Source organism: Tachyglossus aculeatus, unplaced genomic scaffold (genome assembly GCF_015852505.1).
Source record: "Tachyglossus aculeatus isolate mTacAcu1 unplaced genomic scaffold, mTacAcu1.pri scaffold_88_arrow_ctg1, whole genome shotgun sequence".
NCBI lineage: Eukaryota > Metazoa > Chordata > Mammalia > Monotremata > Tachyglossidae > Tachyglossus > Tachyglossus aculeatus.
This window is the reverse complement of record NW_024045096.1, coordinates 447,848-518,703: the sequence shown is the minus strand read 5'-3', so window position 1 is coordinate 518,703 and position 70,856 is coordinate 447,848. Positions and strand designations below refer to the sequence as shown.

The following is a 70,856-nucleotide window of genomic DNA, read 5'->3' as shown; positions in this document are numbered from 1 at the left end:
GCCTCCCGGCTCTGTTCTCCTTCTAGCCCCAGGTTCTTGGGTCTCTCTCCGTCCCAGCCCTGCGTCCCCTGTACATTCCAGCCCTGGATCCCCTGTCTCCCGGCCCAGGAACCCCTTTGCCTCCCCACCTTGGTCTCCCTCTGCCGCCCAGCCCTGGTCCTCCTATGTCTCCCTGCCGCGGTCCCCACTGCGTCTCGGTCCTGATCCCCTTCTGCCTCCCAGCCCTGGTCCTCCTATGCCTCCCTGCTTCTGTCCCCCCGGCATCTCGGCCCTGGTCCCCCTCTGTCTCCCGGCCCAAGTACCCCTATTCCTCCTAGCACTGGTCCCCCTATGCCTCCCGGCCCTGGTCCCCCATCTCCTGGCCCAGGTACTCCTCTGCTTCCCTGCCCTGGTCACCCTGTCTCCCGGCCCAGATAACCCCTCTGCCTCCTGGCCCTGGTCCCCCTCTGCCATCCGGCCCTGGGGCCCCTCTGCTTCCTTGCCCTGGTCCCCCTGTATCCCGGCCCAGGTACCCCTCTGTCTCTTGGCCCTAGTCCCCCTCTGCTTCCCTGACCTGGCCCCTCCTCTGCCTCCAGGCCCTGGTCTCCCCTGCCTCCCTGCCCTGATTTCCCACCACCTCTCGGCCTTGGTCCCCCTCTGCCTCCCGGCCCAGGTAACCCTCTGCCTCCCGGCCCTGGTCCCCCCTCCCCCGGCCCAGGTACCCCTCTTCTTCCCTGCCCTGGTCCACCTGTCTCCCGGCCCAGATAACCCTCTGCCTCCGTCCCTGGTCTCTCTCTGCCTCTCGCCCTTGTCCCCCTCTCCCTCCTGCCCCTGGTCCCCCCTCCCCGACTTCTGGCCATGGTCCCCCCTGCCCCCTAGCCCTGGTCCCCCCGTGAATCTCCGCACTGGTCCTCCTCTATCTCTCGGCCCTGGTCCCCCTGTCTCCCGACCCAGTAGCCCCTCTGCCTCCCAGCTCTGGTCACATGTGCCTCCCTGCCCTGGTCTCCCCCTCTTCTGGGCCCTTGTCATTCATTCATTCATTCAATCGTATTTATTGAACGCTTACTGTGCGGAGAGCACTGTACTAAGCGCTTGGGAGGTACAAGTCGGCAACATATAGCGCTCAGTACAGTGCTCTGCACACAGTGAGCACTCTATAAATATGACTGAATGAATGATATTGTTAATTAAATCTGTAATCGCATTTTTCAAATTGATACCTGTTTACTTGTATTGATGTCCTGATGTCTTTTTACTTGTATTAGTACCTGTCTCCTCCTCTAGACTGGAAGATAGTTTTGGGCAGGCATCTTCTCTCTTTTTTGCTGTACAGTACTTTGCCAAGCTCTTAGTACAGTGCTCTGATCACAGTAAGCACTCTATGGCTTAGTGTAAAGAGCACAGGCTTGGATGTCAGAGGACTTGGGTTCTAAGACTGGCTCCGCCACTTATAAGCTGTGTGACCTTAACTTAAGTCAAGTCACTTAACTTCTCTGTGCCTCGGTTACCTCATCTGCTAAATGGGGACTGAGACTGTGAGCCTCTGGTGGGACAATCTGATGACTATTTATTTTCCCTTTGCTCAGAACAGTGCTTGGCACGGAGTAAGCACTTAACAAATAACATTATTATTACTATTATTATAAGTACGATTGAATGGATAAATGAAGTGTGGGTTGAACCAAAAATTTCCTAGCCTCTCATACACACGCCCATAAATACACATAAACACACACACACAAACAACACCCTCTTTTGGAGGACTGTGCCACCCAAGACTCCATCTGAACAGCGGGGCATGTCTGGGCATTGACCTCTGTCCACATTAGAAAGATGCACCTCAAGGCTGGAGAGATGAATTGAGCAGTTTTTTTTTTTTTTTTTAAATGAGTAGTAACTAGATTCTCTCCTCGGCCATCCTGCCCTGAGCTGTGTGCTGCCAGGGGATTTTGGCTGGAGGGTTTTGAGCAGCCTGGACATGCTATTGAGGGAAGGGGGACCTCGGGACTCACTCTGGCCTCCTCTGGGGATGGGCAGAAGAACCTCGGTCTCATCGGAGTGAAGTGGCACTGGAGCTTCTCCTCTGGTCTCTGCCCGTGGACATGTCGAGTTCTGAACCTTGGTCTTGAGACACCTGAACCGGTGATCCTAAGCGTCTGATCGGGACCACATATGTTGAAAGGAAAACCAGTGCTCAAAGTTGGGTGTGGAAAGGGGAAGCGGGGAGGCAGGAAAAGGAGGCGGAGGTAAGCACAGACAACCTAGTTTTGCCAACACTTTTGACCACTCTCCGTGCCCCCTCTCGGCCCAACATGGTTAAGTGGATCTTCAGCTACGCTGACTGCCACGCTCTGCCATACAAACACTTACCCATCCCTTCCTCACATCCCTAGAAGGGGCTTGTTCTCCACACACTGGAGGGACAGAACTACACACTGTATAGAATTCCATTTTTAGAAAAGGAAACATGCTTTGTCCTCCCACCTGCAACCCCAGTTCCGTTACTCCAGGAACTCTAGTCCCCCCGATACGGTAAGCACTTAGAACAGTGCCAGTGCCTAGAACAGTGCTTGGCACATAATAATAAGCACTTAACAAATACCAACATTATCGTTAATATTAATCTTATTGTGGGGAGGGAATGTGTCTGTCATACTGTACTCTCCCAAGGGCTTAGTGCAGTTCTCTGCACACAGCAAGAGCTCCATCAAACCAACTGATCGATTGAAGGTGCAGAACCGCACAGTAGATGAGTGCAATTTCTAGTACAATACCAGCGTTTTGTCCTCCACGCCCACACCCCTGCTTCCTTGACCTCAGGTAGGAGTCTGCACACTCTGCTTCTCAGGGAAAATTAAGATAGAAACCCTGATAGACACTCTGTCCTCCTCCTGACACTGGATTCCTCAAGCTTCTGTGTTATGCCCAGAAATGTCCTCTCTCTGGGGACTGATACTTTGCAGTGACCCTGAAGAGGGACTAGAGACACAGCAAAGCTTGCCCTGTCTATAGAATTAAGGGCCCTGGCTCTTCTCGGTCCCAATCGAGTCAGACAGAACTAGCTTCCTGCACAGAGCCCCAGAACCTGTGCTCCCACGAGTGGCAGCTGCTTCATTACTCATCTTCCCCCAGATTATTCACACACACACAGACATACACACACACAGACACACAGACACAGACACACACACACACACACAAACACACACACACACACACACTCACACACAGATTCCCTGTGGGGTAACAGTACAGGTCACTTAGTAATGGGGTAAATCTGGGGGTGGAATGTCTCCACGGTGTAAGAGGCAGAGGAGAAGCACTGAGCAGCTGCTCTGGAGAGATGTTCCTGGCAGACGCCTGCCCCCTGGTGACACCAATCGTTATTCTGGAAGGCTGCACCTCTCTATCATCCCCTGGTGGCAGCAGCGGGCTTATTCAGGGAGGCTGTGCTTGGTGGCAGTACAGTACACTATAATGATTATAATAATAATTGTACTTAATAATAATAATAATGATGGCATTTGTTAAGCACTTACTATGTGCTAAGCACTGGGGTATGCAAGGTGATCAGGTTATTCCACGTGGGGTTCACAGTCTTAATCCCCATTTTACAGAAGAGGTAACTAAGGCACAGAGAAGTTAAGTGACTTGCCCAAAGTCACGCACCTGACAATTGGCAGAGCCGGGATTTGAACCCGTTACTTCTGACTCCAAAGCCCGGGCTCTTTCCACTGAGACACGCTGCTTCTCTATTTTTAAGCAGTTACTATGTGCCAAGCACTGTTTTTATGGCATTTATTAAGCACTTACTATATACAAAGCACTGCTCTAAGCGCTAGGGAGGTTACAAGGTGATCAGGTTGTCCCAAGGGGGGCTCACAGTCTTAATCCCCATTTTACAAATGAAATAACTGAGGCACAGAGAAGTTAAGTGACTTGCCCAAAGTCACACAACTGACAATTGGCAGAGCCAGGATTTGAACCCATGACCTCTGACTCCAAAGTCTGTGCTTTTTCCACTGAGCCACGCTGCTTCTCTGTACTAAGCACACTGCACTGTTCTAAGCACTGGGGTAGATACAAGGGAATTGGGTTGCCCCACATGGGGCTCACAGTCTTAATCCCCATTTTACATTCATTCATTTATTCAGTCAATCGTATTTATTGAGCGCTTACTGTGTGCAGAGCACTGTACTAAGCACTTGGGAAGAACAAGTTGAAAACATATAGAGACGGTCCCTACCCAACAACGGGCTCACAGTCTAGGTAACTGAGGCACAGAATAGTTAAGTGACTTGCCCAAGGTCACACAGCAGACAAGTGGCAGAGCTGGAATTAGAACTCATGACCTCTGACTCCCAAGCCCGTGCTCTTTCCACTAAGCCATCGTGGCTTCGTGGCTTAGTGGATAGGCCGGCCCGGGGGTTAGAAGTTCCTGTGTACTAATCCCGGTTCTGCCACATGCTTGCTGTGTGACCTTGGGCAGTTACCTCACCTGTAAAATGGGGATTAAGACTAATATGGGCCTCATAGGCCCATATGAGACAGGGACTGTGTCCAACCAGATTAACGTGGATCTACCGTAGCTCTTTCAACAGTGCTTGGCACAAAGTAAGCACATAAAATGTACTATTATTATTATTATTATTATACTACAGTAAGCTTGTTCTGGGGTGTTGCTCCTCTCTACCGCCCCATAGTGCTACTAGGCAGTATTCTGTGAAGCTGCACCTCTCAATCACCCCCTCACAGCATCAGGTGTCGTTCTTGGAGGCATGGGCCTGGAAATCCGAGGACGTGGGTTCCAATTCCGGCTCCACCACATGTCTCCTCTGTGACCTTGGGCATGTCACTTAACGTCTCTGAGGCCCAGTTACCTCATCCATAAAATGGGGATCAAGACTGTGAGTCCCATGTGGGACATGGACTGTGTCCGATCTGATTACCCTGTATCTACCCCAAGACTTAGAACAGTGCAAGGCACACAGTAAATGCTTAACAAATACCACCATAATAATTATTATGATGATTATTATGATTTTATTATTATTATTATTATTATTTTAGAGACAAGATAACTGAGGCATAGAAGAGTGAAATGACTTGCCCAAGGTCACTCAGCAGACACATAGCAGGGCCTGGATTAGAAGTCAGGTCTGAACCCCCCAGGCTCTATCCACTACGCGGCGATGCTTCTCTCCCACACGGCGCCTCTCTATCGCCACCTGGTGGTACTTTGCTCTTCCAGGGCCGGCTTACCCCATGGACTTCCATCTCGTCTATCTGGCCCGCGGCCTCCTTTTCCAAGTCCCTCCTCTGGTCTGGAACTCCCTCTCCCTCCCTTCACATGTGCCAGACCGTCATTATCCCCCTCTCCAAAGCATTAAGGTCACAACTCCGCCAAGAGGCCTTCTCTGATTAAACCCTCGTTCTTCCGGCTGCTTCTCCCTTCTGTATTGTCTACACCCTGGGATTTGTGAAATTTGAACAATCGCTTTTGGCCCTGCATCATTTGTATGCATATCCGAGCAACCGAACAGAAAGAGCCGAGACCTAACAAACACTAAAATAATGACTGAAATTAAGAAATGAAAAAAAGTCAGGTGGCAACAGAAATGAGAAGAGCACCTACGCTGATCAATCCCCCAAAGACTGGCCAAATCCAACTTCCCAGATAATAATAATAACAACTGTGGTCTTTGTTAAGCACTTATTATCTGCCAGACACTGTACTAACCACTGGCTTATACACAAGATAATTGGGTTGTACACAGTCCCTGTCTCACACTGGGCTCACAGTCTTAATCCCTATTTTATACATGAGGAAACTGAAGCAGAGAGATTAATAGAGAAAGGAAGGTCAGCGGTTTTGAACGGTCCCTGCCGGATCACTTGGGGAGTGTCAAGGATGGGGAAGAGAGAGGCAGGGGTGCTGGATGGTCCATGCTGGGTCACTGATGGAGAGTCAGGAATGAGGAGGGCAAAGACATGGGGGTTGGAAGGTCACACTGCCAAGCAAGTGGTAGTGTGACCATTAGGTTTGGGGGTACTGTTCAAGTTTTCGCGGGGACAAAGGACCAGCTACCAGTGGCCTGAAAGGGTTTCTGCCCTCACCCCACCAACAGGGCCAAGCCCCTGGCTGAGGAGAATTCACCAATCAACCAGTCAATTCGATTTACTGGGCAATTAGTGTGTTCAGAGCACAAAATGAAGCAGTTGTTGAAGTACAATATAATAATATTCTTTCATTCATTAATTCAATCGCATTGATTGAGCGCTTACTGTGTGCACAGCACTGTACTATGTGCTTGGAAAGTACAATTTGGCAACAGATAGAGACAGTCCCTACCCAACAACGGGCTCACAGTCTAGAGGGGGGAGACAGAAAACAAAACAAAACAAGTAGACAGGCATCAATGGCATCAAAACAGATAAATAAAATTATAGATATATACACATCATTAATAAAATAAATAGAATAAGAACTATGTACAAATATACACATGTGCTGTGGGAAGGAGAAAAGCGGAGGGAGGGAGTCGGAGAGATGGGGAGGGGAAGAGGAGCAGAGGATAAGGAGAGGGCTCAATCTGGGAAGGCCTCCTGGAGGAGGTGAGCTCTCAGGAGGGCTTTCAAGAGAGGAAGAGAGCTAATTTGGCGGACGTGTGGAGGGAGGGCATTCCAGGCCAGAGGTAGGACGTGGGTCGGGGGTCAATGGAGGGAGAGGTAAGAACGAGGCCCAGGGAGGGGGTGCTTCATGCGAAGGTTGATGGACAACCACTGAAGATTTTTGAGGAGGGAAGTGATATGCCCAGAGTGTTTCTGTAGAAAGGTGTCCCGAGGTGACCCTGGAGTACCGGCCATCTCAAGGTTCAAAGCTATCTCGTGCCCACCTGAGCCAGCAGGCGGAACTCGGAAGTGAGGGTGGGATACCGCCCCCACGACCAAATCTGCTAGATTGACAGCCCAAGCCGGGAATACAGAAGGTGTCCCTTGCCCCCGTGCCAATCAAATTAGGTATGGAGGAGGGGGGAAGGCAGAGATTGGATAGACTGAGGCCGGAAGCTGGAATGGCCCAGGAGCACAGGCAATAAATACCTGTCGCCTCTGACCTTCGGGGTCAGAACACCAGGACTCGCAGCAGCAGGAGCAGCCGCTGCAGCAGCAGCAGCAGCAGCACCCCACGTGTCTCTCTCTGCCCAGAAGGCCGGATGCCCGCTCTACAACCAGAACCAACACACTGAGGCAAGGGCCGCGGGACGGGTGAGTGTCTCGTGGGTGGGACCCAGGTACCCCGTGCTACCATAGTGGGAGAGCACATTGTGAGAGCTAGCCGCCCACCATGTGCTCGGGTAATGTAATGAATTCTTCCCATGTGGGAAAGTAAGTGGATTCTTCCCGAGTGGGAAGTGCACATGGGTGAGAGCTAGCCGCCTCACCCACGTGCGATTAACGTATGATTGTGTTCCTCCCGTGTAGGGAAGCTCTAATATTGCTAATTGATTATATTCCTCCCAAAGGGAATTTCAATCCATTGCGCCTAAACAATTACATAAATTCAATTCACCTCACGGAATAAATTTTATATAAAACTCAGGCTTTCCGTCCCTGGCCCCTCTCTCTCTCTCTCTCTCTCTCTCTCTCTCTCTCTCTCTCTCGCCTCGCCGATCACTGAACGAACCCTTCCCCTGACGATGGGTGACAAAAGGTAATCCGGGCAGCAGAGTGAAGTATAGACTGAAGCGGGGAAAGACAGGAGGATAGCAGATCAGAAAGGAGACTGATGCAGTCATCCAGTCGGGATAGGATTAGAGATTGAACCAAGAAGGTAGCGGTTTGGATGGAGAGGGAAGTACGGATCTTGGCCATGTTGTGAAGGTGAGACTGGTAGGTTTTGGTGATGGATTGGATGTGCGGGGTGAATGACAGAGCGGAATCAAGGATGACTTGACTGGACCCAATATAACAGAGGCATTCCTTAATTATTATTATTATTATTATTATTATTATTATTATTATTAATGTATTATTTATTTATTATTATTATGGTATTTGTTAAGCGCTTACCATATGCCAAACATTTACAAGCATTGGGATGGATACAAGATAATCAGGTTGTCCCACATGGGCTCACAGCTCACAGTCTTCATTCCTATTTTTAAAGGTGAGGTAACTGGGGTACAGAGAAGTGAAGTGACTTGTTCAAGGTCGCACAGCAGACAAATGGCGGAGCTGGGATTAGAACCCACATACTCTGAATCCCAAGCCCATGCTCTTGCCGCTATGCTACACTGCTTCACTGACCACAGTGAGCTTAGTCTAGAGGGGGAGACAGCACTCATATAAAGAAATACATTACACATATGGATGTAAGGGCTGAGGGGCTCGAAGGGAGGTGACGCATGAAGGGAGCAAGTCAGAGAAATGCAGAAGGGAGTGGGAGAAGAGGAAAGGAGGGCTTAGTCAGGGAAGGTCTCTTGGAGGAGATGGGCCTTCATTGAGGCTTTGAAGGTGGATAGAGTCATTGTCTGTCGGATATGAGGAGAGAGGCCGTTCCAGGCCAGAGGCAGGACATGGGCGGGAGGTCGGCGGTGAGACAGACTAGGTCGAGGTACAGTCATAAGGTTGGCATTAGAGAGGTGAAGGGTGTGGGTTGGGTTGTGATAGGAGACTAGAGAGGTGAGGTAGGATGGGGGGGCAAGGTGAGAGAGTGCTCTAATGCCCATAGTGAGGAGTTTCTGTTTGATGAGGAGGTGGATGGGCAACCACTGGAGTTTCTTGAGGAGAGGGGAAATGCATCCTGGATGTTTCTGTAGAAAAATGTTGGTAGCAGAGTGAAGTATGGACTAGACTGGGGGAGAGACAGAAGGGCTGAGGATGTGTAGACAGGGGCGTGGATGCAAGAAGGTTTGTTCCATCTGCCGGAGTTGGGGCCCCAGGGCTTCGAGAAGCAGTGTGGCTCAGTGGAAAGAGCACGACGGGCTTGGGAGTCAGAGGTCATGGGTTCTAATCCCGGCTCCAGCACTTGTCAGCTGTGTGACTTTGGGCAAGTCACTTCACTTCTCTGTGCCTCAGTTATCTCATCTGTAAAATGGAGATTAAATCTGTAAACCCGACGTGGGACAGCCTGATTACCTTGTATCCTTCCCAGCGCTTAGAACAGGGGTTTGCACATAGTAAGTGCTTAACAAATGCTATAATAATAATAATAATTATTATTATTATTATTCTCCATCCCAGTCAAGTCAGACTGAACCAGTTCCCCACACAGGGCCCCATCCCCGTTTTCGGTATCAGCCTCTGCTAGATATGACAGCCCGCTCCTCATTCTCTCCTCCAGAGATGAACTACTAAGTATGCAAATTCATAAACAAACATATTCACCAGCCATAAAACAACACCTTTCTTTAGAGGTGGCAGCCCAGCTCCTGGATCCATCTCTCCACGAGGACTAGGGTTGAAAAATCTGCTACTCTGTACGCAGGCTGTGGTCACGGTAAGGGTCCCCACTCCCTCAGGTGGCATGAGACATGAGAACAGGACATATGCTGATCAATCCCCCACAGAATGGCCAAATCCGCCTTGGCGATTAATCATAATTGTGGTAATTGTTTTGCGCATATCATGTGCCAGACGCTGTCCTAACCGCTGGGGTAGATACACGATAATTGGGTTGGACACATTACATGTCCCACACTGGGCTCACAGTCAATCTCCATTTTACATATGTGGAAACTGAGGCACAGAAATTAATGGAGAAGGGAAAGTCAGGGGTGTTAGACGGCCCCTGCTGGATCCCTGGGGGAGAGTCAGGGATGGGCAGGGGAGAGGCAGGGTGTTAGATCGTCCCTTCTAGGTCACTAGGGAAGAGTCTCCAATCTGGCTTCTGCCCCATTCACTCCACTGAAAACGCCCTCTCAAAGATCACCAATGACCTCCTTCTTGCCAAATCCAAAGGCTCCTACTCCATCCTAATCATCCTCGACCTTTCAGCTGCCTTTGACACTGTCGACCGTGCCCTTCTCCTTAACACGTTATCCAACCTTAATAATAATAAAAATGATGGTATTTGTTAAGCGCTTACTATGTGCGAAGCACTGTTCTAAATGCTGGGATTGACACAAGGTAATCAGGTGTCAGACATGGGGCTCACAATCTTAATCTCCATTTTACAGATGAGGCAACTGAGGCACAGAGAAGTGAAGTGACTTGCCCAAAGTCACACAGCAGACAAGTGGGAGAGTCGGAATTAGAGCCTACGACCTCTGACTCCCAAACCCGGGCTCTTTCCACTAAACCACGCTGCTTCTCTGACCTTGGTTTGTCTTCATTGACTCTATCTTCTCCGGTTCTCCTCTTGTTTCTCTGGCCCTTCAATTCTCCGTCTCCTTTGCGGGCTCCTCCTCCTCCTCCCAGCCCCTTACTGTAGGGGTCCCGTAAGGGTCAGTTCTTGGTCCCCTTCTATCCTCCACCTACACTCACTCCCTTGAAGAACTCATTCGCTCTCTCTGCTCCAGCTATCATCTCTCTGCGGATGATACCCAAATCTAGATCTCCTCCCTAGTTTTTTTTTCCTCTCTCTCTCTCCATCGCATCTCCTCCTGCCTTTGGGACATCTCCACCTGGATGTCCTCCTTCCACCTAAGACTCAACAGGTCCAAGACAGATCTCCATATTTTCCCTAGAGCCCGGGCTTGGGAATCAGAGGTCACGGGTTCTAATCCCAGCTGCCCCACTTATCAGCTCTGTGACTTTGGGCAAGTCACTTCACTTCTCTGCCTCAGTTACCTCATCTGGAAAGTGGGGATTAAGATTGTGAGCCCCACATGGGAAAGCCTAATTATCTTGTATCTACCCCAGTGCTTAGGACATTGCTTGGTACATAGTAAGCGCTTAACAAATACCATCATCATCATCATCATCGTCATCATCATCATTATTACTCCCTCCCAAATCCTGGTGTCTCCGGAACTTTCCCGTCACTGTAGACAGCATAACGATCCTTCCTGTCTCACAAGCCTGTAACCTTGGTGTCATCCTTGACTCTACTCTCTCATTTACCCCTCACAACCAATCCGTCACCAAATCCTGCCAGGCTCACCATAACACATCGCCAAGAGCCACCCTTTACTCTCCAAACCAAACCTCCACCACGTTAGTACAATCACTCATTCTACCCCCACTGGATTACTGATTCAGCATCCTTTCTGACCTCCCAACCTCCTGCCTCTCCCCACTTCCTTAATTCATTCATTCAATCGTATTTATTGAGTGCATACTGTGTGCTAAACACTGTACTAAGCGCTTGGAAAGTACAATTCGGTAACAGAGACAATCCCTACCCAACAATGGGCTCACAGTCTAGAAGAAGGGAGACAGACAACAAACCAAAACAAGCAGACAGGCATCAAAAGCATCAATATAAACAGAATTATAGATATATACACATCATTAATAAAACATAATTATAAATGTGTACATATATAAACAAGTGCTGTGTGGTGGGGAGAGGGGGACGAGCAGAGAGAGGGAGTCGGGGCGATGGGGAGCGGAGGAGGACTACAGGAAAACGGGGGCTCAATCTGAGAAGGCCTCCTGGAGGAGGTGAGCTCTCAGTAGGGCTTTGAAGGGAGGCAGTGTGCTTATCTGGCAGATGTGAGGAGGGAGGGCAGTCCATATTTCATTCTGCTTCCCCGATTATCTTTCTACAGAAAAGTTCAGGGCATGTCACCCCCCCTCCTCAAAAAATCTCCAGTGGTTGCCTATCAACCTCTTTATCAAGCAAAAACCCCTAACCATTGGCTTCAAACCTCTCCATCCTTTTGTCCCGTCCTACCTCACCTCTCTTCTCTCCTTCTCCAGCCCAGCACGCACCCTCCGCTCCTCTGCCGCTGCTAACCTCCTCACTGGGCCTCGTTTTCTCCTGTCCCACCGTCGACCCCCGGCGACCCTCGGCCCACGTCCTTCCCCTGGCCTGGAATGCCCTCCCTCCACACATTCGCCAAGCTAGCTCTCTTCCTCCCTTCAAAGCCCTACCGAGAGCTCATCTCCTCCAAGAAGCCTTCCCAGATTAAGCCTCCTTTACTTCAGCTCCCCCTCACCTCACCCCGACACGCTGCCTTTGATCTACCCCCTCTCACCACCAAACAGCACTTGTTTAAATATGTACATATTTATAATTCTACTTATTTATATTAGAGATGCGTTTATATCTATAATTCTATTTATTTATATTGATGTTATTGATGCCTGTTTACTTGTTTTTATGTTCCTCTCCCTGCTTTTAGACTGTGAGTCCGTTGTGGGCAGGCACTGTATCTTTTGCTGTATTGTACTTTCCAAGCGCTTAATACAGTATCCTGCACAGATTAAGCGCTAAATAGATTGAACGAATGAAGTGTAGCTTCCAGTACAATCCCTACTCCCTGCTCTCCCAGCCCACACCCCTGATGATTTGAGCTCAGCTAGGACCCCATACAACCCTGTCCGGAACCTCTGCCACTTGTCAGCTGTGTGACCTTGGGCAAGTCACTCCACTTCTCTGGGCCTCAGTTCCCTCATCTGTAAAATGGGGATTAAGACTGTAAGCCCCCTGTGGGGCAACCTTATCACCCTGTAACCTCCCCAGCGTTTAGAACAGGGCTTTGCACATAATAAGCACTCAATAAATGCCATTATTATCATTACCACTGTATACTGCGGGAACATTTTAGTCCACGCTTAGCCTAATTAAAAAGGGGATGGATCGCAACACACACTCACCAACACACACAATTATAACAAAAAACGTCAACCAATCCGACGGGATTCCCCACCTTTCATGAAGATAGTACCACATCAGAGAAGTTTGAAGGAGTCTTGCCCCCCGCAGCATGCCACCCTGGTTCCAGTCTTAGGTGCTTTGGTCTAGGCCCCAATACGGTGTCTCCGGTCTCTGTGCAGGTCTTGGATGGTTTTCTTTTCTTTGTTCCCCGGCCCCAGGGTAACAGTTCTTTCCCCCTTTTATCTGTTGTTGAAGAGGGGGGAAGGGGGAGGCAGCGGGTGTTCCCCATTGTTGCTCCGATTCCCCGGGGTCTGCAGCCCCGGCAGCTCATTACCAGGAGAAGCCAGGGAGGACCGCGAACAAGCCGGCCCCTAATCCCGTGCTGATTTACCCCTCGGGCTCTAACCGATCTGCCAGGCTTTGTCCCGCCCGAAAGAACAATTTACCTGCTCCTCAAACTCCTCTGCAAAACAATCCGTTTCTCCTAATCCACTCCAGTGCTCCTCAGACTTTTCCGCAAAATTACTCAGTTTCCCATCGGGAATTCAAGTTCTCCTCAGACTTCAAAGCAAGATAGTTAAGTTTCCCTTCCAATTCCAGTCTGCAAGATAATTGAGTTTCCCTTCTGTTGTCCACCAGGGGACTTGATGTGACTGACTGTATCTTGTGCATGCTGACAGTAATCCTCCATTTTGTGCAGACCGAAGGCAACTCCTTTTTTTTGTATTTTATGTAAGGCAAAACAACAGAATGTCCTCAAGTCCAATAAACAAGTAACACCTGTCTATGCAAGGTTGTCAGGCTGATAACAAGTAACTCAAGGCTGTGATAAGAGACCAATGAAAATTCACGACCATCCTGTCGGCCCTCATTGGTTCCCTTAAATTCCCATTGCTCGCTCCCGCGTTGCTGTAACTCAATAAAAGACACTGTGGGAATGGAACTCGGGGCTGCTTGTCATTCATTCATTTATTCATTCATCATTCATTTATTCATTCATCATTCATTCAATCGTATTTATTGAGCGCTTACTGTGTGAAGAGCACTGTACTAAGCGCTCGAGAAGTACAAGTCGGCAACATATAGGGACGGTCCCTACGCAATTGTCACTCATACCTCTCTCGGAAGGTGAACGGGCAGGTAGTCACCTTCCTCCTTTCCTGCTGTAAGTGAACTCATGTCTCCGAGTTATTTTTCCTATCACAACACTAATAATGATGATGGCACTTATGAAATGCTCACTATGTGCAAAGCACTGTTCTAAGCGCTAGGTAGATTACAAGGCAATCAGGTTGTCCCACGGGGGGCTCACAGTCTTCATCCCCATTTTACAGATGAGGTCACTGAGGCACAGGGAAGTGAAGTGACTTGCCCAAAGTCACACAGCTGACAATTGGCGGAGCCGGGATTTGAACCCCTGACCTCTGACTCCAAAGCCCGGGCTCTTTCCGCTGAGCCACGCTGCTTCCCTATCTGCATCCCCAACTTGGGTGCTCTTGGGTCCACTGTGAGCCCCACATGGGATGATGACCTGATGACTTTGTATGTACCCCAGAGCTTAGAACACTGTTTGGCATATGGTGAGCACTTAACAAATACCATCATTATTATCATTACTATTATTACTTCCACCGCATGTCTGCCGTGTGAGCTTAGGCAATTTACTTCACCTCTCTGAGTCTCAGTTACTTCATCTGTAAAATGGGGATTAAGAGTGTGAGCCTTATGTGGGACTGGGACTGTGTCCGATCTGTTATCTTGTAACTAACCTACCGTTTAGTACGGTGCTTGTGAGGCCGGCAACACAGGCGGGAACTGAGGGGAGGAAGTGAAACTGACAAGCACCCCTCCCCCCTCTACAATCTGCCCAGCAACGTGACGCTAGAAGGATAGAGCCAATCCGTCAACGCCACAATCTCGGATACAGCTTATAAGCAACTCCGGCTGAGTGCTCAGGGTTCTCGCCTCCCCTAAGGAGCGGAGCCCGCTGCGTGCGTTACACCCAAAAGACTTAAATTCATTCCGGGAGGGAAATTGGACGTGATAATAAAAGCTTGCTTGGGAAAACGATCCTCTGAGTAATTCTTTACTTCCCCACGCGACTCGGGTGTTTTTGGCCGACATCACTTGGCACACACTGGTCTGCTGTTACCTTGGGCAAGTCACTTCACTTTTCTGTGCCCCAGTCCCCTCGTCTGTAAAATGGGAATTAAGACTGTGAGCTCCATGTTGGTCAGAGATTGTGTCCAACCTGGTTACAGCACTTTGTACAGTGCCTTGCACACAGTAAGCATTAATGACATTAAAATGCCATTAAAAAATGCCAAATGCCATTAAAAAAACCCAACTACTGCTGCTGCTCCTCCTCCTAACACCCATTCCCAGTGCTCACGACTCAGCTGAGACAAGAGAAGCACAAATCCTGGTGAGCTGTTGATGTTTCAGACCCTGCCAGAGACTCTACTGGTGAGCCAGTCAGGATGGAAACCTTTAGTCAATAGGATCCTGCCACCAAGATCAATAATCTTGGACCCTCTGGTCAGAGTAATTAGTGCCCTTGCAGGCCAGCTGTTGTTTGAATGCCGACGCCTTGGCCTATCCTAAACATTTTCCTGTGTATGGCGTCTTTTGCCCAGGCCCTCCCCACACAGGCCATGTGAGTGGTATTTGTTAAAGCACTTACCATGTGCTTTGTGTACGTTGGACACAGTCTCTGTTTTTCATAGGGCTCACGGTTTGAGGGAGGTTTTCCCCATTTTACGGATGAGAAAACTGAGGTCCATCCAACTGACTTTCCCAAGGTCACAACAGTGGGCAAGGGTCAGAGTGGGATTAGAACCCAGGTCTCCTGACTGCCAGTGAGTGGACTTCTTTTTTAACTCTTTAGAGGAAGCAGCATGGCCTAAAGTATAGAGCAGACCTGGGAGTCAGAAGGGCCTGGGTTCTAATCCCAGCCCTGCCACTTGTCTGCTGTATGACCTTGGGCAAGCAACTTCACTTCTCTGGGCCTCAGTTACCTTATCTGTAAAATGTTTAATACAGTGGTACAGTGTCCTGCACACAGTAAGCGCTCAATAAATACGATTGATTGAATGAATGAATGAATGAGTGATATAAAGTAAGCACTTAATGTGGAAGAAAAACTTTACAGACTCTGCGTTGTGTTCAGAAAAAGGTATGCCACAGACAAATTTTATTACTATTAGTGCTTCATCCGGCACTAGTAGGGAGAGGAGTTGAGCAGCAGAGATTCCGCTGCTAGTCAAGGCCATCTCAAGTTCAAGCAATACAGAGCTTCTTCATATACCATAAGTACAGCATTGATAACGATCAGAACAATCCAGTAGAAGTACTTTAGGATAGAAAGCAGTAAGCTCCTGGGGAATTTCCTGTTTAGTCCTGGACCTCCACTGTTAAGGTGGTAAGTAGGGCCAGGGGCTTGATTGGTTTTGGGGCAACCCATCAGGCAAACCCAAAGTGGTCAAGCGGGCTTTAGGCAGGGGCGGGGGAGAAAGGTGGACAAAAGCAGGACCTTGACAATTGTGCTTCTATAACAAATATCACAATTATTATTATTAGATAGAGCATGAGCCTGGGAGTCAGAATGACCTGGGTTCTAATTCCAGCTCAAATACTTGCCTGCTGTGTGACTTAAGGCAAGTCACTTAGCTTCACTGTGCCAGTTACCTCTTGTAAAATTCATTCAAGACCATGAGCCTCGTGTGGGACAGAAACTGTGTCCAACCCAATTTGCTTGTATCTATCCGAGCGCTTAGTACAGTGCCTGGCAAATAGTAAGCTCTTAAAAAATGCCACTATTATTATTATTATTACCATTATTATTATTAATAACCATAATGCTTCCCACTCTGGTACCCCCAGGAGCTCTGTGCTTTCAAAACAGGTACGGTTGAATCCCAGTCCTTCCCGATCCCAATTTTGGTCTTGTCATGCTCGCCCAGTCACCCCGGTATTTCCCCAGAGTGTGGGTTCTGCTGCTTTCACGATACTCCAATAAGCATCTTGCCCCAGCTGACTGCCGTCCAGCACCTCTTTGGGATTTTGTCAGCAGTAGGGGAACCAACAAAATGTAAACGTAGATTCTTTCCTTCCAGAAAGACGGAATTCCTTCTGCCATCGGTTGCTCCCACACGTGCACAAACATGGAACCCAGTCTTATAAACGAGATGATGACTGGAATTTTAAGTGCTTACCTGTGGCAAGCACTGACCTAAGCACTGGGACCTAGACCTAGCTGAGCACCCGACTTGCAGCACAGCTGAGCTGGTTGAATCACTTTTATTTCCAGAATCGGAAACCTTCCGCCTGGAAGGGCGAAGGATGGTAAACATTCGGGGGAGCTTCTTGGGGTCATTTTCAAACCCTAATTTGGCAAGGCAAAGGGATTGCAAGCTTTGTAAGCTTGCAAGCTGGAAGCTGGATTGGAAGTTTAGGCCTTCCCAGATTGAGCCCCTTCCTTCCTCTCCCCCTCGTCCCCCTCTCCATCCCCCCATCTTACCTCCTTCCCTTCCCCACAGCACCTGTATATATGTATATATGTTTGTACATATTTATTACTCTATTTATTTATTCATTTATTTTACTTGTACATATCTATTCTATTTAATTTATTTTGTTAGTATGTTTGGTTTTGTTCTCTGTCTCCCCCTTTTAGACTGTGAGCCCACTGTTGGGTAGGGACTGTCTCTATATGTTGACAATTTGTACTTCCCAAGCGCTTAGTACAGTGCAGAGCATATAGTAAGCCCTCAATAAATACGATTGATGATGATGATGATGATAGCAAGCTTTGTGTTTCCTTATGCAAAAAGCAATTTGGCCTAGACTGTGAGCTCGCTGTGGGCAGGAATGTGTCTGTTTGTTGTTATACTGTACTCTCCCAAGAGCTTAGTACAGTGCTTTGCACACAGTGAGCACTCAAAAAATACGATGGAGTGAATTGAATGAATGGATGAATGAATGATGGAAATAAATCCATCGGTAACATTTGCCGACATATTACCTGTGGGTCACAATAGTGAGCACAGATGAGCTCCTGCCCTCGAGGAGTTTTTAATCTAGCAGCAGAAGCCAACCCTCAAGAAGCAGTGTGGCTAAGTGAAAAGAGCACGGGCTTGGGAGTCAGAGGTGGTGGGTTCAAATCCCGCCTCCGCCACTTCACTCATTCAATGGTATTTATTGAGCATTTACGGTGTGCAGAGCACTGTACTAAGCGCCACTTGCCAGCTGTGTGACTTTAGGCAAGTCACTTAACTTCTCTGGACCTCAATTACCTCATCTGTAAAATGGGGATTCAGACTGTGAGCCCCCTTTTGGGTCAGTGACTTTGTCCAACCTGATTTACGTGTATGTACCCCAGCATGTTGCCAATTTGAACTATATGTTGCCAACTTGTACTTCCCAAGCGCTTAGTACAGTGCTCTGCACACGGTAAGCGCTCAATAAATATGATTGAATGAATGAATGGATGAAGCCGGCCCCCCTATTTTTAACTCTTTCCCTGATACCTGAGCCATGAAGCCCCTAAAGCGAAAACCCAAATCTGCAGGTCATGGTATGAAGCTAGGCTCAGTTTGCTGGCACCCTTATTTTTTACCTTTCTCTCTACTACCTGAGTCATGAAGACCCCAAAGGGAGTCACATTTGAGGATCATGCCATGAAGCCAACCTCCCTTTTGCCAGCACCCACACTTTTATGGTTCTTCCCGGCACTTGAGCCAGGAAAACCCAAATGGGAAGACTCAAATCGAGGGTTCATGGCACGAAGCCAGACCCGCGATTCCCGACACCCATGTTTATCATTCTTCATCATGGTGCGTGAGCCGTGAAGACCCAAGTGGGACGACTCAGATCTGGGGTTCAGGATATGAAGCCAGCCCTCTTTTGCTAGTATTCATGTTACTCTTCTTCCCGGCACCTAAGCCATGAAGACCCGTTGCTCCCCGGGGTTTCGGGGGCAACTCTCGGGTTCTTACCCTCTCCGGGTCTTCGGACGTCTCCGGACGCAGGCCGCGCGTTCACACCAGGAAGAGTCAGCCAGAGGTCCAAAGCTTGGTTGCCGTTTATTTGCTATCAGCGATTACATAGTTAATAAAGAGAGAGAGAACGAGAGAGAGAGAGAGAGAGAGAGGGAGGGAGGGAGGGAGATAGAGCACCCGTGTATCCCCCCTTGTCTTGTTCGTCTCTTATACCCCCCGTTGCCCGGGGGCAGGGTTTTCTCAGGCCATGTAGCACACTCACTCGCCACCCTCCAGCCACTAGCCTAGCAACAGCTCTGTCCATCACGAAGTGTTTTCTCTGGCTCGCCCCCAGCCACCCGTTGCCAACCATCGCTGGCTGCGGATATGGCCTTGAGGTTGCCTCCGAGCCTTCCAAGTGCAAGCTTGTTTTTCTTGCCCTGGTCCCTTTATCTCCTGTTGTTGAGTCTGTTTGGCTTTGAGCCGTTGGGTACAGTTTGTGTGCACATACTCCCTGTCTCAGCGCTTTCCCACGCTCCCCACGTGTCCCCCTCCCGTTATGGCGGGGACCGCTAAGGGCGTCCGCGCAATGGGAGCATCTCGACCTTAAGCTCGCGGACCACCCGGGCAACAATGGAGCAAAAGAGACGAAGGAGGCACGGGAGGCACATGAGCAAAAGCAAAACCCCCCCAGTGGCGGCAAGGATCGAGACCAGCCAAGGGGCCAATCCCCCAGGCATCACGCGTTTGATCCAGTCCCAAAGTTCCTCCACCGCGTCCTCCCCGCGGCCTAGGTCGTCCCAAGCCTTGGGGAAGCGCAGCGACTGGGCGTTGAGCTCGTAGATAAGGCGGCACAGTTCCTGTAACTCGCCGGTCACGTTGGCGGCCAGGAAAAGTCCCTCCAGGTGTTTCTTTACTCCGTCCCAGGAGGCAGGGAACGAAGAGTTGGTGGTGTTGCAGCGGAGCGGAAGCACGCAGACATGCCGATATCGGTAGTCGCATTTCACCGCCTGCCGTAGGGACAGGAGGCGAACCTCGTCGCCGAGCGTCTCGATCACGTGCTCAAGGCCGATCAGCTCCTGCTGCAGGGAAGCGTCCAGGTGACGCTGAACCCCCCACGCCAGTTGGGTGGAGTGCATGAAGGCCGAGAGCTGAGACGCGAGGAAACCAGTCCGATCGTACAGATTCAGGATTTGCCATTCCTGGAAGGCGGAAAACGCGAGGTTCGCGATACCCAGCATGGCCTCAAATAATTCCCTGCGGGTGCGCAAGCGGGTCGCTACGGTGTGCCATCGATGGTCGGAGGCCTGGGAAAACCAAGGGTCAGCGGACTTAACAGGTATAAGGGTGTAGCGGGGCCGCCGGACCAGCCAAACGGCGTACTCAGCCGCACCCTCCGTGGTCATGGGTCGCGCCCGAGACATAAGGACGCATTGTGAGGATCCCGTGGTGGACAAGGAAAAGTCGCCATAAGCCGACCGGGTGGCAGTAAGGTTCCAGCTGGGGTCAGTACTTGGGCGGGCTATGAGCGCGTAAGGGGCAGGGATAAGGGCGTTCCCATGAAAGGCATAATCATGGTCGTCACAAGTGCCCTGCAAGTGCAGGGAAACGTTCAGACCCTCACGGAAAATAATACATACACCGAGAAAGGGTAATCCTGGCACGTCGCCCCGTCAGGGTAGGCGCACGAGCGGACCCTGACGGTCGCGGTGGGGGACCGCAGGGAAGTAAAGGCTTTCCAGAGACCGGGGTGGTGCGTCCCCCACGGTAGCGCATAAAGCCCTGGGGCGGCCGCCTCCATATATGTGTGGTCCCCAATGTGGTTATCCCAGGAGAGTAGGAGGGTACCGTTACCGTTATGGGGAATACAGCGGAACATGCCCGTGGAACTGTCAGTTAGAGGTATCCAAACCCCACCCCGACCCTCGGCGCACATTCTCCCAGGACCGGGGAGCGAGCTCGCATTTCGGATAGGGCCAAAGTACCCCCCGTATCCCTCGCTGGATTTTTTGCCGTTGGGGGTGCACTGAAGTGTGCCATGGATCCCCAGCAGGGTAAGGTTTCGGTGTGTGGGGTGCCCCTGACCTTGGGGTATATTGACTTCCAGCGTATAAGTGAAATTTAGCAACTGCAAGCAAGATCGGGCTACCTCGGGCTGGTCCGAGAAAGCCCCATTGCCGGTGTACCAGCATATGGGGGGACCAGTGCTGCGCAAGATAGCGCCCCGAATACGGATCTCACGCTGGTCTGTGTCTGGGGACCGACCCCGGTGCTGGCCCGTGAGCTTGGTCACGTTCCCTTGAAATGAGAGTTGGGGGGAGTCCTCCCTCCAGGAGACCATGCGTAACAAAGGCGCATTGGCGAGGAGGGCCCACCTCCAAACTCCGCTCTGCTCCTCAACATCCTTCAGGTGGCTATTTACCAGAGCAGTCCAGTTAATCCGCGACCCGGCCTCCCTCCCCACCGCGCCCCCGGGAAGAAGAAGGGGAAGGGGAAGAAGGGGGAGGAGGAGGGGAATCAGGGCGCTGGGACTTCCCCTGCGGCTGGGCATCGTCTTCCTCGACGAGGCGGAGGTGTCGCGAGGAGATCCAAACGGGGCCGTCACCTGTGGAGATACAAGCATACCCTCGACCCCGAATTAGTACCGGATCAGGACCGCGCCAATCGCCCTCCACAGTACGCCACATCGCTCGCCCCATAGTGCGTGCGTGCGGGTGGTGGCGCCGGGGTTTCACGGTCGTGGACCCGTGGCAGAGTTGCCGCATGGCGGAGGAGAGTCCCGTCTCCCGATCAACAGATAGAAAGTTAAGGGTGTACGTTGCCTTGTCTAGGGCGCACTGCGTGACCCGCTTCCCCACTCCCTGCTTTTGCAGGAGAGTTTTCAGCGTCCTGTTTGCCCTTTCCATTATGCCTTGGCCGTTGGGGTTGTAAGGTATCCCGGTAATATGGGAGATGCCAAAGGAGGAGAAAAAGAGGGACATGGCTTTGGAGACATAACAGGGGCCATTATCGGTCTTTATCTCCTGGGGTGTGCCTATAGTGGCAAAGCAAAGGTACAAATGGTTTTGCACATGTTTTGCGGCCTCTCCGGCTTGGCGTGTCGCCAGCATGAATCCGGAGAAGGTGTCAATGGTCATATGAATCGTGGAGGTCCACCAATGGGTGACATCCATTTGCCACAGCTCGTTCGGCGTGAGCCCCCGGGGGTTCACACCCGTCGACCCTGCCGGCCGTGGGGTGAACGGAAGACAGCAAGTACAGCGCCAGACAATAGACCGGGCTTCCTCTCTAGTGACCCCATACAGCCGGCGGAGCGAGGTAGCCGGGAGATGGAACTCCCTATGCGCCGCAGCCGCGGCATCCAGCCCCATTAGTGACGGCCCTGCGGGGTGTAGGCTGGCATCCACAGTTCGGTTGCCTTCAAAGATCGGCCCTTGTCCGTCCGTGTGGGAACGGACGTGCATGAGGTATACCTTACATTCCCTAGCCGCTACGGCAGCCTGAAGCCGAGAGATCATGTTCCCAATCTCCGAGTGCCGGTCGAAAAGTATGGAGGTTTCAATTCGCCGGGCAAGATTAACGGCATACAGGCTATCCGAGATAATGTTGATCGCCTGGGGGTAGTTAGCCATTGCCCATATGATAGCGAAAAGTTCATTTCTCTGAGTCGAGCCGTATGGTGTGTCGAGCACCGACAAGGCACCGGTGGTCTGATTGAAAACCGCCGCCCGGTGTTCCTTGGTGGCGTCCGTAAAGACATTGTCTCCTCCAACCGGAGTATCGGAGATCACCCGAGGGGTCAGAATGTCCGATCCCTCGTATAAGTGGCTAAGAGTCAACGGGGAGCGTTCCGTAAAGGTGGCCTGCTGTAGGAGCATGGCCCACAGGAAGCTGTCCCTGGCTATCGCCTCAAGGTCTCCCATGGCTATCCCGACATGGACTATAGGGTAAGTGGCCGAAAGCGCCACTACCCTCTGTATGGCATTCTGGCAAAAGCGACCGAGAAGCTCAGTCTCCTTCGGGAGAACACGGGAGGGGTTCCGAGGATAACACCATTCGAGAATCTCGGCCCCTTGGTGTACAGCCGCGAAAAGGCTACCCTCCCGAAATATCGTGACCTCCATGGGGAGGTGGGGTTCAGCTCGACAAGTATGGCTACCCGCCAACCGCTGTGTGATTTCTCGGAGTGCGCTTTTCGCGGACTCCGTCCATTCGCGGTGCGATTTAAGATTGGGGTCTCCTTTTCGGAGATCGTACAGGGGTTGCATGAGGGCGGAGGGGATGGGCGTTCTCGCGCGCATCCATTGAATCTTCCCTACCAAACCCTGCATATCGTTTAACGTGACGTATTTTCGGGTGTCAATTTGGGGTGGTCTTTGAGTCACCCGGGTCTCGGTGACGTCAAACCCGAGGTACGTGTACGGGGCTGATTCTTGTACCTTCTCTGGTGCTACGAATAAACCCTGGGCTGCGAGGGCTGTCACCACCCGCCGGGTGAGCGTCTGTACCCGCCCTTGGTCGGGCATACCCAGAAGGATGTCGTCCATGTAATGGACGATCGTCGCCCCCGGGTAATCCTTGCGGAAAGGGGCAAGTATCCGCCCCACGAACCACTGGCATATGGTGGGACTACAAGACATGCCCTGTGGCAGCACCTTCCACTGGTACCGGAGTGCTGGTTCCGCGAAATTCGGGCTCGGGACAGTAAAAGCAAACTTCACCCTGTCGTCAGGGTGTAACGGGATGCTGTAAAAGCAGTCCTTAATGTCTATGACCCGGATCTGGTGATTTTTTGGAATCATGTTAGGGGAGGGCAATCCGGGCTGTAGGGGTCCCATTGGCACAATGAGCACATTGATTTTCCTTAAATCCATGAGGAAGCGCCACTTCCCCGCGGCTTTCTTTTGTATAACGAATACGGGGGCGTTCCAGGGGCTGAACGATTCCTCTAGGTGCCCCTGTGCAAATTGGTGCGCAACTAATTCCCTCAACGCCTGTAGCTTGTCCTCGGTCAGGGGCCACTGGTCCACCCATACTGGTGGGTGTGGAAGCCATACCAGTGGGGGTGTTGACAAGCCCCGGAACCCAGTGGCCCCACCTAAAAAGGATCAGCTTCATCTATAAGGTGGGCTCCCAGCCCCTGCAGCACATCTCTACCCCACAGATTCATACGGAGCCCTTGAACGCACAGCGGGACGAACGCACCTTGCCTTCCCCGGCAAGACCAAATCAACGAACGGCTCGCCTCTCTTGCGGCTTGCAGTCCCCCCACGCCTTGCACCCCCATCGAGTGGTTTGCTAGTGGCCACTCCGCTGCCCAGCAGCAATCCTGAATAACGGAGCGATCGGCCCCGGTGTCCAGGAGCCCTTTAAGGGGCTTTCCCTCAACTAAGAGGGTCCGCCACGGTTTATCAAGGGTTATTTCTTGTATTATTCCAATGGCCGGGGGCGGGGGATCAGGGGGTGGGGGGTCAAGGGGCGTAGCGCGAGCAATGACCGTTCCCGATCCCAGGTATATACCATACGGATGATGGTTGGTGAGGGGAATCTTCCCGGGACCTTCCCCCCGTTCGGACGAATGAACGACCCCTGCCGCTCTTGTCTGAAGCCCCACCACTAGGGCCCTCCAGGGGAGGGGCTGTATTGGGACGTTTACAGTGTCCCCTGGTCGGATTCCCACTGGGGCCTGGCATCGGACTTCAGCCCAAGTGGCTCCCGAGACCGAAGCCTCTGGTACTCCTCTATGAGAGAAACCTTTTTCGGGCTCTCTCCCGCGGCTGACACAGGGAACGCGTGATTCGGGGCCCGCGCGGGGCCCCTCCACCCGTTTCCCGACGCCGTTCGGGGTCTCCGCCTCGAGCGGCATTGTTTCGCATAATGCCCGTGCTTCCCACATTCAAAGCAAGTCACACCCTTTCTCGGCTGTGCTGGGGGGCCACTTTTGTCCTGAGCTCGGCATTGAGCCATCAGATGTCCCATCCGTCCGCACCGAAAGCACTGTCGCCCCCTTTCCCCGACTCCCGATAATCCTTTCATTATTGCCCCCGCAAGCATCTGCGCCTTGTACTCTTCTCCTCCAACCCCTTCGCATCTTTGCAGGATGTCTCCTAATGTGGCCTCTCTGGGCAGCCCTGCCAATGCTTTCCTGCAGGGCACTATTCGCGTTCTCTCGGATCATCTGCTTCAATACAGTTTCGGCGCCGTCCCGATCCCCTATAATACGGGTGACCGCGGACTGCATGCGTGAAACGAAATCTTGAATCGCCTCGTCCGGGCGCTGTCTGATCTGTGTTAAGGGGGAGCGATGGTCCCCTTTCTCGGGAACCTTTTGCCAGGCAGTTAGGGCAACCCTGGCAATCACCATATACACCTCGGGATCGTAGTTGACCTGCATCTCAGCAGTCTCGAATCGTCCCGGCCCGGTCATAGCTGCAAAAGCCTCGGCGGGGTTCGGGAAACCCCGTATGCATATTAGTTCTTTCGCAGCGGTGGTAAACTCAGACATCCATATAAGGCCCTGTCCGGGATCCAATCATTCGGGGTCAAAACGCTTTCCAGGGACATAGTGTCCAGGAGCTGGCTCACATAAGGGGAGCTGGGACCATAGGCGGCACACGCCGCCTTCAACTCTTTGAGTTTCACCCAAGGTATCGGGACGAAACCTCGTCCCCCGTCTGGTCTTTCTATCACGGGGAATACCTCCCATCCCGTGACGTCCTCTCCCCTCGCCACCGCCTCTTCCAAAGCCCGCTGTAGGGCTGAAACCGCTCTCGTCCCCTCCCCACTTTTAACGATCGGTTTCTTGCTTCCCACATCCATCTGCCTGAACTGTTCCCGCGTATCCCCTATCTCATTCTCAACCTCCGTCTGTGTAGCCTGATCTCCTCTTTCCCGCTCGGCGTTGGGCATTTCACTCTGGGTGTAAGGCCCGAGATCAGGATAGATGCGGTGGTAACTCGGGGCCCGTGGTGGGGGGGTGTCTCTGCCTCGGCCTGACCAGTCTCCTCAGGTTGTCGGCTGTTCTCCCCTTCCTGCCCCGCTTCCTCCTTGTCAGTCTGGCAGGTCGCGTCAAACTTACGAACGAGTCTCTCTGGCCCTTGAAAGGCTGCACGGAGGATACCGTGTATAAGAAAGTCCACGTCCTTTAGCTCCCCCGGGTGGGAGTCTTCATAGGCCGTCATCTGTTCCCCAATAACGTCCCATCGCTCCTCCGTGATCCCGGAATCAAGTATCCACGGGGAGGTCGTAGTTACCTTCCCTATAAATTCCCTTATTGTTTTCAGCTCAATCTTTACCCCTTTACTTTTCAATATCTTGTAACAGTGCCGCGTGTACAATTCCTTATCTTCTGGCTTATATATGGGCAGCGATCGTACCGTCCCCATCTTCCCGCCTGACCTTTAGCTACCTGGCCTACGGGGCACTCTCCCTGGTCTTCCCCTATGGGGGTACCCGAGCCCCACGTTGGGTGCCAGTCGTTGCTCCCCGGGGTTTCGGGGGCAACTCTCGGGTTCTTACCCTCTCCGGGTCTTCGGACGTCTCCGGACGCAGGCCGCGCTTTCACACCAGGAAGAGTCAGCCAGAGGTCCAAAGCTTGGTTGCCGTTTATTTGCTATCAGCGATTACATAGTTAATAAAGAGAGAGAGAACGAGAGAGAGAGAGAGAGGGAGGGAGAGAGAGCACCCGTTTATCCCCCCTTGTCTTGTTCGTCTCTTATACCCCCCGTTGCCCGGGGGCAGGGTTTTCTCAGGCCATGTAGCACACTCACTCGCCACCCTCCAGCCACTAGCCTAGCAACAGCTCTGTCCATCACGAAGCGTTTTCTCTGGCTCGCCCCCAGCCACCCGTTGCCAACCATCGCTGGCTGCGGATATGGCCTTGAGGTTGCCTCCGAGCCTTCCAGGTGCAAGCTTGTTTTTCTTGCCCTGGTCCCTTTATCTCCTGTTGTTGAGTCTGTTTGGCTTTGAGCCGTTGGGTACAGTTTGTGTGCACATACTCCCTGTCTCAGCGCTTTCCCACACTCCCCACGAAGACCCAAATGGTAAGACTCAAATCTCTGGTTGGTAGCGTGAAGCCAACCTCCCTTTTGGCAGAACAAATATTTTTAATCGCTCTTCCCAGGACCTGGCCCATGAAGACCCAAATAGGAAGAAGACTAAAAGCTGGAACACTTGGTATGAAACCAAGCCTCCTTTCGCCTGCCCCCATTTTATTTTTCTTCCTGGTGCTTAGGCTATGAAGATCTCTCTGGGAAGATTCAAATCTGGGGTTCATGGCATGAAGCCATTCTCTCCTTTTTCCAGTACCCCTACTTTTATTGTTCTTCCCATTACCCGGAACAAGAATATCCAAAAAGGAAGACTTGAATTTGGGGATCGTGGCATGAAGCAGCATGGTCTAGTGGACAGAGCATGGGCCTGGGTGTCAGAAGGATCTGGGTTCTAATCCTAGCTCCACACCTGGACTTGTCCAAGGTCACACAGCAGACATTTAACTTCTCTGTGCCTCAGTCATCTCATCCGTAAAATAGGGATTAATACTGGGAGACAGGGACTAGATCCAACCTGATTAGATTTTATCTACACCAGTGCTAAGAACAGTGCTTGACACATAGTAAGCAGTTAATAAATATCGTCATCACCATGAAGCCAATCCACTTTAGCTAGCACCCACATTTTTATTAATCTTTCTGGTGCCTGCACCAAGAAGACTCAGATGGGAAGATTCAGATCTAGGATTCATGGCATGAAGCCAGTCTCTCTTTTGCCAGCATCCATGGTTTTTTTCTTTCTCCCTGTTTCCTGGGTTCATGGCATATAGACAGTTCCCCCACTCCCCGCACTTCCTTTTGCCAGCACCCATGTGATTACTCTCAGGTCCTGGGCCTCTGGGGTTTGTGGCTTGAAGCTAGCCCCTCTTTTGCTGGCACTCAAACTTTTAGTGTCCTTCCTGGCTCCCAGGCCACGAAGACCCAAATGTCAAATCTGGGCTTCATGGCATGAAGCCAGTCCCTTTTTACCAGCACCCATATTTGTATTGTTCTTCCTGGTGCCCTGAGATTTGAAGGCTCAAATCTGGGGTTCATGGCATGAAACTAGCCCCCTTTTCCATGCACCCATATTTTTCTCTCTCTCCCTGGTACCCGGGCCCTTCCCTCAGCGGGCACACAAAGTCAGACAGGCTCACTTTTGCAGAGCCCCTGCTGTGGGAAGCACACAATGTCAGAATGTCACAAAGTCCCTGTGACCCTGTCTCCAGGGCAGGGGCTCAAAACATCAGTCAGGCCTACTCTCATGGTGACCTTGCCCTCGAGGGGCTCACAATATTAGACAGGACACTGAGTGGCCTCACTGGGTTGGACAGGCCCTGTGGATGTCCCAACCTCCTGTCTCTCCCCACTCCAGTCTGTACTTCATTCTGCTGCCCTGATTATCTTTCTACGGAAACATTCTGGTCATGTCACTCCCCTCCTCAAAATTCTCCAGTGTTTGCCTATCAACCTCCATATCAAGCAAAATCTCCTCACTACTGGCTTCAAATCTTTCCATCACCTTGTCCCCCAACCTTACCTCCTTTCTCGCCTTCTATAGCCCAGCCTGCACACTCCACTCCTCTGCCGCTAACCTCCTCACTGTGCCTCGGTCTCGCCTGTCCCGCTGTCAACCCCGGGCCCACATCCTCCCTCTAGTCTGGGAAGCCCTCCCTCCTCAAATCCGTCAAACTAGCAAACGTCTCCCTTCAAAGCCCTACTGAAAGCTCCAGGAGGCCTTCCCAGACTAAGCACCCCCTTTTCCTCTGCTCCACCTCCCCTCCCCATCGCCCCCCTCGCTCCCTCTGCTCTACCCCCTCCCCACCCACATCACTTGTGTTTATATATGTACATATTTATAATTCCATTTATTTTATTGATGATGTGTATATATCATTAATTCTATTCATTTATATTGATGTTATTGATGCCTGTTTAGTTGTTTTGATGTCTGCCTCCCCCCTTCTAGACTGTGAGCCCATTGAAGGAATTTCATCTTTCTGGAAGGAAAGAATCTACGTTTACATTTTGTTGGTTCCCTACCGCTGACAAAATCCCAAAGACGTGTTCAACGGCAGTCAGTTGGGCCAAGGTAGTTATTGGAGTATCGTGAAATTCTATTTATTATGGCGATTTTGACATCTGTCTACATGTTTTGTTTTGTTGTGGATCGCCCCGTTCTGGACTGTAAGCCCATTGTTGGGTAGGGGCCAAATGGGTTCAAATCCCTTCTCAACCATTTGTCAGCTGTGTGACATTGGGCAAGTCACTTCACTTCTCTGGGCCTCAGTTACCGCATCTGTAAAATGGGGATTAGGACTGTGAGCCCCCTTTCCCCACGGGACAACCTGATCACCTTGTAACCTCCCCAGCGCTTAGTACAGTGCTTTGCACATAGTAAGCACTTAATAAATGCCATCGTATCGTATAGGGGCCGTTTCTATATGTTGTCGATTTGTACTTCCCAAGCGCTTAGTACAGTTCTCTGCACACAATAAGCGCTCAATAAATATGATTGAATGAATATTTGTTGCTGAATTGTACTTTCCAAGAGCTTAGTACAGTACTCTTCATACAGTAAATGCTCAATAAATGAATGAATGAATGAATGAATGAATGAATAAATGAATGACCGACCTGTCATTTACTAGGCAGAGAACCCTAGTGAGCATATCTCATATTAAGGGCATTTTTACCTGTTAGGCACTGTGGGCGATTCAATACAGACAAGACACACCATCACTGCTTTTAAGGAGTTGACCATTTGATATACGACAGTGCTCTGTACTCAACAAGCGCTCGATAAATACCATTGATTAGTATAATTCCTTATAGCTAGCAGGAAGAGGAAGGTTTAAGAAGAGAGATCAAGCAGGGGGCAGCCCACTGAAGAAGAGACACAGTTTCTGCCCACACACACCGGATCCTTGCCCTCAGCCTTACAGGGGTAGGAGCAGTGGGATGAGCACTGCAGCTACAGCAGGAGCGGCCCCTCGCCCACCATGACCAGTACCAACTGGGCACCGATCGCCTAGGTCTAGGGCGATGGAGAGAACACCGTCCTGGCCCTCAGTCTAGTGGGAACAGGAGAGACACAGAATGGGCAGACCCACAGAAACAGACACTGAGCACGCACCGTCATGTTTTTATTATTTTTTTATAATGGTATTTATTAAGCGCTTACTCTGTGCAAAGCACTATTCTAAGCTCTGGGGAGGTTACAAGGTGATCAGGTTGTCCCATGGGGGGTTCACAGTCTTCATCCCGATTTTAGAGATGAGGTAACAGGCCTAGGGAGGTGAAGTTACTTGCCCAAAGTCACACAGCTGAAAATTGGTGGAGCCTGGATTTGAGCCCATAACCTATAACCCCAAAGCCCGGGCTCTTTCCACTAAGCCACACTACATACCCCCATGCGCAAGGTGCCATCTATCCCAGCCTCCCAGGACCCTCAATCCAAGGTCCAGCAGTCAGCCCGGCCTTCTCCGAGCCCATCTGACCCCAAAGTCTTCCTCCATGCCCTCTCCTCTTGCATATGCTCTCCACCCCCGACCTGAAAAAGCAAGGGCAGCTGTCAGCCTCCGTTCCCCCACTTCCGCCTCGGACCCCACCCCAGCCCAGCAGCAATATACTGGAAACATCATCAGAACCCCCAAAACAATCATCACCACCCCAACCCCTCCCCAGTTTCCTTACTGTCCCACACCCAGGCAGTGCACAATGTATACTTGGCGTTAGCAGCGCCACAACCCATCATCATCAGGTACCTCTCCCTTGCCCCCACAATCTTCATCCCCCACAGTTCAACAAAATGAACACTTAAATCATTTCTGAAACGGTGTAATCAACACCTCCTCCAACCTCCTCTCCACCCCACCTGCTCAACCCTGATAACCCCACATCATCATTATTGTCATTTTCATCTTCATCACCAATACAATAGGCATCAACAATTCCAGCAATCCAATCCTAGACCCCTCTAAAAGAGGGAGGGGGAAGGTGAAGTAGCCAGAGCCCGCTACTCACCAAAGCCCAGGGCAGGCCATGCTCTTTCTCCCTTTCATTGCAAACTGGGACAATCCTGCTCACCTCCCCCTCCTAGAGGGATACGAAAACCCACCTGAGACTTTGGAGGCCCCAGTGACCTTTTACCCCTGGTGGGCCCCAGTGACCCACTTAGGTCTTATGAAACACAAAAACCCATGCTGACCTTCGGGATAGCCCTTTAACCACTTCGAACCCAGGTTCTGCTGACTCCCAGCCCACTAAGCCACGCACAGCAGTCCTGGGAAGTAGGCCGACAAATGCCTGGGGGTCAGAAGACCTGGGTTATAATCCCGGCTCAGACACTTGCCTATTGTAAGACTGTGATAAGACACCTAACTTCCTTGTGCCTCAGTTTCCTCATCTGTAAAATGGGGATTACATAACTGTTCTCCCTTCACCTTAACCTATGAGCCCCATTTGGGACAGGGATTGATTCTGATCTGATCACATTGGATCTACCCAGTACTCAGTGCAGTCCTTGGATCATAGTAAGCCCTTAAAAATATCACAGAGATTATTTTTAATACGCATTATTAGTAATGCCACTTTTCCAGATGAGGAAATTGAGGCCCAGAAATGTTAAGTGTCTGGCTCAAGCTCATACATCAGGCCTGTGGCAAGGCTGAGAAAATCAATCAGTGGTATTTGTTGAGAGCGTACCTGTGCAGAGCGCTTAATACAGTGCTTGGCAGAATATAATAATAATGCTAGCATTTGTTAAGCGCTTACTATGTTCAGAGCACTGTTCTAAGCGCTGGGGGGATACAAGGTGATCACGCTGTCCCTCATAGGGCTCACAGTCTTATTCTCCATTTTACAGATGAGGTAACTGAGGCTCAGAGAAGTTAAGTGACTTTCCCAAGGTCACACTGCAGACATGTGGCGGAGTTGGGATTCAAACCCATGACCTCTGACTCCAAAGCCCGTGCTCTTTCCACTGAACCATGCTGCTTGGTCCACTGCAATACAGAGTATGGTAGAGTTGGGAAACATGATCCCTGCCCTCAAAAAGCTTACTGCCAGATTCTCTATCAGGCCCAGGCTCTAGCCATTAGTCTGTGCCAACTTCCACGATTTGCCCATTTTCCCATTGTCAGTGGACTGCACCCAAACTTTATCTGTCCCAGTTGAGGAGCCAGGGTGGCAAAAAAAACCGACTTTCTTTTTAATTTTATTTATGATATTTATTAAGTGCTTACTATGTGCCAATCAATCAATCAATGGTATATATTGAGTGTTTACTATGTACAGAGCACTGGACTAAGCAGTTGGTATTCCTTAAGCACATCTATTTTTCCTTACAGTATTTGTTAAGTGCTTACGATGTGCCAATTAATCAATCAATATTTATTGAGCCCTTACTATGTGCAGAGCACTGTACTAAGCTCTTGCCCATTGTTGGGTAGGGACCATCTATATATGTCGCCAACTTGTACTTCCCAAGTACTGTGCTCTGCCCACAGTAAGAGCTCAATAAATACGATTGAATGAATGAATGATGCTTGTTAAGCACCTTTTTATTTCCTTAAGGCATTTGTTAATCATTTACTCTGTGCCAGGTACCGTACTGGAGTGGATACAAGCTAATCAACTGGGAAACAGTCCCTGTCCCACCTGGGGCTAAAAGCGTTAATCCCCATTTTGCCAATGAAGAAACTGAGGCCCAGAGAAATGAAGTGACTTAACCAAGGTCACACAGCAGACAGGTGACCGGGCTGGGATTAGAATCCAGGTCCTTCTAACTTCCAGGCCCGGGCTCTATCCACTAGGCCATGCTGCTTCTCTATTCTCAATTTCCACTGTTTTCCTAGAAGAAATTCAGCTTGGGATCCCGCTCTGCCTGGGACAAACAGACCTGATCCTACACCCGACCCTGCCAGGGACCTTGTGCTCAGTTTGCCTGCCGATCAGTGAGACCACTGCAACTTCTCTCCTGGTTCTCCTCTTATCTCTTAACTTGCACTTCCCAAGCACTTAGTATAGTGCTCTGTGCACAGTAAGTGCTCAATAAATACGATTGATTGATTGATTGATCTCTCTGGCCGTTCATTCTCAGTCTCTTTCGCGAGCTCCTCCTCTCCCTCCCACCCCCTTACCGTGGGGGTTCATCAGGGTTCAGTTCTGGGTCCCCTTATATTCTCCATCTACACTCATTCCCCTGGAGAACTCATTCACTTCCATGGCTTCAACTATCATCTCTATACAGATGATATCCAAATCTGCATCTCCTCCCTGATCTCTCTCCCTCTCTCCAGGATCGCATCTGCCCCTGTCTTCAAGATATCACTACCTCGAATGTCCTCCCATCAACTCAAACTTAACATGTCTAAATCAGAGCTCCTTATCTCCCCACCCAAACCTTGTCCTCTCCTGTACTTTCTCATCACTGTAGACGGCACCACCATCCTTCCTTCACAAGCCCAGAATCTCAGCATTATCCTTGACCCCTCTCTCTTACTCAATCCACATATCCAATCCGTCACCAAATCCTGTCGGTCTCCTCTTAACATAGCTACAATCCACCCTTTCCTCTCCATCCAAACTGCTACCAAGTTAGTACAATCACTCACTCTATACCACCTAGATTACTTCATCAGCCTCCTTTCTGACCTCACATCCTACTTCTATTCCCCCACTCCAATCCATACTTCACTCCGCTGTCCATATTATCGTTCTACAGAAACGGACAGGGTATGTCACCTCCCTCCTCAAATATCTCCAGTGGTTACCTATCCACCTCCATATTGAGCAAAAACTCCTCACCATGAGCTTTAAAGCACTCCATCACCTTGCCCCCTCCTAACTCATTTCACCTCTCTCCTTCTGCAGCCCAGCCCACACTCTTCACTCCTCTGATGCTAACCTTCTCACCATGCCTCGATCTCGCCTGTCTCGCCGCTGACCCCTGACCCAAGGCCTGGAACTCCCTCCCTTCTCAAACCCGCCAGACAATTACTCTCCCCATCTTCAAAGTCTTACTGAAGGCACATCTCCTCTAAGAGGCCTTCTCAGACTAAGCTCCAGTTTTTCTCATCTCCCATTCCCTTCCATGTCATCCTGACTTACTCCCTTTGCTCTTCCCCTACTCCCTGCCCCACAACACTTGTGTATATATTTGTAATTTTATTTATTTATACTGATGTCTGTTTACTTGTTTGGATGTCTGCCTCCCCACCCCAAGACTGTGAGCTCGTTGTGGGCAGGGATTGTCTCTCTTTATTGCTGTATTGTACTTTCCCAGGTACTTAGTACAGTGCTCTGCACACAGTAAACACTCAATAAATACAGTTGAATGAATGAACTTCCACATTGTCACTGGCTTCCTCCAGGTGGTTTCCCAGAGCCCTGTAAGTGGAGTTAGGGCAAGGTGACAGCTTACAGCAGCAGCCGTCTGTCAATCAGGCAAGGGGAGGGTCTAGTGGCAAGAGCACGTGCTTGGGAGTTGGAGGTTGTGGGTTCTAATCCCAGCTCTGCCACTTGTCTGCTGTGTGACGTTCGGCAAGTCACTTCACTTATCTGTGTCTCAGTTACTTCGTCTGTGACATGGGATTGAGATTGGGAGCCCCAAGTGGGATAGGACTGTGCCCAACCTGATTGCATTTTTCTACCCACCCCAGTGCTTAGAAGAGTGAACAGTGAACAGTGCTTAGAGAAGCAGCGTGGCTTAACTTTTCTGTGCCTCAGTTACCTCACCTGTAAAATAAGGATTAAGACTGTGAGCCTCACGTGGGACAACCTGATCACCTTGTAACCTCCCCAGCGCTTAGAACAGTGCTTTGCATATAGTAAGCCCTTGCTAAATGCCATTAAAAAAAGTCCTTGGTACTTAGTAAGCACTTAACAAATACTATAATTATTATTGTTATCATTAAGTGGGCAGAGATCAGGGTTCTGGAACCCTGAGCAGCAGCTGTCCATCAATCAGGTATGGTGAGGGGCAGGGGCCAGGTTTTACAATGGAATGAATGAATTACAACTGAATGAATGAATGAATCTCCTCCAAGAGTCCTTTCCTGATAAGCCCTACTTTCCTCTTCACCATTTCCCTTCTTCATCACCCTGACTTGCTCCCTATTCTTCATCCTCTCTTCCAGCCCGATAGCACTTTCATTCATTCATTCAATCATATTTATTGAGCGCTTTCTGTGTGCAAAGCACAGTACTAAGCACGATAACGGCAAACAGACACATTCCTGCCCACAATGCGCTCAAGGTCTAGAGGAGGAGACAGGTATTAATATAAACAAATAAATTATGGATATATATTTTATATGTGTATTGTATATATGCACACAGGTATAACAATAATGGCATTTATTAAGCGCTTACTATGTGTAAAGCACTATTCTAAGCACTGGGGGGTTACAAGGTGATCAGGTTGTCCCACGTGAGGCTCACAGTCTTCATCCCCATTTTACAAATGAGGTAACTGAGGACCAGACAAGTGAAGTGACTTGCCCAAAGTCACTCAGCTGACAAGTGGCAGAGCCGGGATTTGAACCCATAACCTCTAACTCCAAAGCCCGGGCTCCTTCCACTGAGCCATGCTGCTTCCACGTGCAAGACATCAACATACATGCTATGGGGATGAGAGTGGCGGGATGAATGAAGGAGCAAGCAAGAGCGACGCAGAAGAGGGTGAGAGAAGAGGAGAGGAGGGCACAGTCAGAGGAGGCCTCTTGGAGGAGATCTGTCTGACATGAGGAGCGAGGGGGTACGGGGCCAAAAGCAGGATGTGGGCGTGAGGTCAGCGGCGAGCTAGACGAGACCGAGGCACAGTGAGAATGTCAGCACCAGAGGAACCAAGTGTGTGGGCTGGGTTGCAGCAGGAGAGTGTCCATATCTATCATTTATTTATTTATTTATTTGTTTGTTTGTTTGTTTGTTTATTAATATCAACGTCTGTCTCCCCCTCTAAACTGTAAGCTCATTCTGAGCAGGGAACGTGTCTGTTATATTGTACTATCCCAAGTGCTTAGTACAGTGCTCTGCACACAGTAAATGCTCAATAAATACGATCAGATGAATGAATATAGCGAGACCACAAAGCCACTCCAACCAGTCAATAAACCGTATTTACTGAGCGCTTACTATGTGCACTAAGTGCTTGGGAGAGTATGGTACAACTGAACTAGCAGACGTGCTCCCTAACAAAACGTACTTACAGTCTTGAGGGGTTCAATGAATGGTATTTACTGACTGCTTTCTCTGTGCAAAGCATTGACTTGGGGGAACATAATACAGTCGGTAGGTATACCTGTATTGTGAAGGATAATAATAATAATGATAATAGTAATGCATAAATACACGAAAATCTCTTTTGGGAATGTGGAATTCATTTATGTGTTTTGAAAGGCCTGGAAGATTTTTCTTGGAGATCCTTCTCTGGGCAGATGATGGGAGGGAATGGATCATTCCTTCATTCCTTCATTCCTTCAATCATATTCATTGAACGCTTACTGTGTGCACAGCACTGTACTAAGCATTTGGGAAGTGCAAACCGGCACCAGAGACAATCCCTATGGTAAGGTCAAGCTTCAGATATGACTCATGAGCCTTCTTATCTGATCTTGTTTTTTCCTTTTTCTTACATTATTTGTTAAGTGCTTACTAGGTGCCATGCATTGTTCTAAGGGCTTGGGTCTTGTCTTATGTCGTCGAGCCTTGCCAACCCATAGCGACACCACAGGCCCATCACTCCCAAAAACCCCTGGCTCTCCATCTGCAATCGTTCTGGTAGTGTATCCATAGATTTGTCTTGTTAAAAATACAGAAGAGGTTTACCATTGCCGCCTTCTGCGTAGTAAACTCGAGTTTCCACCCTCGACTCTCTCCCATTCCGCTGCTGCCCAGCATGAGTGAGGCAGCCATGGGTGAGGCAAACTTGTAGCAGATTGTCTTCCACTCGCTAGCCACTGCCCAAGCTAGGAATGCAATGGGTAGGCCTCTTGACTTTCTCTCCCATAGCCGAGACTGGTAGAGTGCTGGAAACCCTCCAAGTATGACCGGGAGAGGGGAAGTGCTTGGGTAGATTCAAGGTAATCAGGGTGGACACAGCCCAGGCCATGTCCCACAGAGGCTCTTAATTTTAATCCTCATTTACAGATGATGGAACTAAAGCCCAGAGAAGTGAAGTGACTTGCCTAACGTCACACAGAAGGTAAAGAAACAGCTTGGCTTAGTAGAAAGAACACAGGCCTGGAAGTCAGAGGACCTGGGTTCTAATCCCTGTTCTGGCATTTGTCTGCTGTGTGACCTTGGACAAGTCCCTCGGTTACCCCATCTGTACAATGGGGATGAAATCCTACTCCCTCCTACTTAGACAATGAGTCCCATGTGGGACAAGGACTGTGTCCAACATGATGAACTTATACCTGCCCCAGTGCAGAGAACAGTGTTTGGCACATACTAATGGCTTAACAAGTCCCATAATAATAATAATAATAATAATAATAATAATAATAATAATAATGATAATAATAATAATAATAATAATAACAATAAAACAATGGCATTTGTTAAGCACTTACTATATGCAAAGCACTGTTCTAAGCACTGGGGGGATACAAGGTGATCAGGTTGTCCCATGTGAGGCTCACAGTCGTAATCCCCATTTTACAAATGAGGTAACTGAGGCCCAGAGAAGTTAAGTGACTTACCCAAGGTCACACAGCAGACATGTGGTGGAACTGGGATTAGAACCCATGACTTCTAGACTGTGAGCCCGCTGTTGTGTAGGGACTGTCTCTATATGTTGCCAACTTGTACTTCCCAAGCGCTTGGTACAGTACTCTGCACACAGTAAATGCTCAAAAAATACGATTGAATGAATGAAAGAATGACCTCTGACTCCCAAGCCCGAGCTCGTTCCACTGAGCCATGCTGCTTACCACAGTTCTTAAATGGGGGAGCTGGGATTAGAACCCAGGTCCTCTAGACTGTAAACTTGTTGTGGGCAGGGAATGTGTCTATTTTGTATCCTACTGTACTCTCTCAAACAGTACAGTGCTCTGTACACAGTAGGTGCTCAATAAATACGACTGAATGAATGAATGAATGAATTCTGACATTCCAAGTTCCCTAACTGTGAATTGTGGGTGTTTATTTTTATCAGAATGTGTTTCCTTTGGAAGAGCTAAAATTGTCTGAATGAGGAAGCATGCATTCTGCCTTTATTTGGCGGGGGGGACGGACTTTATTCAATCTACCTCACAAAGCAGTAGATGCGAACCCATTTCCACTCAAGGAAGGCTGAAGCAGGTCTTCTTTCCAGAGAAGACCGTGGACGCCAAACTGGGAGTGCTGGGTTAGGGTCAGATGCCACTTGTCCGGTCCCTAGCCTGCAAGGTGGTCCCTCCGTGGGGCAGGAGACCCCGGACCAAGAAGGCCCCCAGATTGGGGGATGACCCCGAGAATGCAGCAGAAGTATCTCCTTGCGCTGGTTCGGAAGGTGAATTTGCGCAGAGGTGCTTCCTCTGGATTCCCGGGGTTTGGGGGTTGGTGGCTCGGTCTCTTGGTCACTTGGTCAGCCTTCTCACCTTCTGCAGTTCCTCGATGGGTTTCCACTGCTGGTTAATCGAGAGTAACTGCAGAGCAGGGAGAAAAAACCTGCGTTCCAGGAACCGCAACCCTGGAGAATACATTCTGCTAGATCCTAAGTTTCCTAAGCTCCTTATGTTCATATTTGTAATTTATTTATTTCTCTTAATCTCTGCTTTCCCTGCTAGACTGCAAGCTCACTGTGGGCAGGGAACGTTTCTGTTATATTGTTATGTTGTACTCTCCCAAGTGCTAAGTACAGTGCTCTGCACAAAGTAAGTGTGCAACAAACACGAACTGACTGACCGAGGGCAGGAATGCTATTTATTAACATTATTGTCCTCTCCCGGGTATTTTGTATACTGTTCTGCAGACAGTAGGTGCTTGGGAAATATTGCTGATTGATAAATGAATAGAAAGTGATTTCCCTTGATTTTCACCCAGAAAATAGTTCTCTGCTCTATGTTGGACAGGGACTGCGACAGCATGGCCTAATGGACAGAGCATGGGCCTGGGGATCAGAAGGTTATGGGTTCTGATCCTGGCTCTGCCACTTGTCTGCTTGGGGACATTGGGCAAGTCACTTCACTTCTCTGGGCCTCAGTTACCTCATCTGTAAAATAGTGATTAAGACCAGTGAACCAGTGATTAAGACCCATGACCGTGAGCCCCATGTGGGACTGGGACTGTGTCCAACCAGAATACCTTCTACCTACCCCAGTGCTTAGAACAAGTACCTGGCACATAGTACGTGCTTAACAAATGCCATTAGGAAAAGTTACTTCACCTCTCTGTGCCTCAGTTCCCTCATTAGTAAAATAGGGACTAAGACTGTGAGCCCCATGTGGGACAGGGACTGTGTCCAACCAGATTAGCTTGTATCTACCCCAGCACTTTGTACAGTTCCTGGCACAGAATAAGCACTTAACAAATAGCATTAAAGAAGTCCATTTTCTTCTCTGTGCCTGAGTTCTCTCATCTGTAAAATATGAATTAAGACTGTGAGCCCCACGTGGGACATGGATGTGTCCAACCAGATTAGGTTGTATCTATGCTAATGTTTAGAACAGTGCCTGACACATAGTAAGCGTATTATTATTAGCTTGTATCTACTCCAGTGCTTAGTACAGTGCCTGGCCCATAGTGAGTGCTTTACAAATACCATAAAAAACAAAAGCAAAATGGTTGTTTCAGTCCCACAGTGTCCCTCCTCATCCCTGGGTCAGACCGGGATCATAGAGATCCAGGAGATGGCCTTTCTGGTCCACCTGCTCTCCCACGTCGACCGGCCCACTCTGCCCAAATGCCCCCGTGCTTCCTTCCTTCCCCACTCACACACCAAGAAGTGGCACCAATGCTGCTCATCCTGGGGCCCAGACGGCAGGGCAGGGCAGGGAGGCTGCAGACAGCTGCCCCTCTGAGAGGATTGGGCTCAAGACCAAAGTCATCAGGTCAAGGAGCCTGCCATTGATCAGTGGGGGACGGAGGGGCCCTTCAGAAGACGGGGAGGAGGTGGGACCGTTACCTTTTGAGGCTGGGTAGGATCCACGTTCTCCCATGGCTCTGGATTTCTGGACCTGTTGAGGCTGAAGCCCAAGAGGGCATCTGTTAGGAAAGACACTAAGCAGTTGTAGTGTCCCCCTGAAAATGACATTTCTGAACTTCCCATCCGGTGCCCCCCACCTCAGACTGGAAGCTCATTGGGGGCAGGGAACGTGTCTATCAACTCTGTTATATTGTAATCGCCCAAGCGCTTAGTGCAGTGCTCTGCACACAGTAAGAGATCAGTAAGTACCATCGATTGTAAACTCGTGTCTAGACTCTAAGCTTGTTGTGGGCAGAAACCGTGTCTACCAAATCTGTTATATTGTACTCGCGAAAGCACTTAATGCAGTGCTCTGCTCACAGAGAGAACCCAATCGATAGCATTGATTGTTAGCTCGTCTGTAGACTGCAAGCCCGGTGTGGGCAGGGACCGTGTCTACCGATTCTGTTTATTGTACTCTCCCAAAAACTTAGTGCAGTACTCTGCATACGGTAAGTGCTTGATAAATACCATTGATTGATTGTTTTGTTTGGTTGTAATCCCAAACGGTACAATGCTCTGCACACAGCAAGTGCTCATTAATTGATTGATCATACCATTGATTGATTTAATTATGTTGTACTCTCCTTCAACCCCACGAAACCCCAGCAGCCCTGAACAGGAACTGAATCAATCAATCAATCAATCAGCGGTATTTATTGAGCACTTACTGTATGCAGAACACTGTAATAAGTGCTTGGGAGAGCCCAGTACGACAGAAGTAGCAGACGCGTTCCCTCCCTACAAAACAAGCTTACAGTCTAGAGGGAGAGACAGACATTAATTAGAAATAAATTACAGATATGTACCTACATGCTGTGGAGCTAGTTGTGGGGGTTGGGTGATGAATAAAGGGGCAGGTCAGGGAGATGCAGAAGGGAGTAGGAGAAGAGGAGGGCTTAGTTGGGGAAGGCCTCCTGGTGTAGATGTGCCTCCAATAAGGCTTTGAAGGCAGGGAGAGTAGTTGCTGTATGGATGCCCCTTAAGCCACTGATACTCACCCCATCCCTATTCCAAAGCACTTAGGTTTCTATCCTTACACTGTGTCACATCTCATACTTTCCTGCCTCCCTCTCTAGACTGTAAGCTCACCGTGGGTAGGGGGTGCGTCCATTACATTGTTCTACTGTAGTCTCCCGAACACTAGTGCAGTGCTCTGCACCCACTTAGTGCTCAATAAATGCCACCGACTGATCGATTGATGGATTGACTGCCGGACAGGTCCTGGGGCCTGCTACTCACATGACGGCCGTCTTGAAGAGAGAGTACACGGACACGCAGATGGCTCCCAACCCGGCGATGGTGACGATGGTGGCCAGCGGGATGAGCTAGGGAGCAGCCAAGGCACATATCATCATCATCATCAATCGTGTTTATTGAGCGCTTACTATGTGCAGAGCACTGTACTAAGCGCTTGGGAAGTACAAATTGGCAACATATAGAGACAGTCCCTACCCAACAGTGGGCTCACAGTCTAAAAGGGGGAAACAGAGAACAAAACCAAACATACTAACAAAATAAAATAAATAGGATAGATATGTACAAGTAAAATAAATAAATAAATAAATAGAGTAATAAATATGTATAAACATATGTACATATATACAGGTGCTGTGGGGAAGGGAAGGAGGTAAGATGGGGGGATGGAGAGGGGGACGAGGGGGAGAGGAAGGAAGGGGCTCAGTCTGGGAAGTCCTCCTGGAGGAGGTGAGCTCTCAGTAGGGCCTTGAAGGGAGGAAGAGAACTAGCTTGGCGGATGGGCAGAGGGAGGGCATTCCAGGCCCGGGGGATGACGTGGGCCGGGGGTAGATGGCGGGACAGGCGAGAACGAGGTACGGTGAGGAGATTAGCGGTGGAGGAGCGGAGGGTGCGGGCTGGGCTGTAGAAGGAGAGAAGGGAGGTGAGGTAGGAGGGGGCGAGGTGATGGACAGCCTTGAAGCCCAGGGTGAGGAGTTTCTGCCTGATGCGCAGATTGATTGGTAGCCACTGACCATATGGCGGTCAGGGGCCGGGGTCAGGGTCAGATGGCCCTGGGGGAGCTGGGATGAGGAGGGGGAAGGGTGGCAGGGCGGAGGAGATTGAGGAAAAAAAGGAACCGGGGTTGAGGGTGGGGAGATAGGGGTAACAGGGAGGAGATTGGGGAGGAGGGAGGGATAGAAAGGGGAAGAGATTGGGGGAGAAGGAGGAGGGAAGAGGAGAGGGGAGGAGATGGGGGAAGAAAGAAAGAAGTGGGAAGAAAGGAGGTAAGAGTAGCCAAGGAGAAAAATGGAGGACAGTGGGAGTAGACGATGGGGAGGAGTAAGTGGGGGGAGGAAATAGGGATAGCAGGGTGGGGGGAGGAGATGGGGAGGAAAAAGTGGGGGGAAGGAGGTAGGAGTAGCAGAGGAGGAGATGGGAAGAGGATGTGGAGGAAGGGGTTAGGGTAGCAGGGGGTGGAGATGGGGGAGAAGGAGTTGGGGGAAGGAGATGGGGAGGAGGTAGGGGAATAAAGAAGTTGGAAAAAGGTAGGGGTAGAAGAGGAGGAAATGGGGGAAACTGGGGGGAGAAAATGGGGAGGGGGAAGTGGGGGAAAGGAGGTAGGGCTAGCAGGGGAGGAGATGGTAAGAAGACATGGGGGAGGTGCTTGGGGAGAAGTAGGTGGAGGGAGGAGATGGGTGGAGATGGGGAGGAAATGGGAGAAGAAGCGGGAGGAAGAGGCAAGGGAAGGGGTAGCAGGGGGAAAGAGACTGGGGGAGAAAGAGGTGCGGGACGGAGGTAGGTGTAGCAGCGAGCAGAGGAGGAGCAGAGGAGGAGGAGAAGAAAGAAGGTTAAGGTAGTTGCAGGGGAGAGATTTGGGAAGAGGGAGGTGGGGGTAGCCGGGAGGCAAAGGAATTGGGGAGTAAATAAGGATGGTTGGGTTTGGGGGAGTAGGAGGGAGGAGATAAGGGAAGTGGGAGTGAGATCTCCCCCCCGCCCCAGCCCCCAGCCCAGTCGAAGGAACAGACGGGGGCAGGGGGAAGTGGGGAAGGGGCCGAGGGAGGGGAACACTGCCGACCTCTTTCTTCTTCATCAGGATTTGGAAAATGCCTATGGTGGCCAGCCTAGGAGGGGGCAAGCAGGCAGGGGAGAGTCTGGTCAGGGCGGGCTGGGACAGGCGGCCCCCAGGGGAGCCGGGGGCGTGGGCCCAGGATCGAGGGAGAGTGGCAGGAGGGAGGGAGGGGCAGGGAGAAAGAGAGGGGCAGAGGAGTGAGAGGAGCAGGAGGGAGCAATGAGAGAGGAAGAAGGAAAAGAGGGAGAAAAGAGGAGATCAGCGTGACAGTGGAAAGAGCACGGGCTTGGGAGTCAAAAGGCCAAGGGTTCTAATCCCAACTCTGCCACTTGTCTGCTTTGTGAGCTTGGGCAAGCCACTTAACTTCTTTGTGCCTCAGTGACCTCATCTGTAAAATGGGGATTACGATGTGAGCCCCAAGTGGGGCAGCCTGATTACTATGTATCAACCCCAGCTCTTAGAACAGTGCTTGGCACATTGTAAGTGCTTAACAAAATACCCTTAAGGAGGAAGAAAGGAGGGAGGGTGGCCTTTGAAAAGAGCTGCTGCTGAGGGCAGGGCAAGCAGGTTGTGGTGAGGTCTGTATCTACCTCAGTGCTTAGAACAGCGTAAGTGCTCAACAAGTACCATAACTAAAACTATGTTAATTAATTAATAGGGAAGGAGATGAAGAAACTAAGAGATGACTTGTCCAAGGTCACAGAGACGAGGCCACTGACAGAGATGGGATTAGAGCTCTAGTTTCTCCTTACTATATTTGTGTTAAAATGGCATTTATAAGCACTCTGTGTCAGGCACTGTTCTAAGCGCTGCAGGAGATACACGGTCATCAGGTTGGACACAGTCCATGTGTTGAATCCCCATTTTACAGATGAGGGAACTGATGCTCAGTGAAGCGAAGTGACTTCCCCAAAATCACACAGCTGGTAAATGGCAGAGCTGGGATTAGGACCCATGTCCTTCTGATTCCCAAACCCGTACCCTATTGTCTACTGTCCTCTCCAAAGCGCTCAGTACCGTGCCCTGCGCACGAGAGTTCAATAAATACGATTGAATGAATGAATGAATGCCATTGATTAATGAGTGCTCCCAACAGGGGTGGGCCTTCATTCAGTCAATCACATTTATTGAGCACTTACTGTGTGCACAGCACAGTACTAAGCGCTTGGGAAGTACAAGTCAGCAACATATAGAGAAGGTCCCTACCCAAAAAACAGATGTTACCTGAGGTTAGCAAGTCACAAGTGGAGGCGTGTGGACAGCTGTGTGCCCAGGGCGTGGCATCCTGAGAAGAGGAGGGAGGGGCAGTAGCAACATGGTTTAGTAGGTAGAGCATGGGCCTAGGAGTTACGAGGACCTGTGTTCTAATCGCGGCTCTGCCACTTGTCTGCTGCGGGACCTTGGCCAAGTCACTTCACTTCTCTGGGCCTCAGTTCCCTCATCTGTAAAATGGAGATTAAGGCTGTGAGCCACCCGGGGAACAGTGACTGTGTCCAACTTGATTAATTTGTATCTACCCTGACACTTAGAACAGTACCTGGCAAAGTGTTAGCGCTTAATAAATACCATAAATATTATCATCATTTCCCACTAGGCTGAGTCTTGAGGGGCTGCTGCCACCATCACGGCAGGCTGTAACAAGTCTGCCTCAGATGGCTGCCTTAGGGATGTTACTGCCATGCTGGGCTATGGCCACCTGTTGGTCCCAGGACAATGGGTCCCCTCAAAGACAACCCCCACCCCCAAACACTGGTCTCCCACCCCCCGAATCAAATCAGTCACTCACCAGACAACACACAGGTAGAGCGGGACAAGTCGGCCAAGGACAGGGATTCACTTCAAGCCTCCACAGCCCTCTCAGTGTCCCAGTTGCCAGTGGCTTCCAGAATCTTCTCCCTCCTTTGGACGGTACTAAGGGAAGAGGCGAGGCTGGGCCAGTTCCCCAACTCCTGCCCTCTACTCAGGCCAGTTTCCCAATTCCTGCCCTCTACTCTCAGCCATCAGATGGAAAATTTAGGAACTTGTCACTTGATTATCAGAAACCTCGTTGGGTGCATTTGATGGCTGAACTCCAAGGAGCCCAAGTGGAGGTTTCTCCCTCCCCCTGCCCCCTCACCAGAGCAACTCCCTGCCCGGCAGTGGTACATTCTTAAGCCCCCTTTTTCCTGGCCCCCAAAACCCAACAGACATTCGCTCCACTGGTGTGAGTGGGGGGCCTCTCTCACCCCACTGCTTCCTCTGAGCCCATCCCCTAACTGTGGGTGTCCCTCAAGGTTCAGTTCTGGGTCCCTGTCTTTTCTCCATGTACACCCCCTTGGGAAACTCATTCGCCCACACAGCTTCAACTATCACCTCTATGCTGATGACACCCAAATCTACAACTCCAGCCCTGATCTCGCTCCTTCTCTGCATTCTTGCATTTCCTCCTTACTTCAAGGATGTCCTCTCGTCACCTCAAACTTAATATGGTTAAAACTGAACTTTTCTTCCCCTATGAACCCTGTCCTCCTGCTCACTTTCCCATCGCTGCCGACGGCACCACCATCCTTCCTGTCTCTCAAGCCCATAACCTTTGTATTATCCTTGACTCCTCGCTGATTCCACCTACATATTCAAGTCATCACTAAATCCTGTCAGTTCTACCTTCCCAACCTTGCCAAACGTCACCCCTTCCTCTCCATCCAAACTACCACAATAATTCAAGCACTTATCTTAGCCCACCTAGATTACTGAATCAGCCTCCTTGCTGACCTCCCTCCTGTCTCTGCCCAATCCAGTCCATACTCCATTCTGCTCCCCGAATCGTTTTCCTTCAAAAACATTCAGATCTTGTTTCCCCACTACAAAATCTAGTGGTTGCCCATCTACCTCCGCAGCAAACAAAAACTCATCATTGGTTTTAAAGCACTTAATCGCCTCGCCCCCTCCTACCTCACCTTGCTACTCTCCTCCAACACAGCTTGTAAATTTGTTCCTCTGTTGCTAACCTTCTCACTGTACCTCAATCTCATTTTTCTCGCTGCCGAGCTCTCACCCACAACCTATCTCTGGCCTGGAAAATCCCTTCCTCCTTTCATACAGATAATTGCTCTCCCCCACTTCAAAGCTTTATCGAAAGCCCATCTCCTCCAGGAAGCTTTCCCTGACTGAACACTTTTCTTCCACTCCCTTCTTTTCCACTCATACTTGCTCCTTCACTCATCCTATCTCCCTTTCCCATGGCACATATGCACATGTCTGTAATTTATTTATCTATTTATATTAATGTCTGTCTCCCCCTATAGAACGTGAGCTCGGTTGTAGGCAGGGAATGTGTTTGATGGTATATTGTCCTCTCCCAAACATTTAGCACAGTGCTTTGCATATAGTAATCACTCAATAAATATGGTTAATAATACAACACTCTGCTGCGTGACCTTGGGCAAGTCACTTCATTTTTCTTTGGCTCAGTCACCTCATCTGTAAAATTGAGATGAAGATTGTGAGCTAAGGCAGGACAGGGACTGTGTCCGATCTGATCATCTTGGACCTACCCCATCGTTTAGTAAAGTGCCTGGTATATAGTATGTGGTTGCCTACCAACCTTCGTATCAAGCAAAGACCCTATTGGCTTCAAAGCTCTCTATCACCTCGCCCCCTCCTACCTCACCTCCCTTCTCTTCTTCTACATCCCAGCCCGCACACTTCACTCCTCTGGTGCCGTTTACCTTCTTACTGTGTCTCGTTCTTGCCTGTCCCGCCGTTGACCCCTGGCCCTACCTTTGGCCTGGAATGCCCCCCCTCCTCAAATCTGCCAAACTAGCACACATCCCTCTTTCAAAGCCCTACTGAAAGCTCACCTCCTCCAGGAGGGGTTCCCAGACTAAGCTCCCCTTTCCTCTGTCCCCCAGCACTTGTATATGCATGTATATACTTATAATTCTATTTATTACTGTGTATTTATATGTAATTCTATTTATTTATATTGATGCTATTGATGCCTGTTTACTTATTTTGATATCTGTCTCCCCCCTTCTAGACTGTGAGCCCATTGCGTTCAGGGATATCTCTGTTGCTGAATTGTGCTTTCCAAACGCTTAGTACATTGCTGTGCACACAATAAGCACTCCATAAATACAATTGAATGAATGGAAAGTGCTTAATACCATAAAAGAAAACCGCAAAAACCCTCAACCAGGAGAGGTGGCTGACACTGGGGACTTGGGCCCAAACATGTGCTGGGTGGAATTACATTCCCATGCCTATTGCATGGACAACTCCAAAGAGCAGGAGTGTGGCCACCTGGATAGAGCGTGGGCCCGGGAGTCATAAGGCTCCATGTTCTAATTCCGACTCTGCCACTTGTTCGCCTGACCTGGGATACCTTGTTTGTATGACCTGGGATAAGTCACTTCACTGAGCCCCAGTCACCTCATCTGGAAAATGGAGATTAAGACTGTGATCTCCATGTGGGACACGGACTGCATCCGACCTGATTAGCTTGTGTCTACCCTAGTGCTTAGAACAATGCACTTGACATGCATTAAAGCGATTAATAAACATCATAAAAAAACCAAAAGACTTGGGAGAGTCTTTGACTTGGATTTTGTGCACTGTGTATTTGTCCCTGGCCCTTGATGCTGTTTTAATGTTTGCCTACTTGTTCCCGATGTGACCTAGAGTCACAGATGGAGCACCTCCTTGGGAGAGGGTCTCTGTCCAGGTCCCACCTGTGTCCTCTTGCCCAGGGCTTAGCACAGTGCTCTGCACACAGTAAGCCAATCAACCAGTCATATTTATTGAGTGTTTACTGTGTGCAGGGCACCATTCTATGTGCTTGGGAGAGTTCAACGAAACAACAAAACAGACATATTCCCTGACCATTACCTTAACAAATACTACTACTATTATTATTATTATTATTATTATTATTATTATTATTATTATTATTATTGTTATTATAATTACTGCTATCTGAATGGTGGCTGAGAATTCTGGCTCCTCAAATGAAGAGAGGCATGTTTCAGTCAAACGATAATTAAAGGTCCTTTATAAAGAAGCAGGCAAACATTGCTGTTTCCCAGATACAAGACCGTGTGGATGGTGCCCCAGAACACTGGGGTCATCGCCCGGACACAAACGTCAACCACCAAATGTGAGGTTGCAGTCCACAGGACCAAACAATGGACGGGCGGTCTTTACAGCTTCTCTAAATCAGAGAATAATTCTTGTTTTCCAAATAAGCCTTCATAAAAATCCAAGTCTTTCTGGCACATCGATAGTCGCACGGTCACTAGGGATCTCACGAAATGCTCCTGTTTCACGGGGGTGGTTTCCAGACCATTCTCCTGCAGAGCTAGCAAGGCAGCCTTAAAGGGAATCGAGCAAATTTGTTAGTTTGATGGAACAGGTTGGGAGGTCAAACTTCTTTCTACCCCATGTTCAGGAACAAGTCTGTGGGAGCAGCTCCAAGCAAGAGGCTACAGAATAATAAGCTCAGAACACAGTCTTGGGAGGTGGTAGGGAAATGTGTCTTTGTACTTTCTCCCAAGCGTTTAGTACAGTGCTTTGCATATACTAAGCGCTCAAAAAATGATTGAATGAATGAATGAATGAATGTCATCTTCCTGGTAATTTGCCATTGAATCAGTGGTTACTACTGGTGCACTCTCCATGAGAGAGACACCCCAAGGACCTCTCGCCTCGGAAAAAACACGTGTGCTAAGCTATCAATCGATGCTATTTATTGAGCACTAACTGTGTGCAAAGCACTGTAATGAGCACTTGGGAGAATCCAACACAACCAAATTAGCAGGCACATTCCCTGCCCAAAAGGAGTGTACAGTCTAGAATGACAGGATTCTCCTCCAAATATCCTTCAGGCTTCCTGAGCCCTTTAGGAAATTGGAACCAAAATAACCAAAACCTAAAATGACTTCTCCAGTTCGTTGGGTTGGCTACGGCAGGGGGAGATGTCGTCGGGGAGGGGCAACAAAAAGGACGAGGCTGAGTTTGGGGGTGGGAAACTGCCTTCCTCCTAAACCACCGGTTCACCTGGGATGGCTTCCTGCAGGAAGTCGGGGGGTGTAGATGGAATCCAAGGAGAGCTGATGTCCAGACTGAAGACTTCCGATCTCCCGGAACATCTGAACAGAGTCAGGCCAGAATACCGAGCTCTGTCTCAATCCTCTCCCGGGTGGCCCCCTCTCTCCTGCTGGCACCTCCTCCAATTCACAGTATTTCCTGAGCACTTCCTCTGCTCTGAGCCCTGCGCTAACTGACCCCCATGTGGGAACTCACTTCTCGGCACAGGTTACTGAGGTCATCATCATCATCATCAATCGTATTTATTGAGCGCTTACTGTGTTCAGAGCACTGTACTAAGCGCTTGGGAAGTACAAGTTGGCAACATATAGAGACAGTCCCTACCCAACAGTGGGCTCACAGTCTAAAAGGGGGAGACAGAGAACAAAACCAAACATACTAACAAAATAAAATAAATAGAATAGCTATGGACAACTAAAATAAATAAATAGAGTAACAAATACGTACAAACATATATACATATATACAGGTGCTGTGGGGAAGGGAAGGAGGTAAAATGGGGGGGATGGAGGGGGGAGAGGGGGAGAGGAAGGAAGGGGCTCAGTCTGGGAAGGCCTCCTGGAGGAGGTAAGCTTTCAGTAGGGCCTTGAAGGGAGGAAGAGAGCTAGCTTGGCGGATGGGCAGAGGGAGGGCATTCCAGGCCCGGGGGATGACGTGGGCCGGGGGTCGATGGCGGGACAGGCGAGAACGAGGTACGGTGAGGAGATTAGCGGCAGAGGAGCGGAGGGTGCGGGCCGGGCTGTAGAAGGAGAGAAGGGAGGTGAGGTAGGAGGAGGAGAGGTGATGGAGAGCCTTGAAGCCCAGGGTGAGGAGTTTCTGTCTGATGCACAGATTGATTGGTAGCCACTGGAGATTTTTGAGGAGGGGAGTAACATGCCCAGAGCGTTTCTGGACAAAGACAATCCGGGCAGCAGCATGAAGTATGGATTGAATGGGGAGAGACACGAGGATGGGAGATCAGAGAGAAGGCTGATGCAGTAGTCCAGACGGGATAGGATGAGAGCTTGAATGAGAAGGGTAGCGGTGTGGATGGAGAGGAAAGGGCGGATCTTGGCAATGTTGCGGAGCTGAGACCGGCAGGTTTTGATGACGGCTTGGATGTGAGGGGTGAACGAGAGAGCGGAGTCGAGGATGACACCAAGGTTGAGGGCTTGTGAGACGGAAAGGATGGTAGTGCCGTCAACAGAGATGGGAAAGACAGGGAGAGGGCAGCGTTTGGGAGGGAAGACAAGGAGTTCAGTCTTGGACATGTTGAGTTTTAGGTGGCGGGCAGACATCCAGATGGAGATGTCCTGAAGGCAGGAGGAGATGCGAGCCTGGAGAAAAGGGGAGAGAGCAGGGGCAGAGATGTAGATCTGGGTGTCATCAGGTCGGCTCCGGAGAACTGGTGGGTCTGTGCTGCCAAACTTTCCATGGATACGTCCGCCCCCGGGGGAGTTTTCTCAGTGCAGATTTTCAGAATCGAAAGCCTTCCCTAGGAAAGAGCAATCGCTGTAAGACCTACGTCCGCCGACATGCCATCCTGCTACCGGAAGCGGCACAGTCTAGTGGACAGAGCCCGGGCCCGGGAGTCGGGAGGACCTGGGTTCTAATCCCAGCTCCCATTTGTCTGCTGGGTGACCTCGGCCAAATCACTTGACTTCTCCCTCAGCTGGAAAATTGGAATTAAAACCGTGAGCCCCATGTGGGACAGGGACTGTGTTCAACCTGATTAGCTTTTCTCTACTCCAGAGCTTTGTACAGTAATGTACATACAGTAAACGCTTAATAAATATCATCGTTATTATTATCATTATCTGCCTCCTGAAATACCGCACCCCACAGTATGGCTTTCAGACCTACTAAGACCAAGCACTCTTCAAGCCGTTAACCAGGGTCAACAGCTTTTGAGCCCTTACTATGTCACCCACTGTCTCACTGAGTCATGTAAAATCTATTTGGCTTATATACAAGTGGAACCTTTGACATCAGCAAAATGGGATCATGTTTGAATCTTAAGAAAAAAATGCCAATGCTCAAAATTGGACAAGATGAACAAACACCTAGTCCTTAGGAGAAAAAGCATTGGTAAGCAGCAAGGGGAAAAGTGGCCTAGAGGAAAGAGCATGGACCTGGGAGTAAGAGGCCCTGGGTTCTAATCCCAGCTCCACCACCTGCCCGCTGCGGGACCTTTGGCAAGTTCATTAAGCAACTGTACTTACTAAGCACTTACTGTGTGCAGAGCACTGTGCTAAAAGCTTGGGAGAGTACAATCACACAGAGCTGGTAGTCACGTTCCCGTAACGTCTCTGTGCCTCAGATTCCTCATCTGGAAAGTGGGGATTAAATTCCCGGTCTCCCTCCAGTTTAGACTGAGAACCCTTCAAAGCCCTACTGAGAGCTCAGCTCCTCCAGGAGGCCTTACCAGACTGAGACCCCTCCTTCCTCCCCCCCTCCCCATCCTCCCAGCCTTACCTCCTTCCACTCCCCACAGCACCTGTATATAGGTACATATGTTTGTACGTATTCATTACTCCATTTATTTATTTTATTTGTACATATTTATTCTATTTATTTTATTTTATTTTATTAATATGTTTTGTTTTGTTTTCTCTCTTCCCCTTCTAGACTGTGAGCCCACTATTGGGTAGGGACCGTCTCTATATGTTCCCAACTTGTACTTCCCAAGCGCTTAGTACAGTGCTCTGCACACAGTAAGCGCTCAGTAAATACGATTGAATGAATGAATCTGAATGGGATAGGATCTGTGTCCAACTTGATTTTCTTGTATCTACCCCAGGGCTTAGGTACGGTTCTTGGCACACAGTAAGGGCTTAATAAACACCATCAACATGATTACTTCTCCTTTGCTTCCAGGTCCTGGCCGGCCTCTGCCTCTCTGACCCGGTCGCCCCCCACCTCTCGGCCCTGGTTCCCCTTTGCTTCTCAGCCCTAGTCCCACCGTCTCCCGGCACAAGTACCGCTCTGCCTCCCATCCCCAGGCCCCCTGTCTCCCGTCCCAGGTACTCTTCTGCCTCCCATCTCTGGTCCCCTGTCTAACGGACCTTGTCCCCCTCTGCCTCCCTGACCTTGTCCCCCACCCTTCTCGGCCCTGGTCCCCCTTTGCGTCCCTGTCCAGGTACCCCACTGCCTCCTGGACCTGGTCCCCCTCTACCTCTCGGCCCCGATCCACCATCTACCGGCCCTGGTACTCCTCTGCCTCCCGGCCTAGTTCCCCTCTGCCTCCCGGCCCAGGTCACCCCCAGCCTCCAGGTCTTGGTCCCCCTCTGCCTCCCTGCCCTGGTCGCCCCCCTCCTCTTGGCCCTGGCTCCTGCTGCCAACCTGCCCTGGTCCAGCTCTGCCTCCCATCCATGGTTCCCCTGTGCCTGACGGCCCTAGTTCCCCTTCAGTTCCAAGAGGTGGGGGGACAAGGGCAGGGAAGCAGAGGAAAAAATCTGCCCACAGGATCTGGTCTCCGTTTCTCGGCCCAGGTGCCCCTCTGCCTCCCGACCCTGGTCCCCCGTCTCCCGGCCCAAGTACCCCTCTGCCTCCTGGCCCTGGTCCCCCTCTGCCTCCAGGACCTGGTCCCCCTCTGGCTCACTGCCCTTGTCCCCCACTGCTTCTCGGTTCTGGTCCCATTTTGCCTTACAGCCCAGGAACGCCTCTGCCTCCGGGCCCTGGTCCCCCTCATCCTCCCAGCCCTGATCCTGTGTCTCCCGGTCCAGGCACCCCTCTGCCTCCTGGCCCTTGTCTCCCACTGCCTCCCTGTCCTGGTCCCCCCTCCACCTCCAGGCCCTGGGTTTCCCCTACCTCCCGGCCTGGTCCCCCAGTCTCAAGAACCAGTTACCCCTCTGCCTCCTGGTCATGGTCCACTGTCTCCTGGCCTAGGTAACCCTCTTCTCCCTGGCCATGGTGCCCCTCTTCTCCCTGGCCATGGTGCCCCTCTGCCAACCCGCCGTGGTCCCCATCTGCCTCCCGGCCCAGGTACCCCTCTACCTCCCAGCACTGGTCCCCCTGTCTCCCAGTTCAGGTACCCTCTGCCTCCTGGCCTTGGTCTGACCCTGCCACCCCGCCCTGGTCTTCCCTGACACCCAGAAATGTTTAATCTGTGCCTACCAGCCCTGGTCCCCCAGGGCCTCCCGGCCTTCGTTTCTTCTACCTCCAGGCCCTTGGGTGAGTCTCCGTCCCAGGTCCCATGTCACCAGGCCTAGGTACCTCTCTGCCTCTTGGCCCTGGTCCCCCTCTGCCTACCCGCCCTGGTCCCAATCTGCCTCCCGGCCCTGTGGACCCTCTGCGTCTCGACCCTGGTTCTCCTGTCTCCCGGCCAGAGTACCCCTCTGCATCCTAGCCCTGATCCCTCTCTGCCTCCAGGCCCTGGTCCCCCTCGGCCTCTCTGTCTTTGTCGCCCCCACTTCTTTGTCCTGGTCACCCTTTGCCTCCCGGCCCAGGTACACCTCGGCCTCCCTGCCCTTGTCCCCCATTTCCGGGCCCGGGAACCCCTCGGCCTCTTGTCCTGGTATCCTTCTGCCTCCTGGCCCTGGTCTCCTTCTGCTTCTCTGCACTGGTCCCCCTCAGCCGCCCAGCCTTGATCGACTTCTGCCTCCCTGCCCTGGTCCCCCTTTATCTCTAGGCCCTGGTCCCTCTGTGGCTCCGGGTCCTAGGCTCCTTTTCATTCCTTCAATCGTATTTATTGAGCGCTTACTGTGTGCAGAGCACTGTACTAAGCGCCTCCCGGCCCTGGTCCCCCGTCTCTCGGCCCAGATAAACCTCTGCCTCCCCTCCCTTTTCCCCCCGCTTCTCGACCCTTTTCCCACTTTGCCTCCCGGCCCAGGCACCCCTCTGCCTCCTGGCCCTGGTTCTGCTATACCTCCCGGCCCAGGTCCACCATCTACTGGCCGGTAAGCCTCTGACTCCCTGCCCTAGCTCCCTTCCCCAACTCCCCCCTTTGGCCTTGGTCCCCCACACCACCCTGACCTGGTCCCCCTCTGCCTCCCGCCGATGGTTCCCCTGTGCCTGACAGCCTTAATTCCTCTTTAGTTCCCAGAAGCGGGGCGACAAGGGCAGGGAGGCAGAGGAATCAATCTGCCCGCAGGACCTGCGGCCTTGCCAGGAGGCCCCTCCTCCAGGAGGCCTTCCCAGACTGAGCCTCCTCCTTCCTTTCCCCCTCGTCTCCCTCTTCATCCCCCCCTTCTTACCTTACCTTCCCCACAGCACCTGTATATATGTATATATGTTTGTACATATTTATTACTGTATTTATTTATTTATTTTACTTGTACATACCTATTCTATTTATTTTATTTTGTTAATATGTTTGGTTTGTTCTCTGTCTCCCCCTTCTAGACTGTGAGCCCACTGTTGGGTAGGGTCTGTCTCTATATGTTGCCAACTTGTACTTCTCAAGCGCTTAGTACAGTGCTCTGCACACAGTAAGCGCTCAATAAGCACGATTGATTGATTGATTGGTCCCCGTTTCCCGGCCCTGGTCCCCCTCTGCCATGGGTCCCCTCTACCTTCCGGCCCTGGTCCCCGTGTCTACCGTCCCTTGTCCCCGTCTGCCTCCCGGCCCTGGTCCCCATGTCTACCGGCACTGGTCTTCAAATTCCCGACCCAGGCCGGCCTCTGCGTCACTGACCTGGTCACGCCCCGCCTCTCGGCCCTGGTTCCCCTCTGCTTCTCAGCCCTAGTCCCACTGTCTCCCGGGACAGGTACCCTCTGCCTCCCAAACCTGGTCCCCCATCTCCCAGCCTAAGTACCCCTCTGCCCCTTGGCCCTGGTCCCCCTCTGCCTCCAGGACCTGGTCCCTTCTGACTCGCTGCCCTTGTCTCCCGCTCCTTTTCGGCCCTGGTCCCCTTTTGCCTTGTGGCCCAGGTACCCCTCTGCTTCCGGGCCCTGGTCCCCCTCATCCTCCCAACCCTGAACCCCCGCCCAGGTACCCCTCTGCCTCCTGGCCCTGGTACCCCACTGCCTCCCTGCCGTGGTCCCCCTCCGCCTCCCGGCCCTGGGTCCCCTCAAACGTCTGGCCATGGTCCCTCTGTGTTCTAGCCTTATTCCCACTATGTAACCCCGCTCTGGTCCCCCTCTGCCTCCCTGCCCTGGTCGCCCCCTGCCTTAAGTCCCTGGTCCCCCTCTGACTTTCGGCGCTAGTTCCCCTTTACTTCTGAGAAGCCGGGGGTACAAGGGCAGGGAGGCAGTTGTACCACTCTGCCTACCGGCTTAATCGCCATTTCCCGGCCCTGGTCCCCCTCTGCCTCCCGGTCCTGGTCCCCCTCTGTCTTCCTGCCCTGGTCACCCTCTGCTTCCCGACCCTGGTCCGCCTCTGCCTCTCTGACCTGGTCACCCACTGCCTCTCGGGCCTGATTCCCCTCTGCTCCTCAACCCTAGTCTCCCTGTCTCCCGGCACAGGTACCACTCTGACTCCCGGACCTGGTCCCCCTGTCTCCCGGCCAGAGACCCTTCTGCCTCCTGGGCCCAGTCCCCTTGTCTAGCGGCCCTGGTGCCTCTCTGCCTCCTGGCCCTGGTCCTCCTCTACCTCCAGGACCAGGTCCCCCTCTGCGTCCCGGCCCTGGTCCCTTTCAGCCTCCAGGCCATGGCCTCCCTCTACCTCCAGGCCACTGGGTCTCTCTCCTTTCTGGCCATGGGTCCCCTCTACCTCCCGGCTCTGGTCCCCGTGTCCACCGGCCCTTGTCCCCATGTCTATCGGCACTAGTCCTCAAATTCCCGACCCGGGCCGGCCTCTGCCTCTCTGACCTGGTCACGCCCCGCCTCTCGGCCCTGGTTCCTCTCTGGGTCTCAGCCCTAGTCCCACTGTCTCCCAGCACAGGTACCCTGTGCCTCCCAGCCATGGTCCTCCTGTCCCCTGGCCCAGGTACCCTTCTGCCTCCCGGCCTTGGTCTCCCTGTCTACCGGCCCTGGTCCCCCTCTTTCTCCGGGTCCTGGTTGCCCTCTGCCTCCCTGACTTTCTCCCTGCTCGGCCTAGATACCCCTTTGCCTCCGGGCCCTGGTCACCCATTCATTCATTCAATCGTATTTATTGAGCGCTTACTGTGTGCAGAGCACCGTACTAAGCACTTGGGAAGTACAAATTTGCAACAATAGAGACGGTCCCTACCCAACAATTAGCCTCCCAACCCTAGTCCCCCATTTCCCGGTCCCTTTGGGCCTCCCGGCCCTGGTCTCCCACCACCTCCAGGCCACTGGGTCTCTCTCCGTCCCGGCCATTGGTCCTCTCTACCTGCATGCGCTGGTCCCCCTGTTTTGCCAGCCCTGGTCTCCCTCTACCTTCCTGCCCTGGTCCCCCTGTCTCCTGGCCCAGGTATCCCTCTGCTTCCCTGCCCTGGTCCCCCTCTCCCTCCAAGCCATGGGCCATTGGACTCACTCCGTCCTGGCCATGAGTTCCCCTGTTCTGCCAGCACTGGTTTCCCTCTAACTCCAAGCCCTGGCCCCTTTCTCCATCCCGGCCCTGGGACCCTCTACCTCCCGGCCTAGGTCCCCCGGTCTCCCGGCCTTGGACCCCAAGTCTCCCCGCACAGGTACTCCTCTGCCTCCTATCCCTGGTCCCCCTCTGCCTCCCGACCCGGGTCCCCCTTGTCCGGGCCCCGGTACCTCTCTGCCTCCTGGCCCTGATCCCCCTCTGCCTCCCAGCCCTGGTCACCCAAGCTTCCCGACCCTAGTCCCCCGTCTCCCGGCCCAGGAACCCCTTGCCGCCTGGCCCTGTTGCCCTTCTGCCTCCAGGCCCTGATCCCCATCTGCCTCCCTTCCCTTGTCCGCCCACTTCTCGACCCAGGTCCCCCTTTGCCTTCCAGACCAGGTACCTCTTAGCCTCCTGGCCCAGGTGCCCCTCTGCCTCCTGGCCTTGGTCCCCCTCTGTCTCCCGGCCCTGGTCCCCCTCTACCCACCTGGCCTTTTTCCCCTGTGCCTCTGGCCTTTGCCTCCTTCTAGTTCCAGGCCCATGGGTCTCTCTCCATCCTGTAGCTGGTTACCCCCTACCTCCCAGCCCTGGTCCCCCATCTCCCGGCCCAGGTAACCCTTTTACCTTCTGGCCCTGTTCCATCTCTGCCGCCCTGCCCTGGTCACCCTCTGCCTCCCGGTCCTAGTCCCTCCGTGCCCCCGGATCTGGTTTCGTTCTACCTTCAGAACCTTGGGTCACTCTCCGTTCTGGCTCTGGGTCTCAGAGTCCAGCCCTGCCCTGGGCTGGTTGCCTCCCAGCTCTGGTCGCCTTGTCTCCTGGCCCAGCTACCCCCCTGCCTCGGGGGTAGCTCGGGGGTCCCCCTCTGACTCGCTGCCCTGGCCGCCCTCTTCTTGGCCCTGTTACCCCTCTGCCTCCCGGCCCTAGTCTACTTCTGCCTCGGCCATTGGATCACTCACCGTCCCGTCCCAGGGTCCCCTCTCCCTCCCAGCCCTGGTCCCCCGTTCTCCCGCCCAGGTACCCCTCTGCCTCCCGCGCCTGCTCCCCCTTTTCCCAGCCCTGGTACCCCTCTACATCCTGGCCCTGATCCCCCTCTACCTTCCAGGCCTGGTCCCCCTCTGCCTCCCGGCCCCGTTCTCCTTCTACATCCAGACCCTTGGGTCTCTCTCCATCCTGGGCCTGGGTCCCCTCTATATTTCGGGCCTGGTCCCCCATCTCCGGGCCCAGGTACCCCTCTTCCTTCTGGCCCTGGTCCCGCTCTACCTCTTGGCCCTGTTCCCTCTCTGCGTCCCAGCCCTTGTCCCTCTCTGACTCCCTGCCTCGTGACCCTGACCCAACTCTGCCTTCCGGCCCAGGTAGCCCTCTGCCTTCCGGCCCTCGCCCCCCTCCACCTCCCGGCTTTGGTTCCCCTCTGCCTCCCGGCCTTACTTCCCCCTGCCTCCTGGCCCTGGTCCCAATCTGCCTTCCGGCCCAGGTACCCCTTTGCCGTCTAGCACTTGCCCCCCCCTGCCTCCCGGACCTGGTCCCCCTCTGACTCCCTGCCTTACTTCCCCCTGCCTCCTGGCCCTGGTCCCAATCTGCCTTCCGGCCCAGGTACCCCTTTGCCGTCTAGCACTTGCCCCCCTCTGCCTCCCGGCCCTGGTCCCCCCGACTTATCGGCCATGGTCCCTCATTACCTCCCAGCCCAGGTATGCCTCTGACTCCTGGACCTGGTAATCCTCTGCCTCCCGGTCCTAGTCCCTCGTCTCTTGGCCCAGTTACCCCTCTGTCTCCCCGCCCTGGTCCCCCTGTCTCCCAGCCCTGGTACCCCTCTGCCTCCCGGCCCTGGTCCCCCTGTTTCCTGGTCCAGGTACCCCTCTCCCTCCTAGTCCTGGTCCGTCTCTGCCTCCAGGCCCTGGTCTCTCTCAACCTCCATGCCCTGATCCCTCTCTCAGTCCCGGCCCTGGATCACCTATACCTCCCGGCTCTGGTCCCCATTTCCTGGTCCAGGTACCCCTCTGTCTCCTAGCCCTGGTCCTTTTCTGCCTCCAGGCCCTGGTCCCCCTCTGCCTCCCTGCCCTTGTCCCCCACATTCCCGCCCTGGTCCCCCTTAGTCTCCCAGGCCAGGTACCCCTCTGACCCCTGGCCCAGGTCACGCTCTGACTCCAGGCCCAGGTACCCCCCTTTCTTCTGGCCCTGGTCTCCCCTATGGTTCCAGGCCCTGGTGCCCCTTTGCCTCCAGGCCCTGCTCCCCTGTCTTTCGGCCCATTTACCCCTCTGACTCCTGGCCCTTTTCCCCCTGTCTCCTGGCCCAGGGACCCCTCTGCCTCCCTGACCTGGTCCCCCTGTATCCCGGCCCAGGTACCCCTCTGCCTTCTGGCCCTGGACGCCTCTGAATACATGCCCTAGTCCCACCATGCCTCCAGGCCCTGGTCCCCCTCTGCCTCAAGGCCCAGGTCCCCCTCTCCGTCCCAGCCCTTGGTCCCATATACCACCCGGTCCTGCTGCCCATCTCCCGGCCCTGGTCTCCTTCTGCCTCCTGGCCGACGTCCCCCTGCCTCCCGGCCCAGGCACCCCGCTGCTTCCAGGTCCTTGACCCCTTCACCTCTCGGTCCTGGTCGCCCTGTATCGCGGCCCAGGGACACCTCTGCCTCCCTACCCTGGTCCCTCTGCCTCCAGGCTCAGGTACCCCTCTGTCTCCTGGCCCTGGTCCCCCTCTGCCTCCCGGCCCTGGTCCCCCTATCTCCCGGCCTAGGTACCCCTCTACCTGCTGGCCCTGGTCCACCTCTGCCTACCCGCCCTGGTTCCCATTTGCCTCCCGGCCCTGGTCCCCCTCTTCTCTCATCCCTGGTCCCCCTGTCTACCAGCCCTGGTCCCTCTCTGCCTCCAAGCCCTGGTCCCCCTCTGTCTTCTGGCCCTGGTCCCCAATGCCTCCAAGCCCTTGTCCCCGTCTGCCTCCAGACCCGGGTCCCCCTCTTCTTCCCAGCCCTGGGTCCCATATACCACCCGGCCCTGCTGCCCGTCTCCCAGCCTGGTACCCCTCTGCCTTCTGGCACTCGTCTCACTGTCTCCTGGCCCAGACACCACTCTGCCTCCCAGTCATTGCTCTCCTTCACCTCGCGGCCCTGGTCCCCTTCTGCTTCCCGGCCCGGGTGCCCCTCTGCCTCCCTGCCCTGGTCCACCCCTTCCTCTCGGCCCTGATCCCCCTGTCTCCAGGCCCAGGGACCCCTCTGTCTCCTGGACCTGGTCCCCCTCTGCCTAAATGCCCAGGTCCCCATCTGCCTCCCGGTCCTGGTGCTCCTCGGCCAACCGGCCCTGGTCCCCATCTGCCTCCTTGCCCTTGTCCCCCCTGCTTTTCGAACCTGGTCCCCCTTTTCCTCTCGGACAAGGTAGCCCTCTGCCTCCTGGCCCTAGTCCCCCTCAGCCTCCCGGCCCTGGTCCCCCTCTGCCGCCCTGCCCTAGCGTACCCCTGCCTCTTGGCTCTGATCCCCCATCTGCCTCAGCCCTGGACCTCTGTCTCCCGGCCCAGGGGCCCCTCTTCCTCCCTGCCCTGGTCCCCCTGCCATCTGACCCAGGTACCCCTCTGCCATCTGGACCTGGTTGCCCTCTCCCTACCTGCTCTGGTACCCATCTGCCTCCCGGCCCTGGTCTTCCTCGGACACCCAGCCCTGATCCCTCTCTGCCTTGTGGCCCTGTTCCCCCTATCTCCTGGCCCAGTTACCCCTCTGCCTCCAGGCCCGGATCCCCCTCTCCGTCCCAGCCTTGATATACCACCTGGCCCTGGTGCCCGTCTCCCTACCATGGTCCCCTTCTGCCTCCTGGCTGTCATCCCCCTGTCTTCGGGCCCAGGCACCCCTCTGCTTCCTGGTCCTTGCCCCCCATTACGACATGGCCCTGGTCCCCCTCTGCCTCCCGGCCCTGGTCCCCCTCTGCCGCCTTGCCCTGGGATACCCATGCCTCTCGGCCCTGGTTCCGCTCTGCCTCTCGGCCCTGGTCCCCCTGCCTCCTGGACCTACTCCCCCTCTGCCTACCTGCCGTGGTCCCCATCTGTCCCCTCATCCCCCTTTCCATCCCCCCCATCTTACCTCCTTCCCTTCCCCACAGCAACTGCATATATGTACATATGTTTGTACATATTTATTACTCTATTTATTTATTTATTTTACTTGTACATATCTATTCTATTAATTTTATTTGGTTAGTATGTTTGTTTTTTTTTCTCTGTCTCCCCCCTTTTAGACTGTGAGCCCACTTTTGGGTAGGGACTGTCTCTATATGTTGCCAACTTGTACTTCCCAAGCGCTTAGTACAGTGCTCTGCACACAGTAAACGCTCAATAAATACGATTGATTGATTGATCTGTCTCCCGGCCCTGGTCCCCCTCTGCCTCTCGGCCCTGGTCCCCCTGTTTCCCAGCCCAGGTAACGCTCTGCCTCCTAGCCCTGGTCCCTCTCTGCCTCCAGGCCCTGGTCCCCCTCTGCCTCCCAGCCCTGGTCTACCCCTGCCTCTCGGCCCTGATCCCCACTCTGCCTCTCGGCCCTGATTCCCCTGTCTCCCGGCCCAGGGACCCCTCTGCCTCCCTGCCCTGGTCCCCCTGGCATCTGGCCCAGGTAACCCTCTGCCATCTGCCCCTGGTCACCCTCTGCCTACCTGCTCTGGTATCCATCTGCCTCCCGGCCCTGGTCCTCCTCGGCCACCCAGCCCTGATCCCTCTCTGCCTTGTGGCCCTGTTCCCCCTATCTCCTGGCCCAATTACCCCTCTGCCTCCAGACCCGGGTCCCCCTCTCCGTCCCAGCCTTGATATACCACCTGGCCCTGCTGCCTGTCTCCCTACCGTAGTCCCCTTCTGCCTCCTGGCTGTCATCCCCCTGTCTTCGGGCCCAGGCACCCCTCTGCTTCCTGGTCCTTGCCCCCCATTACGAAATGGCCCTGGTCTCCCTCTGCCTCCCGGCCCTGGTCCCCTTCTGCCGCCCTGCTCTGGGCCACCCATGCCTCTCGGCCCAGGTTCCGCTCTGCCTCTCAGCCCTGGTCCCCCTTCCTCCTGGCCCAGGTACCCCTCTGCCTCCTGGACCTGGTCTCCTTCTGACTACCTGCCCAAGTCCCCCTCTGCCTCCCCACCCTGGTCCCCTTCTACCTACTGGCCTTGGTGCCCCTCTGCCTCACTTCCCGGGTCCCCCCTGCCTCTTGGCCTCGGTTCCCCTCCGCTTCCGGCCCGGGTCCCCACAACTTTTAGACCCTGGTCCCTCTCTTCCTCCCAGCCCATGTACGCCTCTGCCTCCTTTCCCTGCTCACCCTATGTCTCCCAGCCCTGGTCCCCGGTCTCTCGGCCCAGTTACCTCTCTGCCTCCCGGCCTAGTCCCCTGTATCCCGGCCCAGGTATCCCTCTGCCTCGGGGCTTTTGTTTGCCTCTGCCTCTCTGACCTGGTCGCCCTCTGCCGCTCGGCACAGGTCCCCCCTCAGCTTCTCAGCCCTGGTCCCCCTGTCTCCCGGCCCTGGTCCCCCACTGCCTCTATACCTTGGTACCCCCGTCTCTCAGCCCTGATCCTCCACTGCCGCTCGGCTCTGGTCCCCGTCTGCCTCTCGGCCCTGGTCCCCCTGACCGCCGGCCCAGGTACCCCTCTGCCTCCCAGCCGTGGAACCCCGTCTCCTGACTCAGGTAACCCTCTGCCTCCTAGCCCTTGTCCCCCACTGTCTTCAGACCCTGGTCCCCCCCTGCCTACCTTCCCTTGTCCCCACCGCTTCTTGGTCCTGGTCCCCCTCTGCCTCCATGACCTTGTCCCCACTACTTCTCGGCCCTGGTCCCCCTCTGCCTCCCGGCCCTAGTCTCCCGTCTTCCTACTGGCCCAGGTACACCTCTTCCTCCTGGCCCTGGTCACCCGATGCCTCCTGGCCCAGGTCACCCTTTGCCTCCCGGCCCAAGTCCCCTTCTGCCTCCCGGCCCTGATCCCCCTCTGCCTCCTGGCCCTGGTCACCCTCTGCCTCCTGGCCCTGGTCTCCCTCTGTTTCCAAGTCCTGGTCCACCTCTGCCACCAGACCCTGGTCCATCTCTGCATCCCCGCCCTGGTCCTCCTCTGCCTCCCGGCCCTGGTCCCTCTGTGCCTCCTGGTCCTGATCTTCCTCTAACCTCAGATCCTTGGGCCTCTCTCCGTCCCAGCCCTGGGTTTCCTCTAACTCATGGCCCTGATCCCCCTGTCTCACGGCCCAGGTACCCTCTGCCTCCCAGCCCTGGGTCCCCTCTACCTCGTGGCCCTGGTCCCCCTGTCTCAGGGCCCAGGTACCCCTCTGCTTCCCGGCTCTAATCCCCATCTGCCTCCCGGCCCAGGTCCGCCTCTGCCTCCATACCCTAGTCTCCACTGCTTATCGGCCCTGATCCCCCTCTGCCTCCCGGCCCAGGAACCCCTCTGCTTCCTGGCACTGGTCCCCCTCTGCCTCTTGGCCCAGGAGCCCCTCAGCCTCCTGGCCCTGGTGCCCCTCTGCCGCGGGGTCCCGGTCCCCCTCTGCCTCCCGACCCTGGTCCCCTGTCTCCCGGCCCAGGTAACCCTCTGCCTCCTGGCCCTGGTCCCCCTCTACCTCTAGGCCCTGGTCGCCCTCTGTCTCCCGGCCCTTGTCCCTTGCTGCCTTTCAGCCCTGGTCCCACTTTACTATCTGGATCTGATCCCCCCGACCTTCTGGCCCTTGTTCCCTTCTCCCTCGGGCCCTGGTTCACCTCAACCTCCCAGCCTTGGTCCACATCTTCTGCCTGGACCTAGTCCCTCCCTGCCTACCGGCAGGATGCCCCAGTTCTTCCCAGCATTTGTCGCCTTGTACCTCTAGGTCCTGGTCTCCCTGTGCCTGCCAGCCCTGGTCACCCTCTACCTCCTGGCCCTGGCCCTTCTCTCCATCCCGGCCCTGGGCCCCCTCTACCTCCAGGCCCTGGTCCCCCTGTTTCCGGACCTAGGTAGCACTCTGCCCCCTGGCCCTGGTCCCCCTCTGCCTCCCAGACCTGTTCACGGCCGCCCTCTAGGCCCTGGTATCCCTCTACATCCAGGCCCTGGTCCCCCTGTCCCCCGGCCCTAGTACCCCTCTGCCTCCTGGTCCTGGTCCCCTTCTCCCTCCAGCCCTAGGTACCCTCTACCTCCCTGCTTTGGTACCTATTTTCCACCCGGACCTGATCCCTCTCTGCCTACCTGCTTGGTGCTGTGGTTCTTCCCAGCCCTCGTCACCTTGTACCTCCCAGCCCTGGATCATTCATTCAGTCATTCATTCAATCGCATTTATTGAGCGCTTACTGTGTGCAGAGCACTGTACTAAGCATTTGGGAAGTACAGGTTAGCAACATATAGAGGCGGTCCCTACCCAACAGCGGGCTCACAGTCGAGAAACTCCCCTTACCTCCCAGCCCGGTTCCCGTCTCCGGTTCCAGGTACCCATCTGCCTCTTAGCCTTGATTCCCCTCTGCCTCTCCGCCATGGTCCACATCTACCTCCCTGCCCTGGTCCCCCCCGCCTCTCACCCCTGGTTCCCCTCTCACGCTTGGCCCTGGTCCCCTTGTCCCCCAGTTCAGGTACCCCTCTTCCTCCCGGCCCTAGTCCACCTGTCTCCCGGCCCAGATGCCCCTCTTTCATTCATTCATTCAATCAATCGGATTTATCGAGCGCTTACTGTGTGCAGAGCACTGTACTAAGCTCTTGGGAAGTATAAGTGGGCAACATATAGAGACGGTCCCTACCCAACAGCGGTTTCACAGTCTAGAAGTGGGAGACAGACAAAAAAACAAAACATATTAACAAAATAAAATAAATAGAATAGATATGTACAAAATAAATAGAGTAATAAGTATGTACAAATATATATACACATATACAGGTGCTGCGGGGAAGGGAAGGAGGTAAGGTGGGGGATAGGGAGGGGGAGGAGGAGGAGAGGAAAGAGGGGGCTCAGTCTGGGAAGGTCTCCTGGAGGAGGTGAGCTCTGAGTAGGGCTTTGAGGGGATTAAGGCTCAGCTCCCCGTGGGACAACCTGATCACCTTGCGACCTCCCCAGCGCTTAGAATGGTGCTTTGCACATAGTAAGCGCTTAATAAATGCCATCACTACTGTTATTATTACAAATATCGACACTCCCGCCCGTCCTCGCCCCGGTCCCGCACTCACGAACCATGGCGACCACCGCAACACCACAAAAGCCTAAGCGACCGAGCACACGTCCGCTCCGCACCGCCGCCGCCCCCTCTGCCTCCTGGCCCTGGTCTTCATCTGCCTCCAGGCCCTAATCCCACTCTACCTCCCGGTCCTGGTCACTCTGTGCCTCCTAGTTCTGGTCTCCCTCTACCTTCGGGCAATTGGGTCTCTCTCCAGCCCAGCCCGGGGTCCCCACTACCTCCATGCCCTAGTCCCCCTGTCTCCCGGCCCAGGTACCTCTCTACCTCCCAACCCTGGCCTCCGGGTCTCCTGGCCAAGGTACCCCTCTGCCTCCCGTCCCTGGTCCCCCTCTGCCTCCCAGCCCTGGTTGCACTTTGCCTGCATATCCTGGTACCCCCTGCTTATCTGCCTCGATCCCCCTCGGCATCCTGGCCCTGGTCCCCGTCTGCCTCCGGTCCCTGGTCTCCCTCTGCCTCCCAGCCATGGTCCCATCTGCCTCCCTGCCCTGGTCACCTGCCATTTCTTGGTCCTGGTTCCCCTCTGCCTCCCGGCCCTTGTCTCCCTCTGCTGCCCAATCCTGGCCCCTCTCTGCCTCCCGGCCCTGGTCCCTCTGTACCTCCAGGCGCTAGTCTCCCAGTCTGCTATTACCTTGGGTCTACTCTAGCCATTCTGGCCCTGGGTCCCCTCCACAACCCAGCGCGGCCCTGGTCCCCCTGTCTCTCAGCCCAGGTACCCCTCTGCCTCCTGGCCCTGGTCCCCCTATGCTTCCCCATCCCAGTCGCCCTCTGCCTCACGGCTCCGGCCCTCTGTGCTTCCCGGCCCTGGTCTTCCTCTACCTCCAGGCCCTGGTTCCTCACTCCTTCCCGGCCCTGGGTCCCCTCTACAAACAGGCCCAGGTCCCCATGTCTTCTGGAACAGGTACCACTCTGCCACCCAGCCCTGGTCCCCATTTCCCGGGCCAGGTACCTCTGCCTCCTGGCCCGGACCCCCCCGCATCTCGGCCCTGGTCCGCCTCAGCCTCGCAGCCCAGGTAACCCTCTGCCTCCCGGCCCTGGTCCCTCTGCGCCCCCCGGCCCTGGTCTCCTTCTACCTCCAGGCCCTTGGGTCTTTCTCTGTCCTGGCCTGTGGGCCCCTCTGCCTCCCAGTTCTGGTCCCCATCTCCAGACCCAGGTACCCCTCTGCCTCCAGGCCCTGGTCTTCCTGTCTCGTCGCCCTGGTCCCCCTCTGCCTTCTGTCCTTGGTCCCCTTCTGCCTTCTGGTCTTGGTCCCCCTCTGCTTTCCTGCCCTGGTCCCCCTCTGCCTCCTGACCCTAGTCCCCTTCTTCCTCCCTGCCCTGGTGCCCCCGGTTTTAAGCCCTGGTCCCTCTCTGCCTCCCAGTACTGGTCCCCCTCTGCCTGCCTGCCCTGGTCCCACTCTGCCTCCGCGCCCAAGTACCCAACTGCCTCCTGGCCCTGGTCAACCTCTGCCTCCCAGTCAAGGACCCCGTCTCCCAGCCCAGGTACACCTCTGCTCCCTGGCCCTTGTTCCCCTGTCTCCCAGCCCAGGTACCTCTCTGCCTCCCGGCCCTAGTCCCCCTCTGCTTCCCTGCCCTAGTCCCCCTCTGCCTCCTGTACCTGGTCCCTCTGTGCCTCCCAGCCCTGGTCTCCTTCTACCTCCAAGCCCTTGGGTCACTCACCAGCCCGTCCCGGAGTCCACTCTACCTCCTGGCCCTGATCCCCCTGTTTCCCGACCCACATACCCCTCTCCTCCCGGCACTGGTCCCATTCTGCCTCCCCAGCCTGGATTCTCCCTGCCTCCCAACCCTGGTCCCCCTCTGCCTCCTAGCCCTGATTCCCCTCTGCCGCCCTGCCATGGTCACCCTATGCCTCCTGAACCTGGTCCCTCTGGTCTCCCTGGTCTCCTCACTACCTCGAGGCCCTTGGGTCTCACTCCATCCCGGTCCGGGGTACCCTCTACCTCCCGGCCCAGTCTTTTGTCCCCAGCCCAGGTACCTCTCTGCCTCCTGACCCCGATCCCTCTGTGCCTCCCAGCCCAGGTCTCCTTCTACCTCCCGGCCCTGCTCCCTCTGTGCCTCCCATACCTGGTCTCCTTCTACCTCTAGGCCCTTGGGCCAGTCACCATCCCATCCCAGGGTCCCTTCTATCTCCCGGCCCTGGTTCCCTTGTGTCCCGACGCACATAGCCCTCTGTTTCCTGGCCCTGCTCCCCCTCGGCTTCCCCGTCCTGGACCCCCTCTGCCTCCCATCCCTGGTCCCTCTCTGGCTTCCGGCCCTGCTCCCCCTCTATCGCCCTACCTTGGTCCCCCTCTGCCTTCCAGCCCAGGTACCCCTCTGCCTCCTGGCCCAGGTACCCCTCTACCTCCCGGCCCTGGTCCCCTGTCTCCCGGCCCTGGTCCCCTGTCTCCCGGCCGAGGAACCATTCTGCCTCCTGGCCCTGGTCCCCCTCTGCTTCCCTGCACTGGTCCGCCTCTACCTCCCGGCCTTTGTCCCTCTGTGCCTCCGGGCCCTGGACCCTCTTTGTCTCCCGGCCCTGGTCTCCCTCTACCTCCATGCCCTTGGGTCTCTCTCCATCCCGGCCAACGTATATCTCTAAATTCCGACCCTGGTCCCCTCGTCTCCCAGCCCAAGTACCCCTCTGCCTCCCTGCCCTTGTCCCCCTGTTTCCTGGCCCAGGTACCCCATGCCTCCTGGCCCTAGTCCCCCTCTGCCTCCTGGCCCTGGTCCCCCTCTGCAGCCCTGCCATGGTCCGCCTCTGCCTCCCGGCCCTTGGGTCTCTCTCCATCCCGGCCCTGGGTCCCCTCTACCTCCAGGCCCTGGTCCCCCTGTCTCCAGACCAAGGTACCCCTCTGCCTCCTAGCCCAGGTCCCCCTCTGCATCCAGGCCCTATTCCACCCTCGGTCTCCCAGCCCTAGTGCCCCTCTGCCTCCATGCCCTGGTTCCCCTGTGCCTCCCTGACCTTGTCACCTCCGTTTCTCTGCCCCGGTTCCCCTTTGCCTCCCGGCCCAGGTACCCCTATGCCTCCTGGCCATGGTCCGCCTCGGCGTCTATTACCTGGTCGCCCACCGCCTCTAGGCCCTGGTCCCCCTCTGCTTCTCAGCCCTGGTCCTCCTGTCTCCGGACCCAAATACCCGTCTGCTTCCTGGCCCAGGTACCACTCTGCTTCCTGGCCCTGGTCTGCCTCTGTCTCCCCACCCTGTCCCCGTCTGCCTCTCGGCCTTGGTCCCTCTCGACCTCCAGGTCCCGCTCCCTCTCTCCATATCGGCCCTGATCTCCCTGTCGCCCGGCCCAAGTTCCACTCTGCCTACTGGCCCTGGTCCCCCTCTGCCGCTATTCATTCATTCACTCAATCGTATTTATTGAGCACATACTGTGTGCAGAGCACTGTACTAAGCACTTGGGAAGTACAAGTTGGCAACATATAGAGACGGTCCCTACTCAACAGTGGGCTCACAGTCTGAAAGGGGGAGACAGAGAACAAACAAAACATATTAACAAAATAAAATAAGTAGAATAAATATGTACAAGTAAAATAAATAAATAAATAGAGTAATAAATACGTACAAACATATATACATATATACAGGTGCTGTGGGGAAGGGAAGGAGGTGAGGCGGGGGGAATGGAGAGGGGGAGGAGGGGGAGAGGAAGGAGGGGGCTCAGTCTGTGAAGGCCTCCTGGAGGAGGTGAGCTCTCAGTATGGCCTTGAAGGGAGGAAGAGAGCTAGCTTGGCGAATGTTGGGAAGGAGGGCATTCCAGGCCAGGGAGATGACGTTGGCCGGGGGTCGACGGCGGGACAGGCGAGAACGAGGCACGTTGAAGAGATTAGCGGCAGAGGAGCGGAGGGTGCGGGCTGGGCTGTAGAAGGAGAGAATGGAGGTGAGGTAGGAGGGGGCGAGGTGATGGAGAACCTTAAAGCCGAGGATGAGGAGTTTCTGCCTGTTGCCCCCGCTTTTCCGCCCTGGTCCCCCTTTGCCTCCTGGCCCAAGGACCCCTCTGCCTCCTGGCCCAGGTCACCCTCTGTCTCCCGGCCCAGGTCCCCCTTTGCTTCCCCGCCTTTGTCCCCCTAACTTCCGGTCCAGGTACCCCTCTGCCTTCTGGCCCTGGTCGTCCTCTGTCTACCTACTCCGGCACCCTGGTCCCTCTCTGCCACCAGGACCTGGTCCCCCTCTGCCTCCCAGCGCTGGTCCCCCTGTCTCCTGGCCTAGGTACCCCTCTGCCTCCTGGCCCTGGTCCGCCTCTGCCTACCCATCCTGGTCCCTATCAGGCTCCCGGCCCTGGTTCCCCTGTCTCCCGGCCCACATACCCTTCTGCCTCCTAAGCTGTACCCTTCTGCCTCCTAGCCCTGGTCCCTCTCTGTCTTCCTGCCCTTGCCACTCCCGCTTCTCCGCCCTGGTCCCCTTTGCCTCCCAGCCCAGGTACGCCCCTGCCTCCTGGCCCTGGTCAACCTATGCCTCCCGGCCCTGGTCCCCGGTCTCTCGGCCCAGTTACCCCTCTGTCTCCCGGCCCTGGTCCTCGTTCTCCCGGCCCAGGTATCCCGCTACCTCGCGGCTGTTTTCTGCCTCGACCTCTCTGACCTGGTCACCCCCTGCCTCTCGGCACAGGTCTCCCTCTGCTTCTCAGCCCTGGCCCCCCTCTCCCGGCGCTGGTCCCCCGCTGCCTCCCTGTCCTGGTTCTGATCTCCAGAGCCCTAGAAACTCAGGAGCCCCAAGGCCACAGAGCCCGAGAGCCACTGGAGCTCCATGAGCCACACGGCCTGAAGTCCCAGATCCCCAGAAGCCTCAAAACTCCTGAAGCCCAGGAGCCGTAAAGACCAATGAGACCCGGAGCCTCAATCTCCAAAGTCCTAAGAGACGAAATGCTCCAAAGCATCACATCCTCAGGGCTCCAAGAGCCCTGGGGTCCCAAGAACACCACTAGCTTGAAAGCCTCAGAGCCCCGATCCCCATGAGCACCTAGGCCCCAGAGCCTGTGAGACTTAGGAGCCCCTAGGGCCCAGAGCCACAGAAGCCCCAAAGACCAGACAACCAGAACCCAGGGCACCCCAAAGACCCACATCTCCAGAGACCCACAGTCCCGGAGCCCCAGAATGCAGATCCCCAGAGCCCCACGACCCAGGTTCCCAGAGCCCCAGAGCTCCAGAGCCTCAAGAGTCCCAGAGCCCAGAGTCACAGGAGCCTGAGAGGAACAGGAACCCCACGTCCCCAGACCACTAGGAGCCCCAAGGTCCCTAGGCCCCAGAGCCCAAGGAAAACCAGAGCTCCAGGAGCCGGAAGGGCCCAGAGCCCCAGTTCCCCAGAGCCCCAGAAGCCCTGGACGCCTAAGACCCCCAAGAGCCCCAGAGTCCCAGAGCTTCTGAGCCCCTCCCCGCAGTCTCCATCCCCCACCACTTCCGCCTATAGCCCCAATGAATTGATTTCTATTGGTGTCCGTCTCATCCTGGAGAATGAAAGCCGCTGTTGCCAGGGAATGTTTCTCTTTTATTGTTGGGTTGTACTCCCGCAAAAGCTAAGTACACTGCTCGACGCACAGAATGCAGTCAATCGACGCGATTGCTCAATCGATCGGTCGATTTATTGAGTCAAACACAAGACCCAAATTCAGACTTGTGAGGCAGGAAGAAATGTCGTACGATGCACAGTGATGTGAAAGGAAAGCAGCTGGATATCGTGGCGAGGGCTCTAATTCTGGCTCTTGAGTATGTCATCCCGAGGGCAGGTTCTCTCTCTGAAAAAGTCTGATTGATTCAGTTTTTTTCTTTCCTTCTTTATCTGTTTCTGTATATCAAGGTCTGTCTCCCCCTGTAGACTGTGATCTTACGGAGGGCAGGGATCGTGTCTGTTTATTCTTATAGTGTACTCTCCCAAGCTCTGAGGACAGTGCTTTGCATAGAGTAACCTCTCAATCAATGCGGTTGAATGAATGAATGAACGAATAAATGAATATATTCTCGGAGCCTCAATTACCTCATCTGTGAAAGGGAAGGTGAAGACTGTGAGTTCCATATGGGACAGGAGTGTGTCCATCTAGATTATCTTGAAACTACCCCAATGCCGAGGAAAGTACCTGACACATAGCAAGGGCTTATGAAGAAATGCCAATAGAAGAAAAAACAGAGACCAGTAAAAAATCAGATGCCTGGCAGGTTTCGAATTGGAAGAGAAGGAGGACGGTTTTGGACATGTGGCGGTGTCGGAGGATCCTAGTACACATGGTCCCTGGCACATAGAACTGGACAATATAGATGGAAAGAGGGATAAAAAAAATATTTTCCCAGTAGGACGATGTCATAGAGGATAACAAAATACAAGAGGACTGAAGTATCGGTTGAGCACTGAT

At 53.4% G+C, this 70,856-nt stretch overlaps 1 protein-coding gene across 1 annotated transcript; it reads right to left on the bottom strand.

The window, feature by feature from the left end:
• Window positions 1-38,299: 38,299 nt before the first annotated feature.
• LOC119924215 (normal mucosa of esophagus-specific gene 1 protein-like) lies at window positions 38,300-64,541 on the bottom strand. The gene is made up of 5 exons (XM_038743183.1): window positions 64,531-64,541; window positions 42,959-43,004; window positions 41,167-41,252; window positions 39,865-39,925; window positions 38,300-38,386 (listed from the first exon to the last, which is right to left on the bottom strand). The coding sequence occupies exons 1-5, from the start codon at window positions 64,539-64,541 to the stop codon at window positions 38,318-38,320; spliced, it is 273 nt and encodes a 90-aa protein (XP_038599111.1). The 3' UTR covers window positions 38,300-38,317.
• Between the last annotated feature and the right edge of the window lie 6,315 nt (window positions 64,542-70,856).

Coding starts and splice junctions, on each gene's coding strand:
- LOC119924215 (XM_038743183.1), bottom strand. Junction 41,253..42,958: donor TCCTGATGAAGAAGAAAGAG/GTCGGCAGTGTT, acceptor GCTGCTCCCTAG/CTCATCCCGCTGGCCACCAT. Junction 39,926..41,166: donor CTCTTCAAGACGGCCGTCAT/GTGAGTAGCAGG, acceptor CTTGGGCTTCAG/CCTCAACAGGTCCAGAAATC.